General features: G+C 43.5%; 3 protein-coding genes across 7 annotated transcripts in view; 2 read left to right on the top strand and 1 right to left on the bottom strand.

Annotated features, from left to right (window-relative positions):
• The window catches only part of SERTM1 (serine rich and transmembrane domain containing 1), a 14,282-nt gene extending 144 nt beyond the window's left edge, over positions 1 to 14,138 (top strand). Inside the window, exons 2-3 of one of the 3 annotated variants that reach the window (XM_081909486.1) lie at positions 10,997 to 11,128; positions 11,531 to 14,138. In XM_081909486.1, coding sequence (XP_081765612.1) covers positions 11,682 to 12,005 — 324 coding nt within the window. In that variant the 5' untranslated portion in view covers positions 10,997 to 11,128; positions 11,531 to 11,681 and the 3' untranslated portion in view covers positions 12,006 to 14,138. Of the gene's footprint in view, positions 1 to 10; positions 391 to 10,996; positions 11,129 to 11,530 lie in introns of those variants that run through there. The other 2 variants (XM_081909487.1, XM_081909485.1) reach the window with 2 other exon arrangements.
• Positions 14,139 to 28,102: 13,964 nt separating this feature from the next.
• Positions 28,103 to 34,241, top strand: RFXAP (regulatory factor X associated protein). Its single transcript, XM_081909478.1, has 3 exons — positions 28,103 to 28,857; positions 31,254 to 31,361; positions 31,737 to 34,241. Exons 1-3 carry the CDS (start codon positions 28,330 to 28,332, stop codon positions 31,845 to 31,847), a joined length of 747 nt encoding a protein of 248 aa, XP_081765604.1. The 5' UTR covers positions 28,103 to 28,329; the 3' UTR covers positions 31,848 to 34,241.
• On the bottom strand, positions 32,604 to 70,955 carry SMAD9 (SMAD family member 9). 3 transcript variants are annotated; one of them, XM_081909386.1, is made up of 7 exons: positions 70,840 to 70,955; positions 54,708 to 55,316; positions 48,584 to 48,838; positions 47,667 to 47,804; positions 45,519 to 45,740; positions 44,591 to 44,847; positions 32,604 to 42,389 (listed from the first exon to the last, which is right to left on the bottom strand). In XM_081909386.1, exons 2-7 carry the CDS (start codon positions 55,117 to 55,119, stop codon positions 42,246 to 42,248), a joined length of 1,428 nt encoding a protein of 475 aa, XP_081765512.1. In that variant the 5' UTR covers positions 55,120 to 55,316; positions 70,840 to 70,955; the 3' UTR covers positions 32,604 to 42,245. The 3 variants fall into 3 exon arrangements, with proteins under 3 accessions (XP_081765512.1, XP_081765514.1, XP_081765513.1); XM_081909388.1 differs by having other exon boundaries at positions 47,694 to 47,804; positions 70,840 to 70,954; XM_081909387.1 differs by lacking the exon at positions 70,840 to 70,955 and adding an exon at positions 70,704 to 70,814.
• Positions 70,956 to 71,398: the final 443 nt, after the last annotated feature.

Genomic DNA, 71,398 nt, shown 5'->3' with positions numbered 1-71,398 from the left:
GTCCCCTCCGCGGTCTCCCTTTCTGGATTGCACGCGCACCCTCCCTAACCCTCCTCGCCTCCAGATTTCCCCCACCTTCTTCTGCTCAGAGAGGCTTTTGAATGGTGTCGCTTAAAGTCCTGCCATCGGAGCAGCCTTCCTGTCCCGGAGATCTCCCGGGACAGCCTGGCATTTCCGCAGCCTCCCTCCGCCGAACGCAAAAGGACGAGGCGATCCGCCCGGATCCGAAACAGATTTGCCTGGGAAAGAAGCCTCGCTAGAACTTGCGTGTTTCTAAGGAACTAGTTGTCCAGGATTGCAGCCGAGCAACCCGGTTCTGGGTCGGTTTGCTTGGAAAGCCTTCCACGTGGCTTACTCCCGAGTAAACATACAAAAGAACGCAGCCTTTAGGTACAGGAACCGGCCTTTTAGTTTGCTTCAAAAAGGGGGACGGGGGGGGGGCGAGGAGCGAAGGAATTAGATTAGTTTCTTTCTCGCTTTTTTTTAAAGGGACGGTTTTCTTGCCTGGTGGAACGGTTTGGATCTCTTTAAGTTTTGCAGGGCAACCCTAGGCATGCCTACTCAGAAGTAAGTGCCAGTGAGTTCGGCAGGACTTGCTCTCAAGAAAGCGTGTCTAGGATTGCAGCCTCAGTGACTCCCTTAACTGCCTGCCCCCCAAAACACCCGCCATCCCCATTCATTATTGACCCAGGTTGCAGGAACATCACCTGTCGTTGGGGAACCAACCTGTGCTACAGAGGAGCAAAGCTCTTCAATGTTACATACAATTTGCCCTCTGGCTGGTGTCTAGAGGGCAAAGAGTTTCCGGCAGGTATTTTTGTGCCCATTCTGCATCCTCTCCAGATTAGAGAGTTTTGCAAAAATGCACTTCTCTCCCCCTCACACCTGCACACTGTTGCAGACACACACAAAGCGGGTGATAGGAAGAGGGAAAGATCTGATTTGCACAGAGTGAATAGCCTCCTGCAAAACGAATTATCTATCACACTGGAGAAAAAGATTGGGCAGTGCATCTAAATATATCTATTTCAAAATGCAATCTGGAGATTTAGAGGTGGTTCTCTTCCATTCAGATTAACCCAGGGATGGTTTTCCGAAGGTATTTCCGTTGAGGGAGCGGGAGAAGAAGCAATGCTGTCTTTAAATAGTAGAGGGATCTGTTGCTGATCAATTTACAGCAGAATTTAACAGATGCTTACTGGGAGGTAAGGCCCACTGTGATCTGTGTGACCTTATTCTCCAGTAAATGTTTCTAGAATTAAGGACCCTTAAGGGCTGCAGAACAGATGAGTGTGCATAATCTAGTGACTTGCTGCCAGATGTGCGAATCACCTCCATATTTGAAGAACTGTGACCTGTGAAGGTTGTCTCGCTCACATGCATGTCACATGCGCTACAACTTGACACTGCAGTCATCAAGTCTTGGACATGGATGTGTGAACTCCTTCTCAGGCTGGCTTCATTGCTAATATTTTATGAGGTGACAGAGAAGGTTTCATATGGATGGAAGCAGAATAGAATATGGAGTTGGGGGAGATAATAACCATTGGCTTTTATTTGCAGTTGTCCTCTAATCATGATAAATGGCTGGATAAGACTTCTGAAGCAGAATATTTGACAGACTTTAAAATAAGGGTTTTTTTAAGCTGTTTGTTTTGCTTTTCACTTGGTCATCCTAAATAAATACATCTGTTCAGCATTTGTGTAACTGAGGAAAGTAAGATGTGAAAACATATTTGGCTACCTGAAGTGGTCGATTTTGTTTTATTTACATTTTCTCAATTGCTCTTTTGAAAGCCAATGTGATGCTTTGCTTAATATGAAAAGTTTTTTGTGTTCTACTGGCCATTACACTCAGTTTTGCTTTTTCTGAATAATTTAGAAAAAGTCAATTTAGAGATTGGCACCTATCCCTTATTTAAATAACATTGTCAAGCAATATTTACAACTAAATACAGTTTACTCAAAATTATTTATTAGGTTTTCCACACTCTGCCATTAAAAATATTTCTCATTTATGCTCAAATTGCTATTGAGATATATTAGTGTGTACATAGGGCCATGGTGAGTGGGGGGCACTAATTAAATTCTGCAAGTTGTAATGAACTTTGAGAAAGTTTGCCTTCAGCTCTAGAGAATGAAATTGTCTCTGCTATTCGCACTGCACTGAAAAAAAACTATTTTTTTCTATTGTTGTAAAAATAACTCTGCTTCTCCATTGTAGATTTACTGGATTTATATTTTGGGTCCAAATTTGCCATTTCCTTAAAACCTGCTCAGTTAAAATCCTCCATTCTGGCAAACCTAAGCCAATAATTAATACACAGCCTCTGGATTTTACATCTGAAACAAGTTATTCTTGTTTCCAGCCTCAAAATGTAGGCTTGAGAAAGAGCTGGAACTGACAAAAGCAAACTTTTAAAAGTTGATCAAAATACTCTTTCCATTTCAGAAATATAGCCAGTACAGTACCTTAGTTCACTAATGAAGTTGCAAAATTGTTTTCACTATTTAAAAAAATATTGTCCCGCTGCAATTTCAAAACAGCCTTTGGTCTTCTTGACCACTGAGCACTGGAAACTGCAACTTCCCCTGAAAGAAAGAAAGAGAGATCTGCAGGTATTTTTTAAAAGTCTAGCATGTTTGAATAGAATTCCACCCAGAGGCCATGTTTTAGACAGCAGTATGCAGAGAGCACTGATTTAATTTTCTGATGTTCAGTTTTTAACTAATCCCAAGAACAAAGAGAAGAGAATTTGTGAAGCAGATGTCACAGTGCTATTTGCATTTGTGATCATAAGGATTGTGTCCTAGTGATAAAGCAATAAAACTGCCAGCACATTTGCAAAGCTAAGCAGGCCCCGGTATGATTTCAAATTTGGATGGGGGACCGCATGTTGAGATTCCAGCATTGCAGGTGGTTGGACCTTGATCTGATAGAAATGCCTGCAAAAAAATTAATTAAAAGAAGCACCAGGTGTCCCACACTCTGTCACATAGATGTGTGTTCATGGGAAACAGCCCTTCTCCCATTAGAGCTGCAGACCCCCCTACCCAAGAGATTTGGATAAACTACACCGTTGCCCTTGGGGCTCCACATTCTCACTGAGAAGTACCACCATTGGCCCCCACAAAGAGTAGCAATGTAAAACAACAGAGGTGATGGTATCCTTGAATAGATCTGTGGGCAGGTGCCTAGCAAATTTACAGCAAGACACACTCCATCACTCTTCTGAGTTGCAGCGGAACCCAACAGTTCTGCTACAGCTCAGCAATAACCAGCCTAGTAGACCTGCCAGAGAACTGGGTAGAGAGATGGAATCGGTGGCCTCTGCCCTTTCTTTGTTCTCATAGTGCCTGGTTTGACCATCAGTCAACATGCTCTATCAGCATCTCATGCTCCAGCTGCTCACTCTCGGCCGGGAGCTGCTGGATGAGAGCCATTATGCTCTCGTCCTTCAGCTTGTACTAAAGGCTTGATTGGTTACATTTCCACCTCTACAAACTCTTGCTGAAATGTGGTTGTTGCATGTCACAGATGATGGGAGCTGCAGACCAACAACATCTGGAGGACCACAGGATCCCCATTTCTGTTGTACCGTATGCCGAATATGGTTTTTGTATACATCTAAAATTAAAAAAGTAGGGTTGTATCCAGCGAAGCCCATTCTGTTCACGCAGGGACCTCTGCTTGTCCAATGGGACTTCCTTTCTTGAAACTGTTCCTAGAGTTCTCCTTACCCTTTGGAGCAGATTTCAGGTGGTGCAGGAATGTGTAGAGAAAATGAGAGGAAGTCCCATTGTACAGGTGAAATTATTTGTGCCAATGGGACAGCCTTGTCACATTTGCACTGAATGGGTTGTATTCAGCATACAGCACCTCTTCAAACAATTTAGGTTGGGGGGCTGTGATTAGCTGCAGTTCTCTGCTGAGGGTATAAGGAGAGAAACATGGGCTGTCTCTGTATAATGCCCTGATCTAGTAGCTGCTCGCAGTGAAATTCTGAAAGCATGCTATATCCGCCGCTCTTCAACTGGAATAAATTAACAGTTTTATGCCGAGTGATGCTGTTACTTTTTCCTTTTGCTCCCTCACTTCCTCTCCGACTTTTATTTGCATTCCAGGGGCAGTGTGCTTTTTCGCTGGAGGATTCTGTAGGCATTGTTGTCTCAGCTGTGATTGAGGACCACTGCACTGCATGCAATTTTGGGAAGGAATAATCAAATGCTGTGCAGCATGTGAAAAGTGTTTGTTAAAGGAGCTCCTAGGGCAATGGGAGAGGATTGGAACAGAAGTGGAATCATTTATATTTGTCTCATTTGAAGACAATGCCGCACATTCAGCCTCTCCAGAAATTTTGTTTTCACAGACAGAAGTAGGATCGATGGAGAGCACGTGGAGAGGAGGGGATGGTTGTCCTCTGGCATCTGGGACGAAGATTGTGTGTGAGCTTCAAAGCTCACATGCATGTGTACAACTTTCCATTGTATGACATCTGGTTTCCGTGATTAAATTTTAATATGTCATCAACTTGGAAGGATGAAAGACAGGGTGTGGCTGGCTTCCGTTATCTTTTTTTGGCACCGAATACCAGTGTGATAAATATAATTATCAATACATTTTGGTATTAATGGTGTACGGTATTCTGCAGTAGTCTTGTTGCATTCAATAGCTTCCTTTATTACATTCTGGCTGATTTCAAGGTTGAATGGTTCAGAGAAAGAAAAAAGAAGAAAAAAGCAACATAATAAGAGATTCAAATCCAGCCCTGGAGAATTGTTTATCTACTCAATCAAAGTATGCTTAAAAGATGGGAAATAGAAACATTCAGAGATTCTGCCAGATTCTTGTCTTTCTCACGGAAAGAATCTTTCTGAAAGCAGATCTACTTCTTGCTGTATGTATCCAGAACGGGCCTTATCTGTGGTGGCTCCCCATTTGCGGAATGCTCTCCCCAAGGAGGTGCAGCTGGCTTCTTCATTATACACCTCTAGGCACCCAGTGAAAATGGATGAAGGGCAGTATACAAATTTAACAAATAATAATAAATAAATCAACAAATAAATAAATTGGTGTGTGTCAAGAAGACTATATTACTATTACAGTTAATGTATTAATCACATTCTAAACCAGTGTTTAGACACAAATACATTTAAAGCAATATTTGAAGTGGATACTTGTGGGGCCTGTCAAAACAAAATCATCATCAACTGTTTCTGAAAAATGCAGATAGTGAGTGCCTGCTGTATGTATCTCGACAGGAATGTTATTCCACACAACAAGGGAAGAAACACTAATAGCCCTGTTCTGAGATGCTGCAGGCTTCTGAGATCTTTGGAACTTGCAAGAGTAGCTCTCCCACAGAGCTCAGGCATCTACTGGGCATATATGGGATAAGGTGACCTCTAAAGTAACCTGGTCTCAAGCTGTACAGGACTTAAATGTTAGTAGCAACACCTTGAACTTCGTCCAGTAGCAAATTGGAAGCTGGTTCAAATCATGCAAGCAAAGTGTTACGTGCCGGCAATGGTTTTCCCCACAAGCAACCAATCTGCCTTGTTTGGTACTGGCCACAGCCTCCAGATCAACTCCGAGAGTAGCCCCGCAGATAGCGCATTGCCGTGACACAGCTGTGAGGTTACTGATACATGAGCAACTGTGGTCTAGTTGTCCCAATCCAAGAATGGCTGTAGGTGACATACCTGGCGAAAGGCCAGGAGTGCCTTTGAGGCAATGGCGTAGCGTGGGGGTGCAGGGGGGCCGGCCACACTGGGCGCAACATCTGGGGGTTAGGGTTAGGGGGCGCAAATCCATGGGTTAGGGGGCGCAAATTACTTGCCTTGCCCCGGGTGCTGACAACCCACGCTACGCCACTGCTTTGAGGACACCTGTTCCACCCTGCTATGAGTCAAAGGTCTGCCTTGCTCTGCAGGTCATTCCATATAATATCACGGCAAAATAAAACAGTTTGTCTATCTGCCAATCATATCACCAAAACAGGGAGAGACCCAAAGTTGGGCCCCCAAGGAACTTGCACTTTCGCCGCAAGTAGCCAAGGGACAAGCAGAACCTTCACTTCTGTTCTATAATAAATCTAGCACAACTGGTTAATTTGTCAGATGTTTACTGAATCTCTTGATTTTCACTGCAGCGTCTCTCCCAAATTCCCAAACTCAGTCACTGAAGACATCATGCCTAGTTTTAATTAGCTGGCACTTGATGTAAACATTTTATTCATGCCTGAGAAAGAAGTTCCGACTTTGTGGTTAGATTTGTGCCATTACTTGCACCAAACCTCAAAAGTGAATCGTTTGGCAAGAGTGTGGCTGCTGTGGCTGTAGTTCAGACACCTTCCTGTTCAGCCAGGACCATCTGGCACTCTTTGTGCGCATAGAGAGTGCACAGATTTCCAGCAACAGTAGACCGTCTGCTCCCGGTTATAGTACCCCAGCAATTTAAGAAAGAAACTATAAGCTAGTGCGTAAAGCCGGCCTACCCAGATTGTGAGCCTTGCATCCATGAATTGTGATTTTGCTGTGTATTGATAGGTTTTTTGGTTGCTCCAATTTGCAGCTCTTTTATTGGGTCTGTTCTGTGGTTATTGTATGGCTTGCTTTATCTGCAAAACATTCTTCTGATTTTTTTGTTCTGCATGTTCTGCTCTTCAAACTTTGTAAGTTTATTGGAGAATACTTAGGCAGTGAGTGCCTGATAAATGGAATTAATATAATTAATTGCCTTCCGCCGCCACTGTGTGGCTGAGGGCCAAACAAGATAAGACACCATTCGTGCAATTAGCATGAATGATTGTATTGTGTGGCTGGCTGTTAAAAAAACCATCAAAGTCTAGATCAGAAATGGGAGGGAGTAGTAGTCTTAAATCTTTTGCCTTCCGTAGGGGTCCTAATCTCTCTCTGCCCCCTATGCTTCTTTGTACTGGAAGACAAGTTCCACTAGCATAAATAGGATACTTTCTCCCAATGCAAATACAGTCGTACCTCGGAATTTGAACGGAATCCGTTCCAGAAGTCCGTTCAACTTCCAAAATTTTCAGAAACCAAGGCTGCAGGAGCCACGGAAGTCGGGTCGGACATTCGGGTTCCAAGGAACGTTCACAAACCAGAACACTCACTTGTGGCGTTCAGGAGCCAAAACGTTTCAACTCACAAGGCATTCATGATCCAAGCTACAACTGTAGCAGGTGTGGGGAGTGGTGTGGATCAGAGCAGAGGAAAAGAGTTAAAAGTGCACACCATCAGTGTCCTGATGTATACTAGACTCCCCATGCCTGCTCTTAATTTTTTTTAAAGCCATTAGCACAATTACTAATTGCATTGGTCCCTGCCTTATTTTGCCCCAGATTCTCAACTTAAACCACGTCTGGCAGGTTAGTGAGCACAGTTTCAAAAAAACAGCTAAAGAGTTGTCCTGCTAAAAACTCACATTGGATTTGGTTCTTGGAACTAAGCCATCTGAGTTGTTATATTAGCAGCTAGCAAGCACCAACTGAGTAGCTTTATAACCATCCTTATTGCCCTAGTCCTTCCTCAAGGGAGAGAAACTTTGAGCTGCCAGATGTCCACTGACCCTTCTGGTCTGGGCCTTGACCAGAAACCAATGCCACCTCTGTTACTGAGGATGATGTGGGAAGTCTTTAAAGCTGATTGACTTGGGATGAACTGGGGTCCCCAAATCTGCAGGGGTGATAATGGGGTCTTCCTCATCTGAGGTCTCAATTCTGGTGCACTGTAGCACATCCGTTGCATGAAAAAGTTGTCTGGAATGGTCCCAAATTGTTGTTGTTTTGTTAGCAACAAGAATTATGCCTTTATCTGAGTTGGACCATTGGTCCAATCAGCTCAGTGCTGTCTACCCTACCTGGGTGATATTGAGCTCAGGTTTACTCAGACTAGACGCACTGAAATTAATGAAACATAACTTAGGGCCAGTAATTTCCATAGGTCAGCTAAGTTTTGCTCAGAATAGAATACCATCTACTGGGTATTGAACCTAGGGCATTCTTCACAGAAAGCTCATGCTCCATCACTGAGCTACAGCCCTTCCACTAAAAGATTTTGTTTTAAAAATATCTGTCCCATCATTTATCATTGCTGATCTTAGGGCTGTTTACATCATAAAAAAGACTAGAGCAACTAAAAGTAATTAAAAATTCAAAGGATACTGCAAAAGATTGTGTAGGCTTGTCTCACATAAAAGCCTGGGGGAACATATACATTTTAAGTTGGCACCACAATGAATATACTGTTGATGCTGACTTTTATCTCCAAAGAGAAGGTATTCCACAGCTGGAGGGACACCACTAAGAAGGCCCGTTTGTGCATTCCTGCTAACCATACCATTTCTGGTAGCAGAACATTTAGAAGGACCCCGTCTGAAGATCTTAATACCCAACAAATTGATGTGAGGATGGTGATCCTTCAAGTCTGTGGGTCCCAAGTTCTTTGCTTCTCTGCCTTTGGTCTAATCTGTCAAGCCCCAGAACTGCAAATGAAGCCTCTGCAGCTGCATTTTCATGGAGGTTGGCAGAATAAAATAGAGTAATAGAATCAAGATTTACACAGAGAAGAACCACAGGCAATAAAAATGTAAGGGAATTTATAACACTGTGCAACCAAGGTTATCTGAAAGAACACTCAATTTACTGCAGTATGTAGAGCTGAAATTGATGTGATCCTATCAGTAGCTTACATCAGAACTCTTCTGAGACTGACTCTTAAATGCCGTTCACCCTCTCCAGTTCTGCTAAGAATGGACTCATCTGCATTGTTTTGAAGCCATTTGCTCCACTCTTCTTTAATAAATAGACAGGTGTTCAGGAAATGATTTTAATGATTTACTATAAAGTGGATATATAATGAGCTGTGAAGGTTTTTACTCAAAAGACAAAAGAGGAGACAAATTAAAAAAGAGAAGGAAAGTAGGAATTAGATACCGTAGCAGGGCCATTCCCATGCTAAATGGCTCCCCAAGTGACTAGCATCTTTGGTGAACATGCATGCACACACATCTTCCATCTGTTCAACTCTCATATCCCTTGTTTTTGTTATATCGCCATGCATGATTTAGCCCGTTAATACAGTACACAATTAATTTGCTTCCAAGGATCTGATCACAGTCATCTTGCCATTTGTTGATTGGACACTGGTGTTGTACATATTTTTTTTAATCAATGCAACCCACACAGATCATTGTACCAATTGTATGACTATTTATACCATTTGTTTCAGCAGTTGAGTGGATAATTACAAAACCAGTAACAGGGCCTGGGGTCTAGCTTGCTTGGAGGCAAGATAACAATCACATGAACCAAAGGCAGGAGGCACTCTAATGTCCTGGCTGGAGTCAACAGCGCCAACCAGTGGCCTGTGGGAAACCAGCAAGCGGGCCCCAAGCATAAGAGAACTCCTCTGCCTTGTGGTTTTCACCAACTGGTATTCAAAAACATTATTGTCTCTGGTTCTGGAGACAGAACATAGCCATTATAAAGGTAAAGGTACCCCTGACCGTTAGGTCCAGTCGCAGACAATTCTGGGATTGCGCACTCATCTTGCTCTATGGGCTGAGGGAGCTGACATTAGTCCACAGACAGCTTCTGGGTCATGTGGCCAGCATGACTAAGCCACTTCTGGCGAACCAGAGCAGCAGATGGAAACGCCATTTACCTTCCCGCTGGAGTGGTACCTATTTATCTACTAGCACTTGACGTGCTTTCGAACTGCTAGATTGGCAGGAGAAGGGACCAAACAACGGGAGCTCACCCCGTCACGGAGATTCGAACTGCCGACCTTCCGGTTGGCAAGCCCTAGGCTCACTGGTTTAGACCACAGCGCTACCCACATCCCTATAACCATCATAGCTAGTAGCTTTTAGTAGACTTCTCCATGAATTTGTCCAATTCTATTTTAAAGCCATCCATCCAAGTTGGTGGCCACCACTGCTTCTTGTGGGAGCAAGTTCCATAGTTTAACTATGCTCTGTGTGGGAAAAATGACTTTCTTTTATCTGTCCTGAATCTTTTCACATACAGCTTTATTGGAGGTCAATGACTTCTAGAGTTACGGCTCGTCACATGGGGCAGTGGTTAGCAGTTTCTGACAGCACATAAGCTGGCTTTCACATCCAAACCAACTCACACTCCTTTTCTTTAATGAGATGCACATTCAAATATATAGTCCGACATACAGTCTAAGGCAATTCATTGTGTGCAATGTGCAGCTAGACCTGGATTTGGACATTTACGTTCATTAAAACCATACTGTTAAGCTTAGAATAATATGTCTACCATACAAATGAGAAATTTTGCTTCCTTTTCTGCTAAACTAGGCATTTATAAGGTGAATAGACAAGGCGACAGAGAAATGAAATCACGGTCTACAAATTGGGTATAAATTATTTACCGTAGCTGAAGTTTTAAAGATGTCTGAAGCTATTTATAGTATTGTCAAGGCCCTTACCTTTAGATTACTATTGCAATATAGCGGTTATTTTATGCACACTCTTGCAGAGATCTAGTGGCAAATTCTTTCGCTCTCTTAGAAATTGTCTGCTGAGGCATCTTTTAATCCGTCAGAAGAGAAATGATGCTTGGAGAGACTTGTTTGCATGTCTTGAAGATCATTTATCTCTTCTGGCTTTTCCCACAGACAGAAGAGCTGCTGGCATCTTGAAGAAGCTTTTTAATTAGGTCAGAGCAGTGGCAGCTAACCTGTGGCCCTCTGGCTCCTTCTGGGCTCCAGCACCCATGAGCCACAGCCAGCATGACCCATAGTCTGGAATGGCAGGAGTTCTAGTCCAACAACAGCTGGAGGGCCAAAGGTTAGCCACCCCAGTGTTAGAGGAACCAACAAGAAATAAAGAGTGATACATGAGAATATCAAAGTAGAGTATTATCGGTAGCAATGTTGGCACATATTTATGGAATCGCCAGATTGTTTTAACCTCATTTCATTTTATCCCACCCTCCATGTTTTTCAGGGTCAGTTTCTGAGGCTCCAAAATTGGAGTGGATTCCAGACAGACTTCTTCCAGCACAATGGGGCTTCATCTCCTCCTCTACCCCCTTGCAGTTCCCTGTATGCCCCCAAAATATGCTTCAGAAAGACCCCGGTAAAAATCCCATTGTGCAATCAGAAGTCCTTTCCACTCACACATGGACAGTGTTGGATACAATGATATAGTTATGGAAGACCTAACCACACAAAAAACCTAAACTGGTACAAAGCAGTTCTGAGTTCGGCAAAAGGCTAGTTGATGGGTTGGTTTCAAGAGATACCAAAGTCTGCAATGCCCAGATTTCTGTACTTGGGAGATTACTAGCAGCACTTAAGTAGAAAGTATACATTTAAAATCTTACATGCCAAGCTTTCTGTTACCACTTGCCTCTAAGAAGAATCAAAACGTGAAGTTGAAGTTATTCGCTTGCTCAACATTCTAGCATTGCATCAAATAAGAAATGAACTTTTAAGTACTGTAGTCTAATTTATCCTCTCCCCCTTTTCTTTCTTACAGCAACAAAGGATAACACCATCCGGATTTATTCTGACCTAAGAAGTGAAGGATAACAGCCATCACTGGGTAGCTCAATATGCCAGCTTTCTTCTGGAAGGTTGCCTTTGAATCTTAGGTCTCCTCCATTTATTTTACAACACGCACAAATAAAATGTCGGAACTCCACCCTACCTCTGGATTAATATCAAATATGGAAAATGGGACTTTTCTGGAGCTGTATCCCACCTCTCTCTCGACATCCATGGATTCATCTTCCGGACACATGTCTAACGTCTATGTCTATGTTTCGATATTCCTCAGCCTCTTGGCATTTCTTCTTTTGCTATTAATCATTGCACTTCAGAGGCTGAAGAACATAATCTCTTCCAGTTCTTCCTACCCAGAATACACCAGCGATGCTGGGAGTTCCTTCACTAACCTAGAAGTCTGTAGTATTTCTTCCCAGCGGTCTGCTTTTTCAAATCTTTCCTCCTGAAAAGGAATGAAAGAGAATGCATTGGGGGATGGAACAACTTTGTCTAACTCTTGGGGGGAAGTTATGCATGCAGTATTTTCTTTGGAGGACTAATAGTCATAAAAGAGGTGACTTTTAATTTTCACTTTGGTTTTTCTTTCCCTTTTTAGTCTGCATTTCCCCTCTTTATTAATGACATTTTTCATCTCTGAGCAGTGAAATTGATGAAGGTCTCCTGCCTGATCATGGCTCCCTGCCTGTATTAGTGTTGTAGCATTTCCCCAACCCATTTAAACTGGGTCTTCAAACTTAACAATGGGAAGATTCTGCTTCCTGGGCTTTTTCACCTATGATTTTATCAACTCAAAGCTTCAGGATTTTAACTTCCTCAGAAACACCATGATATCATACAGGATATCATTAGATCTCTGAAAGTTATTTATCTAACCACTGAAAGAATCTGTTGTGCCGTAGTTCTAGAATTTAGAGCAACTTTAAGACAACAAAGCTTAATTTAACAATTTAATTCAAAAATTTGTCGCTGAGGTCTCTTGTATGTTTTCCTGTATACAGTCGCCGTGTTGTCTGATGTGCTTGTTTTATTTTAGCCAAATGATTATAATAAATATGTGGGCTCATTCCATTTCACACTAAAACCGCATTTGGTTGACTTGCAGATTTGCATGAGGACTTTGAATTGGAAGAATTGGGCTGTGTCCAAAGTAGATCTAAGTAAGAACTGTGTGAGCGGGAACCAGACAGTGGTGATTTCCCACCTGCAGGTTGCTTTAATGGAGTACGCCATGCCCCCTGGCCGACCAGATTGGTCGGCCTAGGGTGTGACGTGCCAGGGACTCCCAATTATGCGGGGGCTAGCCACACCCTCACACAAGGGGCGGGTTTGCGCCCAGCTCGCAACTCCATTTCCCCGGGGAAGGGAATTGGCTTTATCAACACAAGGATTTCCACTTGTGTTATGGGACTCGCCCACTTCACCTCACTCATGCACCCCCTAAATCTGTTCTGGGTAATCTCCCAAGCCTCCAGCGCAGATTTGGGTAGGGTGCAGGGCACAGACAGAGGGACCAAGCTGTGCTTTGAAGGCCTCAGTGAAGGCCTTTGAGGTCATTGGTTCCGTTGTTCAACTGCTGTTATCATTAAAAAGTGTCTTCAAATGCCCAGTCCAAATCTACTCTCTTTTAACTTAAGCTTGTTAGCTCTAACCTTGCTATGTGGCAGCCCTTCAGAGAAATAAAAAGTGTTATCATGTCTCTGTTCCTTTAAATGTTCCTCATTGGACTTGTTTTCCATATCTCTGACCATCTTCATTACCTTTCTCTGAACTTCTTTCCAGTTTGTCTGTGTGCTTCTCAAAGTGTGGTGCCCAAAAGTGGACACAGTGTTCCAGCTGAAGCTGACCTAGCACAGAATAAAGTTGAACTATTACTTACTGTGACAAACTATTCTAAGAGTTCCCTGAGGAGAGGAGTTGATTGTTTAGGCACTTTGGAAACTGTGAGAAGAACAGGGGTCTCCTAACAATTCTCAGAACCCTTAACAAACTACAGCTTCCAGAATCCTTTGGGGGAAGCCACAACTGTTTAAAGCACTATGGTGTGACTGTGGCCTCTAGTAACCTAAGATGTAATTCATCTGATACTGAAGACTTGGACTCATTTAAAATAGCTAGATATTTCCTTATCTACTGCCTCCAAGCAGCCTTCCCCTTTTCCACAAACCCCCAAATTGGCACTGCTGCTAAAATCATTTGAACTAAGATACTGTTCTTAACCAGGTTGGTCAAGGTCTCTCTTCTGTTGCTGAGGATATCCTGAGGATTATGTTGCCCCAAAGTGGAACTGTTTAAATGAGATTGACTTACTCCATTAGAACTCTGCTGTTTGTCCTCTAAAGTCAGAGTGGGGAACTTGTGACCCATCTGACTACCATCAGCTCCAGCCAACATGGCCAATGATCAACAATGGCGGGTATTATAGTCCTGCAAAAATGTGTGAGGGGGTGGCAACTGTTCTTCACCTTGCCCTAGATCATGGTGGAATTGGCTGGTGTTAGAGACAAGGGAAACTTGTTCTGACAGCCTCAGCATCCCCACCAGCAGTAGGAAAGTCCAAATTTGGGTTTTGCATTCTTTCACATCTTTCTTATACCCTGTAATAATAAGTAAACAACATGTTGATGAAATTTGCTACTTCTGTTGACTTGTTATGAACTGAAAATACTTTTCTAACAACAACAACAAAAGATTAAGGATTATTTCAGATAAAAAAGATGCTGGATAGAAATAAGATGCAACAAAAGGCAATGGGCAGTGCCTGGAGATATGGATCAAACCCATCAAACGCTTTCTTGCTGTGAGACAGAATCATGAGTAGCTGCTGCAATTAAAAGATTGTAGCTTTCTGCCCACTGTCTCATATTTTTCAATCATCTTTGTGTGCAATGGTGGCTTCAGGAAACACCATTGTTCCATATACATGTTAAATAGCATTAGGGAGAGGACAGTATCCAGTGGAACCCTGTAGCACAAATGCCAAGAGGCTGAGGAGTACTCATCTTGTGTTACTATCTGAACATGGCCCTGCAGGTATGAATGGAACCAGCCTAATCCATTGCCTCCAGTACTCATCCCATGGAGCCAGTCTAGGATGATACCATGGTATCAAAAGCCACAGCAATCAAGCAGAAGTAGCAGGTTACACTTCTCCTGTGTCTCTCACAATAAAGGTCACCCATCAGGGTGAACAACGCCGATTCAATTCCAAAACTGAATTCTAAATTCAGATTGTAGTTTATCCATGCTGTCAGGGAACTGCCATCGGCTCAGGGGCGCGAGGGGAAAAGCCGGATGGATTACAGAGAGCCCCCAAAGATCGTGGGAAGCAGCACCTCCTCAGCAGAGGAGAGTAACCACGCCTCCAGTGGAGAGGAGCTTCAGGGCTCGGAGGAGGCGAGGCGGTGCCAGGACACCTTGCCTGAGCAAAGCGGGGAGGAGAGAGGTCCCCCGTTACCCACACCCTCCCTGTGCAGTAGGCTTCCGTGCAGAGAGGGGAAGCGCAGACTGGGCGTCAAGAAACTACTCTGCTGGGGAAGATTTAAGAACTGCCCACTCACAGATTCTGCCAGTGAATGAGCGAGCCACGGAATAGTGGCGCTCTGCATAGTGAAGGTTCTTTTGGCACCAATAACGAGGCTTTACAGCTGACCAGGGAGACACTTGCCTGATTGCTCTCAAGTAACCCCCTGATATCCTTACATGTGCCATCCAGGAATACCTCCCATTGCACATATTCTCAAAAGTGCCACTGATGGCAACAACACGGTACATCCTAGTCCAAAATCATTGCACCATTCACAAAACCACTACATATGAATACACATTCATGTTTCCCCGCCACCGTTTCAGCTGTGTGGGCTGAGACTGATACACACCCAAGATAACTTCACAGAAGGGAGATGCCAATGATGTGTTAGCTTTAGTGATGGTTTAAGGATTTGGCTTTCTGTGTATATCCATGTGTCAGTAAACACTGCTGTTCATAGAACACTTACTTTCAATGGTGACTGTAGGGCCTTGGAACCAGTAGGGTGGAAAGCAGAAAAGTCCACAGCAGATGGAGATGGAGCCAGGGACAGGAAGAGCCAACCTATGCCCCCATTGAGGTCCGCAAGGACAACACGGAGGGCTCATCTACACTTAACCTCTGCTCCACATTGCTAGGGACAGGCCAGGGCTTTCCAGGCCAGTGACTGAGCGGTGTTTTCTGCTGAATTGGAACAAATGACAATCAGGTTTTGTGCAGAGTGTCATTTGCTCTGATTCACTGGTAAAATGCAGGTTTTCCTGGGGAAAGCACTAGGACAGGAAGGGGGTGGGAAGCCTGGGACAGGAAAAATAAGCCTGCTCAGACACACAGACCTGGAAAGTCCAGACTTGTGCCTGGAAAGCATAGAGCAAGGGCGAGTGTGGATAAGCCCTGAGACTAAAGAGTAGGAAGCCAACAGGCAGTGCCACCCCCACCCCCCGGACTTCTTGTACGTAAGTAAAAAGACAGGCTGGTAGGGGCTGGCTGAGAGCAGAATTAAGGTCCTGGCCCTATTTGTCCCAGTGGATCAGCTGCCACTGCTTACTTTCCAATGCAACGAAAGCGAAATCCTAAGCGTAGAGGCAGATAGACATGAGCACGTCTCACACAGACTGGAATTTCACTGCTTGCAACCTTTTCAGCACTTCTCACTCAAGCACCAGATGGTTATATAACTAGGTCCCTAGATCCATGGCCCTTCCTGTTGGTTCTGGGACACTTGGCAAAGGTGACCCTCTTCCTGGCAGGTGTTTGCGGTGGCCTGACTGTCACCTTCTGACTGCACACTGCTGCTTGCTGCTTTGTCATCGTGCTCCCCGTGTGCTGTTCTTGTGTTTAACAATTACGTTCTTGCTTGTTTCAAAATCCCGTAAGACTGGTTGTGCATGAAAGCACCCAAAGCAAATGTATTCAGGAGAGGCCACATGCTGAATATTCTACCAGGACCTCCAGACTTTGAGTAGAAGGTAAACAGAATGCGAACGTTTTCATTTCTGTTACAAACACCATGATTTCCCACATGCATCGCTTCTCATTGATATTCAGCAGAACTGAGATATCACTCAGCTGTACAAAGCCAAACAAGGCTGCGTCAAGAAACCAAATACTGTACCTCTGTTACTGAAATATGGCAGTGCTTCCTGCTGTAAAAAGCTGCTGAGAGGTTGGGGTTGCAGAACTGGCTGCAACACCCGACCGACAGGGACTTGGCCTTCCAGAAAGTGGCTTCCTTGGGGAAGCATCAGAGGGCCCAACCCACTGTGCTGCCATTTCCAACCATCAAAGGAAATGAAAGCTGTGTGTGTGTGGCTGCAACTGTGATACTTCATTTTGGGGAGCTGGGAAGTAAACTGCAGTTTTAACAGGACGATGCATAAGCACAGCAGGTCTGGCTTACCACCTTGGGAAGTAATTGAAATAATCCACAATCTGATTTAAAGAAAAAGGTAAAATCCTTTGGTCCAGAGTCTAAAGTTACCTAAATGCAAACATATCTCTGTTTGTGAAAGAAAAGCAAGGAGGGGCCCTGAGACGGAGTGCTACAGTCGAACCGATTCATAAAATTCAGTCCACGGTAATATCTGGCACGTTAATACTTAAGCAATCTACAGCCATGTGGCACTGCACCAGTTTCCCTGCCACCTGCTGAGAACAGAGCTAACAAAAAGCATGTCAGTGGTTTCTGTAAAAATATCTACTTCTGTAATCTGATGGTAAAGTTCTGCATAATTCCAATCTTGAGGCTAAACTCTTGGAAGAACTGCTAAGCAATCACTTCAGATTCAATTTTTGCTTAGCTGAATTTTAATAGAGAGCATACAAAAAAAGGATAAATATAAAGATGTTGGGGCCCCTACACCCCTGGCATTGTCATTTCCCTGTCCTAGAATGAAGTCATCTTGGTGTGAACACCTGCAAAGTGATCTGGAATAAGCTTTGTAGTTTAAGTGAATGTTTAGAGATGATGTGGCATTATCTTGCATAAACAGTATAGTAATGACATATATGCTCCGTTTATTAAACCTGTGTTTTTATCCAGTAGTGACGTAGGGACCACAATGAGTGCACTGAGGTTTTATTATTTGTTTTTAGATCTAGGCTTTGCCCTATTCCAGCAGTGCGATCAGCTAATGTTTAGATTATGGAATGAATAGTCTTGCAGGGAATATGCAATATGCATTACTTCACTTTCTCTGAAATGTGGTAAGTCAGTCCTGATGTATGCATGAGTGCTTTTAAAATGCCACACATCCCTGACTCACTCAGGTCCATGGTGTAGCAGTGTTTGTACTGCAGACTTTAGAAAGCACAGCCGTCTGTCTGTCTGTCTGTCTGTCTGTGGTGAGAGGAAGAATCAGGGATCAGAAAAGTGCTTGAGAAGGGGGAGCTGTGAAGGGGCAGCATGACCTGACTGACAGCCATCAGATCATGACTTCTCAGACAGCGGAGATTGTCCTGTAACTTCAAGAATCTCCAGAATGCAGCAGCTAGACTGGTGACTGGGAGCGGCCACCGAGACCACATAACACCGGTCTTGAAAGATCTACATTGGCTCCCAGTACGTTTCCAAGCACAATTCAAAGTGTTGGTGCTGACCTTTAAAGCCCTAAATGGCCTCGGTCCAGTATGGCTGAAGGAGCATCTCCACCCCCATCGTTCTACCCAGACACTGAGGCCCAGTGCCGAGGGCCTTCTGGCGGTTCCCTCAGTGCGAGAAGCCAAGTTACAGGGAACCAGGCAGAGGGCCTTCTCGGTAGTGGCACCCACCCTGTGGAATGCCCTCCCACCAGATCTCAAAGAGAACAACAACTACCAGACTTTTAGAAGACATCTGAAGGCAGCCCTGTTTAGGGAAGCTTTTAACATCTGATGCATTACTGTATTTTAATATTTTGTTGGAAGCCACCCAGAGTGGTAGTAATAGTTGTTGTTGTTGTTGTTGTTGTTGTTTGTTTGTTATTCAACTGCTCCAAGCTATCCTTTCTCCGGCAGGGGAGTCAATTTCTAAGAGTCTGCTGGATCATGCCAATGGCCCATCTAGTCCAGCAACTTGTTCTCCCAGTGCCCAAGCAGATACCTGTGGGAAACCAGCAAGCAGGATTCAAGCACAAGAGTACTCTCCCCTCTTGTGGTTTCCAGCAATTCCTGAATGACAAAGTGGTCATGTGTCCTACTTTACAGCAGACAATCCTCTATTTGGAGCATTGTCAGAGGGCAGTCCTCTATTCGAAGGGCTGTCTGGTCCAAGTCCAGCTTAAAGATAGAGAAACATAACAGTGGTCTTTAAATTGGCCATTAACAGTGGCCCACCTGGACAGCAGACAAGTTCCCCACTGCAGGGAGATGAATTATAGTTCTGTTTGCCATTATTATGTCTAGATTTGCATATAAAATAGCATATAAAACAGCATGTGCAAATTTTATGGCATTTGTATGGCAATGTGTTATGCAGATCTCTGTCCTCTTTTTAAGTGATGCATTCCTTCTTTCTAAGTGGCTGCCCTACTAAAGGACAAGGTAGGTGCCTGCCAGCATTTGCTAGAAGCCAGAGGCCACGTTCACAGCCGGATGGCTCTTTAATGTCGATCTCTAAGATGGTATGGCTTGGGTGTGTCACAGAAGGAGGATGGCAAAGCCATAAAAAGCTGTAGTTGGTTTTATCTGTTTATTAAAGTATTCCTTTACTGCCATACCAAGATGGGTGGTGTACAACAACAACAACACAAAGCAAAAGCCCATCATTAAAAGCAATATAAGCATTCCTCAGTGACTTCAAGAGGCACCTGAAAGTCAGAAGTGAGACTGCCTTTGTGTCCTTGTTAAAGCTATTTTATTGGTGTGTACTGACCAGCATCCCCAAAGTAGAAAACTTTGCTGCATTTATTTCCTCGCCGTTTCCAAATACACATACAATTTAACTTTTTATTCAAGTCATATATCCTTCCCCCTTTCCACCTTCATCTTTAAAGCTGACGGGGTTTTCTGCTGAGTAATTTAACAGATGAGCCTGCGGAGCTATAAACCTTTTCAGCCCGCCGCCCTCCATAATACTGAACTTCATGCATCCCATTCAGAAGGCCTACTTCATGAAGATGAAACTGTTCTGAACCCTCTAGTCTTCTTCCCATTAGGACTTCCGCTGTTCCATATTCTGCGGAGGCCTTTGATATGATAATGAGGTTGGGGTGAGGGATCTCCTGCCTTTAAAAAAAAATGTGGTAAAATTCATAATTTTAACTCTAAAGGCAGCTGGACATGTTCCAAAAAAGTGACTGTGGGAAATGAACATTTGTGACAGAAAAGTGGAAATTCGTGGAGTTTAGCTGATGAATTGCGCAATGAGTTGATTTCAGCAATGTGCTCATTTCAGAATACGGTACAGTCTTGTCATGAACTACTGCCGGGATCTTCTTTCAGGAGAAAAGGTTCCTCCTTGCAGATGTAAAGTATTTATTTATTCCTACACACACAAACAAGGGATGCGGGTGGTGCTGTGGGTTAAACCACAGAGCCTAGGACTTGCCGATCAGAAGGTTGGCGGTTCGAATCCCTGCGACGGGGTGAGCTTCCATTGCTCAGTCCCTGCTCCTGCCAACCTAGCAGTTCGAAAGCACATCAAAGTGCATGTAGATAAATAGGTACCGCTCCAGCGGGAAGGTAAACGGCATTTCCGTGCGCTGCACTGGTTCGCCAGAAGCGGCTTAGTCATGCTGGCCACATGACTGTACGCCAGCTCCCTCGGCCAATAAAGTGAGATGAGCGCCGCAACCCCAGAGTCGGCCATAACTGGACCTAATGGTCAGGGGTCCCTTTACCTTTACCTTACACATACACACACAAACACACCCACGTATCTTTTATTCACTTATATTTTTCAATAACAGCATAAGTCTCAGGGCCTACATATTTATTTGTTTGTTTGTTTGTTTGTTTCCCACCCAATATGGGCCTTGGGCCCATCTGCTACCTCTTCATCAGTAGTTGATTCTGCTTTCAGCTGTGACATTTGCTCAAAATCCCTGATCAGATGATGGCAGTGGAACAGAGCACATTTGCTAATGAAGTGTTTTATTCAGAGATGGCGTCCTGGAAAAACGAAATCCTCTGGGGATGGGTATTTCATTGGCTCAGATGTATTTTCCTACCCATGAAAGTGTGAGAGACCACGATCTGTGAGTGAGCTGAATTTGAAAGTGGATGGCTTTAATTTGCCATGGCTATTATGCAAAATCTCAGCAGGAACGTATTCAAAGCATGGAAGTTCCCCAAAGGGAAAAATGATCAGTGGTTATAATCGACCACCACACAACAGGAATCACTGCAATATTCATAAGAGCAGCGCCCTTCCATGATAGCTGCATTTTAGGATTTCTTGCTTGTAATAACTTAGCATCACAAAACACCATTTGTGCAACTTTTTCGGATCAGATCCCAGCCTTGCAAAGCAGCACAGGGCTGGTTCGGGGAGGGCAGCATAAACGATCCCCCTACAAATGTGCCTGGGGCAATCACCCCAGCAGCGCCCCCCACCCCGGCTACACCTCTGGAAATGCCTCATTTTGATGTGTTTCCTTCCGAACAAGATTTGATCCAAATTGAGAAATTTATAGCACCCCCCCCCCCATTTCTACCTATAGATCTTGAAACAGGGAAAGTTCCATGGATTCAAATGGGCTTTTGCTTAGGTACTGATGGGGCTGCAAGAATCACAGTATCTGCTTCCGTGAAATTATTCCATCCACTCTCCCCCACCACTGCTAAAGAAAAAAGAAAAAAAGGAAAGCATATTATCGCATTATTTTGTTTAAATACCAAATTTATATTTAGAGCCAGAATGAGCAGATGGAAGCAATTTTAACTAACAATTGTACATCTTTGATGTGTGCTACAACAAATCCCGCAAACGCTACCAATTAGTTTCTTCCTCTCTGCTTCCCTCCCACCCCACCCTGATCTAATTGTGTAATTTATGATGTTCTAAAGGGCAGGTGTCTTGGTTGGAACTGAGCCATCCAATTCTCCAGCAATGCTGATCTGTAAATGTGGGAAGTGGAACAATTGAGGCATTGCTAAGTTCACAGCTGATCATTAGTTCAAGTCTCTAAAGGGCAGCTTCCACACCAGACCCATCTATATAAGGAACTGAGCTGCTCGTGTTAGATATTGGGAGGCTTATATTTTTAAAGTTCGAACTATAAGAGCAGGATAGGATTGTTTTTTGACAGCAGCTCAGTGGTAAAGCCTACGCTTTCCTTGTGGTATGACCCAGGTTTGGTCTTTGCCATCTCTAGTTCAATCAGGGATAGAGAACCTGCGGCTTTCCAGATGTTGGACTCTCAACATCTGCAGGGCCACAGCTTCCCCATCCCTGAGTTAAGAGAAATAGGTGACTGGTGATGTGAAGGAACTTCTGCCTGGGATGCTAGAGAACTGCTGCCAATCAGGATAGACAATCGTTGAAGGTATTCTACTGGTGCAATGCAAGTTGCTGCCAAGCTCGGAGAGTCCTCCCCTCACTTCAGTAACTTCACAGATAAGAATTAACGAGCAATTGATGGATTTATAGTCCTTTTTATTACAGCTTCATGTTGCGAGCGCAGATACACAGCTCTCCGCAAGGAGGGCAGTTGCCTACTCTAAGCCCTCCTTCCAACTTCCTTCTGCAGCAGGACGGACGCCAATGGGAAGTTCCTGCCTCCTTTGTTCTCTGATATGTTCAGACCTCCGAGTCCATGGTGAGGAAAGGGGTCCCCCACACTCTCGATTGATGTCTTTCCTAGCTGTCCCCTCCCTTCTGGTTCCCTTGTCACTATCTCGTAGCTGGGTAACTCCTTTCTAAGCTGTTCAGCTTCTGTGTCTGTGTCTGGCTCTCTCTCTGCTTCTGAAAACACTGGAGGCGGCAGGAGGGAGGAATATTCCCCCTCCTCTTCTGAGAGAAGCTGATCTGCCCGCAACTGCATTCCCCAATCTTCATATCTAGACTATTCCCTGACAGTTGCTATATTAAGAACATAAGAACCACCAGGTGGACCAGGCCAATGGCCCATCTGGTCCAGCACCCTGACCTCACAGTGGCCAAACAGATGCCCATGGGAAGCCTGTAAACATAACTTGAGCATAACAGAAGTTGCCACTGCGAGTCCCAGAAACTAGGATTCAGATGCCAACTGTGTCCAGCAGTGGAGGCAGAACATTTTGTTATAATTCTGTCTAATAAAACTCCCTCTAATTATTGAGACAGGGTCCTCTCTGTGGCAGTTCCCCACCTTTGGAATGCCCTCCATGATGGGCATGGAGTTTGTGTCTTGTCTCTCTCATTATTGCCTTTCAGGAGAAATTTAAAAACATTCCTGCTTACTCAGGTATTTGATGGCTGAAAGATAACTGGCAACATCGGAATAACCAACTGTGAGGCTATGTGATTGCTTTTAAAAGTTTTCAAATGTTCTAAATATTTTGAAATGCTTTTAAGTGGGGTATTAATTTTTTTTTTGAAATGTTTTAAATGCTTTTAGCTCAATGGGATGAGCATGAGACTCTTAAACTCAGGGTTTATTCAAGCCCCATGTTGGGCAAAAAGATTCCTGCATTTCAGGGGGTTGGACTAGATGAGCCTCGTAGACCCATTCCAACTCTACAATTCTATGATTTTGTTTTAACTTCATGGTGTGTTTGCTACCCTGAGCTCTGTTGGGATAGAAATTGTAAGCAATAATAACGTCCTCAAGATGCTTCACATACTTTGTTGCAGAAATCCTTACAACAGTGCTTTAAAATAAGCTATGTGAAGCAATCTTATACTGACTTAGACAATAGGTCCGCACAGCTCATAATGGCCTACTGCTTTTGGAAGCAGCTTTGTAGGGTGTCAGGGATGTGTTTCTCCCAGTCATGCTGCACAATATTTTAATTATTGATGATGCTCAACACTTAATAAACCTGGGATTTCTGTTTGCAAAGCAGGTATTCAACCACTGCACAATGGCAGAATGATTTAGGCACACTCATATTTCTCTTTTCCAAGAATTGTAACTGCATGGTACACAATGTGCTGTTGTTGTGTTTGCAGGAAACAAAAGAAATATGTATTCCATCAAACTACTTCAAAGAAAAACTTCAGTGCATGACATTGTGCCAGTCAAGTGTTATGCTAAGTTGCCTTCTGACATTTTAAAGGCCATTATTTGAAGGCCATTTCTTAATTTAATGAATCAGACGGATATCTAGTTCTCTACAGTTCTCAGCTGGAAAAGACTCCTTAAAGAGCTTTAATTACCTGGCACAAAAGCTAAGACACAATCTGGGACCACTTGCTGGCTTCTATTGTTAGTTTCTGGTTTGGAAGAATCCTCCCTTCAGCAGTAACAGTTTCTTGTTTGGAATAAAATTCTTTCATGAGACAGCTAAGTGGTGGTTTCATTAGAAAGATCAAGCATGATGTCACTAACATTCATGAAGGTCTTTCAAATACTAAAATTATTCTGATTGTTGTTTTCCATTCAGATCTGAATAAAACATGGCACAACCAGGATAGATTATGATCACTGGGTGAAAATAAAAATCCAGAATGGCAAATGTTACTGTTTTTATATGTAATCAGGGGGCATAGTTGTGTTTTACACATATTACAGTGATTTTTTAAGCAGGAAGAGCAAAAGCAATTCAGCTGTCTGGGGTAACAGCACAGTGGGAGCACTTGGGAGCCAAATGCAGTAGCAGAAATTAGATTCCTTCTGCAAGATACTGAGGTTTTAGATTTGATATGCTCAGCAGTCATGAAATAAGAGGCGAGGTCCTGGTTAACTGGTGAACCTCAGTAACTGATTAAATATCAGAAAGAAGAACTAAACGGACTGTTCTCTCAATGGAGGGATGTGGAAGGTAGAATTCCCTGAGAACTGGCACTGGAAAGCTGCGGGAAAATATTGTTAAAATAGAATAGCTATAGAATCATAGAATTGTAGATTTGGAAGGGAACCTAAAGGTCATCCAGGTTAACCCTCTGTAATGCAAGAATCACAGCTAAAGAATCCCTGGCAGATGGGCATCCAACTTCTGCTTTAAAACCACCAATGAAGGAGTCCACCACCTTCTGAGATCATTCTTCCTGAAGTGGGACCATCACGACTTCTGCAAGAGTACTGCAAGTCCTGTCTCACTAACCTATTATAATTGTTTGAGAGTGTCAACAAGCATAGAAGTGATCTGATTGACACAGTGCATTTTCAAAAAGCTTTCGACAACATACCTCTCCAAAAATTCCTGTGTAAGCATAGCAGGCATGAAAGAAGAGGTGAGGTCCTTGTGTGGATCAGGAACTGGCTAAGTGACAGGAAGCAGAGAGTAAGAATAAGTGGACTGTTTTCCAGATGGAGAGATGTAGAAAGTGGAATCCCTCAAGGATCAGTATTGGGACATGTGCTTTTTAACTAGTTCATAAACTGTCTAGACTTAATAACAATGATGAAAGATTTTTTTAAAAAATATTGAAAGATGTTCCTGTAGCACCTTAAAGACCAACTAAGTATAAGCTTTCTAGGTATGAGCTTTCATGTGTATACACACTTCTTCAGATATTCTAGACTTAGTGAGCAGTGAAGGGTCCATGTTTGCTGATGATATGAAGTTGTTCAGGGTCTTTAAAACAAAAAAGGACCTCTCCGAACTGAGTGAATGGGCAGTAAAGTGGCAAATGCAATTCAACATAAACAAGCATAAAGTGATGAACATTAGGGCAAAAGACTGCAATTTGACATATGCTACCCAAGGTGCTGGGTAGCCCTGCTCATCTGTCAAAATGGCCCATAGGGGCTGGGGGGAGGGAGGGATACAACCCACTATTCAGATCAAAGTTCCTACCCCAGCATAATCAGCTTCATGTGATAACTTCACATAATAAAGCAAAAAGTTATATTTGACTCTGCATATATCTTGCTTGTAAGCTAAACAAAGGTTTGTATTAGATTTGTGGCTCTTATTTACCTCTAGAAGCAGCAGAATTAAAAGCCTTTCGAAATCCTTTGTGAAATGTAATTTTAACAGCCCAATCCTGTGCAAAGTTAGGCACCAATAAGTGGGTTTATTAGGTGTACCTTGACTCCGCAATGGGTTGTGATGTAGAACTGTTCTAAATGCTCCTCACATTGTATATGATCACATCTTCACATATCTTTCAAAGAAGCGTTTTAAAATCCCACATTGTCATCTTTGGTGGGGTTTTTTTTTTAGCATTTTATAATAGTACAACAATTGTAAGGTAATTTGCATTTAGATGGTTTTTTTTCTGTAAGGTTAGCATGCCATTAGATGCACACATTTCTTAGTCTTGCTTTACAATGACGTTTCTAAAGCTACATCTGATAGAACACCCACCCACTCACCCCCAATTCCTTTGTGCATTTAAAAAAAATATATAAGAAGATAAAAAGCACAAAAGTCCATTTACAGATAATTTTAAAATAATAAATTATTGCTAGGGAATATGCCACTTATGAATCTGCTCTATACTCAGACAGGCAAATTGGCTCCTCTTGCTGGGTATTGACAGTCTACATTGACTTGCAGTTTCTCTCACTGATCTCAAGTAGAGATCTTTAACTAGTGATGCTAAGAGTGAACCTAAGTTATTCTATCCACAAAGCTCTACTATTGTGCTAAGACAGGCATCCCCAAACTCGGCCCTCCAGATGTTTTGGGACTACAATTCCCATCATCCCTGACCACTGATCCTGTTAGCTAGGGATGATGGGAGTTGTAGTCCCAAAACATCTGGAGGGCCAAGTTTGGAGATGCCTGTGCTAAGACCTCTCTCTACTTGACTAGCTCATATGATAAAATAAGTTTGTTTGTTTCTTAAAACTGTGGCTAGATTTCAGTAGAATAACTTTCAGTACCAGGAAAGCTTTATCCCAGCTTTGGCAGTTACGTCAACTGCACTCCTATCTGGAGAGGGCTGACCTTGCCACAGTGGCCGATGCTCTCATCATGTGCAGACTACACCACTGCAACACAGTCTCTTTGGGGTTGCCTTGAAAGAAGATCTAGAAAGGTTAGCTGGTTCACAGTACGGTTCACAATATAAATCCTAATGGATTTATATATTAGCTGCACTACTTACCAGTGCCTTTCTAGGCCCAACTGGTTTTGACCCTTAAAACTGGGGTGGAGAACCTCTCGCCCACTTTAAGATGCATAAGCCGTAAAGCAAATCATGAGCTCTCTAAATAAAATAATGCATCTAGTGTTTGCTGTTAGACAAGATGACACGTGATCGTTTCCAAGTAGTGTACTGACTGAGGTGTGATCCACTCAATTTTATATTCATTGTTTGATAAAGCTGTTATATAATAAAATTATGCAACTATATCTCTATACACTCACACACATATAGCATGCCTATTCTCTTCTGTGGTGTAATGCAACAAGGTACATATTCTGCCCAGGAGGGAACTCACAGTTTAGGAAACATTATGACACCAACCTGCTGCTCTATATTGTTACAAAGATGAGCGCTGCACCCCATAGTTGCCTTTGAGTGGATTAAACCATCCAGGGGTCCTTTACCCTTTACAAAGGTTGGACGCCGCCCCCAATCTCTGCCAATGTGTCAACATTTCAGGAGGCTTCAGAACTTCTTATATTTTTTACAGTCGTTTTGTGCATTCTCCACTGCAGTCAGCTTGGACAGACCCCTCTAGTCCCATTTTCACTTTTGCTTCTCCTGGTGGATAAACTTTGCATGTTTAAGAAACCGTATGTTCTGAGAGTCCTGGAAGACTGCTCCCTGCCTTGCAGGCCTTTCCCCACCAGGTTTGAAAGGGCAAGTCCCTGACGGACTCCAGCTACAAAAGCTAAAGCTGCTGCACAGGCTCTTGGGCTGGGGCGTTGTTTGGGTTGTGTTTTCTTTTTCTTTTCTTTTTGTGTGTGCAGCTGTTGCTGTTGTTGCAATTAATGTTTAGTATCTTTATTCTGGATTTTACCATTTATGAGGAAATTGTTCAATTTGGTCATGTTTTGTTTCTGACTTCTTTTGTTATATTTGGAGTTATGTCAAGTTATATATACAGTTATGTTTTTCTGTTGTAATCCGCCTTGAGAATGGTTCGAACTATGGAAAGGCGGCATACAAATAAAATGATTGATTGATTGATTGATTGATTGATTAGAACTGTTACATTGTAACCGGGAAGTAAAACACACTAAAGTTGGTGGAACTTACTTCCAAGTAACCGATTTCCCCCAACCCGCTATTAGAAGCCAAGTCGCCTCCCACCCGCCCATCGAACAGGCTGCCAACGCGACGGCGCATGCGCGCGACGAATCCTCCCGCTAACTTCAATATCATAAAGGAGATCGCTTACCCTAGCGGCCTTTTTTGAACATGCGCGACGTCTGGCTTGCAACGCGCACGCGCAAGCGGGGAAGGATGTGGGGAAGCCCCGCCGCCGCCGCCGCCGCCGCCTCTGCGCTTGCGCGCTTAAGTGAGCTTCCGGGGAAAAGGAGGCGGTGAGGTCGCGTGCGCGCCGCCTTCGCCGCGCGTGCGTAGTAGCCGGCAACCTGTCAGCGCCCGGCCCGTGGCGCCCGTTTGCCGTTGCTGTGGCAGCCGAGGGGCCCTGCGGGAGGCCCTGGCTGCGAGGCCTGCCGGAGGGACGGAGCCTTCCGGGAACACGAGCGGCAGCTCGGCCGCTTTCTCCTCGTCGTCGCCTTCCCCCTCCCCGCCGCAGCCGCTCACGCTGCTGGTGATGCAGCCCTGCGGCGGGGACGGGGAGGCGGTGGGCGCCTTGCTGCAGCCCCAGGTGGTGCGGCAGCCGCAGCAGCCGCCGTCGCGGGGGGCCTCGGAGGCGCCCTCGGGCCTCATGGTCTTCTACGAGCTGGGCCCGGCGGCGGCGGGCGACGCGGACGGCGACGGGGGCGGAGGCGACAGCGCCGGCAGCCCCGGCGGAGGCCTGGAGGATCTGGACGACGAGGAGGAGGGCGGCGCCCTGTCGGGAGGAGGAGGAGGAGGAGGCGGCGGCTGCAAGAGCTGCACCTACAAAGGCTGCAGCGAGACCACCACGCAAGTGGCCAAGCAGCGCAAGCCCTGGATGTGCAAGAGGCACCGCAACAAGATGTACAAGGACAAGTACAAGCGCAAGAAGAGCGACCAGGCCTTGGGGGGCGCTGGAAGTGGCGGACCAGGAGGAGGCACCCCTTGCTCTGCCACAGTCGCCGCCGCCGCCGCCGCGCAGGCTGGAGCTGGGATCTCTCCCGGAGGCAGCGCGAGAATTGAGGTGAGGAGAGGGGCACTGGAAACCGCTGAAAAGAGCTTATTTCTGGAGCTGGGATGCTGGGAATCAGAGAATCGTAGAGTAGGAAGGGACCCCCAAAGGTCCTCTAGTCCAACCCCCTTCAAGGCAGGACTCCCAGCTCAAGTATCCATCTGACCTCCGCTTAAAAGCCTCCAAGGAAGGAGAACCCGCAGCCTCCCGAGGGAGACCGTTCCGCTCTCGAACAACTCTCCACTGTCAGAAAGTTTCCCCTGATGTTTAGTCAGAATCTCCTCTCCTGTAACTTGAAGCCATTGGTTTGAGTGCTCCAGAGCAAGGACAAAACAAACTTGTTCCCTCTTCCTCGTCGCACCTACACACAGGCTGTTTTCTGTCTTGAGGTGTGTAAAGCAGGAAAATGAGTTCTTTCCCTTTTTGCACAGCAGTGTAGCTGTAGTATCACCACTGGCCCTTGAACATGGGCAACCAACTCAGGGATGGGAACCTGTGGCCTTCTAGATGTGGCAGGACCGTGGCTAGCATGATCATTCCTGACCCCAGCTGGCTGGCTGCCTGTGATGGCAGGGGGAGGCCATGCTGAAATAACTTCAGAATGCCTTTTTTGTGGTTGCATTTTTAATATATATACCATCTCTGTGACAACATTGATGCACTGGTGCAATACCCCCAGGTTAGCTTGCACATAGTTTTGTTTGTTTATTTGTTTAAACATTTATGCATCACTTAATACCACGTATCAGAGTAGCTTAAAAAAAACATACTACATATTTAAAACATAAATTAAAACATCAGAGTACATCGCTCAGGTGGTGTTGTTATTGTTGTCGTGATATATTTTGTGTTTTATACTACAATCTGTCCTGTGATCTTTGGATGTAGGGCAGTATAGAAGTTTAATTAACAACAACAACATTATTAATGGTGCAAAGTCCCCCTGAAATAAAACAGTTGCTAACTTGGACCCTGAAATTTATCAGGGGCAGTGCCTCCCTGATTTCTAATCGGAATGAGTTCCTTCGTTTTGGGCCTATTATAACACTGAAAACATGACTCCTCATTGACAAGTGTCCTGATTTTTTAGTTTTTCAGAGTCTGACCTACACATTACAGCCTGCTTGGAACTGGTGTAAAACCAATCTGTCATGCCTTCCATGAAACAAAGTGGGGAATTTTTAGAGGCTGCTACAACATTTTTGTCACAGATCTCTGTTAGAGCTCTTTACCTTTGTCACAGAATTCATTATTTGGCAGCCAACATGATTAAAAACAAATTATAGCTGATTTAAATGTATAATGCATGGGTCAGCAAACTTTCTCATCAGCTGGCCGGTCCACTATCTCTTAGACCTTGTGGAGGGCTGGACTATATTTTGAAAAATATAAATACCCTGCAAGCTGGTCGCACAGCTGCCTCCAGACCTGGAGGAGGAACACACTCTGCACACGCTCAGGAGCACGTCTTGGCGCCACCCGCTCACTGGCGTTGTTGAGCAGCAGCCACTCCATCAGCCCATCCCCATGGAGCTCCCAGGCGGCGTGCACCACGTGCTGTGGCCCGTCGTCCAAGGCCACGCACGCAGAGCATTGGGCAGGCGGCATGCAGCTCGCCCTCCAGCTGCTCCAGAGCAGCTGCCGAGCACGCCACCAGCAGCAGTGCCAGGCACAGGGCCGGGAGGCACGCCAAGTTCTTGCTGACGCCCTGCAACGCAACCGTCATGATGCCCAGACCCGCTGGCTGCCCACCGGCCTCTCTGGGTTTACCTCAGCACATGGACAGCGAGGCTTTGGATAGGCTGCAGGAACTTCCTGCATCCACTCCGAAGCCATGCCAGCATCGCTGCCTGCCCAGAGCCGTCCGCAGCTTTGGATTGGCTGCAGGAGCTTCGCAGCCAATCTGAAGCTGCGCCAGCGTCACCGCCCACCCAGAAGCCATGCCAGCGTCGCGGAAGTCAGTCCCCGTGCGGTGAGGCGTCCACAACGCACGGGGACTGACTGAGTGGGAGGCAGGGTCCGCGGGCCGGATTTACGAGCCTGGGGGGCCCGCATCCAGCCCCCGGACTGTAGTTTGCCAACCCCTGGTATAATGTAAATCTGTCTTTAGTTACTCTTGCCAAGAAACATTATTAATCATCTGCTTTACAATAATTGTGTCAGTGTCATAATAATAGCTGAGAGTCATATGCTATTGCCATTCAGTTGTTTCCATCAATAGGATAGGGAGGGAAGCAATTTTTAGCTATTCCCACTTCCCCAGTAGTCAGCACTCAATTGCACTGTGTTCATAATTTTTCAGGAAAAGTCATTGAGAAGTCTTGTATTGAAACTTCCCATTAGTGCTTTCTAGTGAGAATAAGTACATTTTCCCCCTCTTTTTTTTTTTGTTTGTTTTTTGTGGTCAGGATTGCACTGAAAGTTCAGTTTCCATATCAAAGCAAAGAACAGGAAACATTGGTGATCGGCCAGCAAAACCTACACTTTTGGAACAAGTGTTGAACCACAAAAGACTGGTAAGTGCATCTGGCCTTTGAAATAGAAAGTGTCCAGAGGATTCCTGCATCATGATGATGATATTTAAAAAGTCAGTTCATATGTTGAACATAAGTGATCATGTTTTCTCTTGGCACATCCTCTGTACCACTTTTTTAGGCCCTACATGCAGAACTTAAATCCAGCTCATGAGAATGCTGAATGCATCAAATGAAGAGCAGAGGGCCTTATCTTTTGGTGCCTGGTTAGGTGTGTTGCATGCTCACCACCTCTATTATGCTGGGAGGTGGGAGGTGTATTCTGGCTCTAAGAAATCCTTGCATACCTTGTACTCGGTGTGTGGAAGGGGAAGATTGCAGACATTGTCTAATTTGGTGTCTTTTGTCTCTTTTTAGTCACTTCTGAGAAGTCCAGAAGTTGTACATTTTCTGCAGAAACGACAGCAGCTACTAAGTCAACAAGCATTGGAGCAAAGGCAGCAACAGTTTCCAGGAGCACCAGTGTGAGGATAGGAATGTAGTTCAAATACCCTCAGCTCAGTTTCATGTTGGAATGGTGAATGAAGGAAAGAAGTTGACTAACAGAGGCCTACAAGCTGCTCTAGCTGTTTTATGCTGTGGTTTTACTTTCTATTGGACAAGTAAGAAAACCTATTTGGTTTTCCCCCCAGAATTTATTTATTTGTAATTGTTTTTGTTAGCTTTGATACATCTTCTCTCCGTCCACTGAAGCCTTCTGTTAATATTTTGGAAGCCAAGTTTTAGTGTTCTGGGAGAGAGAAATTAATAGATCAAATAAAAACCAATTTAATTATTTTAATGTTTTACTATGTGAAAATTTCTAATATCTTGCGTAAAGTTATTCTTCGATGACAGTCATTGAAAAAGCAATACTTACTTTCTATGGAAGTTTTAAATTGTAAACTTTGAGCCAATCTAGTAGCCTCTGTTGCTCAGGGATGTAGGAGAGGGAATGCTGGGCTTACAGCTTTGTGAGGGAAGTTCAGCAAGATTTGGCCCACCATTCTAACACTGGTGTGACATTTGACACTCTGGCCAATCTAGTTGATCAGTTTCTATATTGCATTATAAAATAATGTATACTCGGTTGGTATTAATTTCATGAGCATTTTTGTAAACATGATTTAAGTATTAGTGTGAGTATTGCAGTATATTACTGACATGATTCATAAAGAGGCATCCATTTGAGCTTATTTATATTAATTTTATATTTTTAATGACTTGTTTACTAAAGAACACAAATTGTTCATACAAGGATACATTAAGGTATCAGTTTTGTATCTTTGTAATTTTCAGGCTATTTTTGAACGTGTTCAAGGATTTTTTGAAACTTTTTGGAAAATGTCATTTAAGTTAACTTTTGTACATCAGATTTTTACATATTGTATATAATTGGTGTCCTGTTCTTTCATAGCAATTTCCTGACTAGTTATTGATAAGCTGAAGTAAGTGTGTATGTTTTCTAGGCTACTGTTTTTAGAGAAAGAACTCTAAGTTGTGTTGAGAGATGCATTTTTAAAAGATACATCGCTTGTCTGTTCTTTCATTTGCAAATTAAATGTTTTCACCTTGACTTGCAGTTTTCAGTTCTGCATGAAGGAAATTAACTGTTGTTTACAGTAACCTTCCTTGTCAGATTTATTATATCATGGGGCACATAATTGAGTCTAGTGCAGTAAAATATGAAAGAAATATTCCAGCATTTTGCTAAGAGTGCTAATCTTGGCTCATCAAAAGTGGCATTATCTCCCTTGCAATTGTATCGTACAAGATAAACTGCTCTTGTACTTCATATAACCAGGCATAGGGAAACTCGGCCCTCCAGGTGTTTTTGGGACTACAACTCCCATCATCCCTAGCTAACAGGATCAGTGGTCAGCGATGATGGGAATTTGTAGTCCCAAAACATCTGGAGGGCCGAGCCTGCCTATGCCTGATATAACCCATTGTACTGAATGAAGATTTCTGTCCACATGCCCCTTGCAATCTCCTACAGTTAGTGCAAGGTGTCGTAATAGAAGCTACTTTGGAGCTAACAAAGCAAAGCTTTAGGAAAGACAACATTTATTAGGAGAATATCTGAGATCAGATGTGCACGTAAAAAGGGTACTTGGTCTGGAAGCAATCAAATACAGTAGATGGAAATATATACCTCAGAGTTCAGTTGAAAATTGTAATACAGATGTGAGAGGATCATTATGCAATTATCATATTTGAAGTGGTGCTAGGTATACCAAGTTGACAATATTAAAATAAACCTTTCTTTTGACCATACAATTGAATACTTCTTACCTATAGTGTACAGTGATGCGCCCTGCCCTAGGGAAGTATATGCACTCCAAATATGCAATAGTTCATTTGTACAGACACACCTCTATTAACTGCAAAGATGGAAGCAAATGTCCTATACATAAGAAATTGATGGGCAAACCCTTGTGTGCATGGAAGCTATGGGTACATTCAGTGCCTGCTAAAAACATTCTTGTTTAGACAAGCCCACCCAGATGCTTAGACAGTTGAGGTGTTTTTGTGTGTTAGCTTTTGTATGTTTTGTAGAAGGATTGTATTTTTTCCTTGATTTCCTTGTCTTTTTTTAGTAAGCTGCTTTGAGGTTTCTTACAAATGGTGTTTAAATTTTTTTTTGAGGGGGGGGGGTATAACCAGTGCTAAAAATCATGCTGGAAGAGGCAATGGCTGTCAATGTAGCTAATCTATATGGATATAGAAGCAATGTAAATCTCACTACAAATTAGGTTTGTACGGATTTGTTTCCAATAATATGACTACTGCCAACCATCATTTTGGTAGTATGGAGAGCAAACTGGCCAGGTTTTTTTTTTCTTTTGTGAATTGGTGCCATGTGCAGCTATTTTTCATTCATTTTTTTAAAGCCTGTTTAATGAATTCAGCCATAATGCAGTTCAAGTAGCTTTTGTTATAGTCTTTTGAGAAGTCTGAGTTGTTGCAGCTTCATGTGTTGTACTTGCTTTTTGACATGTTCACCCTTAAGTGACAGGTGCATTTTTTTGGTTTGTATGTAGTAATGTTAATGGGAAACAAAAGAGCACATCACATTCAAGCTTGTAAAATGATTAGTAGGTATGAAAATGAATATGAATTCTAAAGGTATTTTGGTCATTAATGCTGGACACACAAGAATTGGGCTGTTTTTTGTGTTTGTTGTTGAGTTCCACTTCACTTGGAGCAGCTGTTTATCAGAATTTAAACAGATCGTTTGAACTATCAAGAAATCTATTTACTCTTGTCATGTAAATTTGAAAATTAAGAGTTTGAATTTGTATACAAGTTTTGATGAGGCTCTTGAAGCACAGATATAGTAATGTCATTACAAAGACTTCATGCACCTCAGAATGAAATTTTATAGCACTACAAACAAGATAAGGATTAAACCGATCTTTCACTAGGGCCTTTGAGTGGAAAAGTGTACCTTGTGTTTGGTATAAGGAAGAACTTACCTGTTACTTTGCCTACATGAATGTCATAAATTGTGTTCTATACTGTCCTAGAGCAAAATTACTTTACATGCGGATTAAGCAAATTTGCGGATGGTGGTGTTAGTGTGTCAGCTCTGAAAGATGGAGAGGCCAGTTTGGCCTTAGCAACCCTCTGAACAGCAGTCATAAGGTATAAACAAATTGTCATTATAGTTCTTTGTATTTTCTCTTTAATGGCACCCTTCTGCTTCTGTAGGTACCTTTTATTTTTGTTGTTCTGAGTTGCTCCTACTCCAATTCTGCTGTTGACCCATTTATTGGTATGTTACTGCTTTTCAAATGGAATAAACTTCTGTCTAAAAATTTGTCAACTCTAGACATGAAAATAAAGCTGCTGCACTTATTTATAGAGTAACTTTATTAACAGTAAAGACAAAATTTTATCACTGGTACAGCAGGGCAATTCTAGCCAACAAAATTAAGTTGTTCATGACAGCATGGCAAATTTATTCACTGGCCAGCCTTTAAACAAGAAGCTATAGGAAACAAACATCTGCTTTTTTACTCAACTAGTCTAACTGCCCACAGTGACAGTAGAGCTTTTCAGTGCCTGTTTACAGATTTGAAAGTGGCTTTGAATTCTGGGGTTAAACAATGTTGGACTAACACTGCAGTTGTGTAACACTCAACAGTAAGCCCTACTGAATTCCATAGGGCTTATCTCTAGGTAAGTGTAAAGGACTGTGTCTGGGTATAGCAGCTGCCATATCAGTTTCCCTGCCATTCTTCTGTGGGTAAGGCAGAAAGTAGGGACATTTTTTCTTCCTCCTTTCCATTTTAGTCAAAGTGAGAGTGTAGCATCCCTCCGTTTGTTTGTTTGTTTGGGAAACAAAGGAGCTTTGGGCACATCTTTATGGCTGCCCCTAACATAACCTGTTTCCCCCTATTCTATTGGCAGAACATTTTGTGCTGGTGGAATTTGCATTGGTATATTAAGGGACTTCTTCCAGCATTTCATTTTGCAGAGGTATCTCTGTTCCTGCTGGCGGAGCAGCACTTTCTCTGCTTCCCAAGGCCCCTAAGCCAGCTTTCAGAGAGGTTGGGATTACTCCCTTAAAACTCCTGAGGCAAAGTTACTAGGAGCACTATAGTCAACACTGTAGAGCTGTCTGCTGCAACCTGTCTGCAATAACTAGAACATTCCTTGTAGCAGCTTTTGATCTGGCTGTTATAGTGATGGAGGACGCTGCAGAAAGAAACCAATCAGAGAGAATAATTTATATTGCATTGTTTTCCAGCTGCTATTTCACATTCAACTTGGCTATGACTATTGTCAAAAATGAAACCTTTGCAAAGTCACATGCATAGGTAGGTGAGTTTATGTCTGGGGTGTTAGTATGCTTTAATTTACCCCAAAAGTGAATTGTGGTTTCTTCCTGCTTCTCTAGATTAAATATCAGATGTAGTAGTATGTACTCGGGACTCATAATTACCATGTATACTTGAGTACATCTACTTTTACCTTCCAAAATAGTTACAAATGCATAGGTCATATTCTGAATGAAGATAATCTCTCTGGCAATTATCTATCAGTATATATTTGTTTACTAATCAAAGGATACTGCGGCAGGAATGAAATTCTGCTACAAGGAAGATGGATTTGTTACATATAGCTGTCATATGTAACTGATTAATTTATTTACACCTTATTTGTGATTGTTTTACTCTCAGTCAAGAGACAAAATCGGGGAAACAATGAAATGTTCTGCACGTTAAAAGTATTCACAAATAACAGTCTAGATTCAAGTTATTGTAAGGGAAGCACCACCAAATCCACAAGACAGATTAGGTAATATCCAGCGTTTTGTTTTTAAACCAATACTCCACAGGGTAATGTCTGAAGGAGAAATAATGGTCTCTTTATATTTGGGTAGCTATTAATTAACATTACAAACCACAGCTGCAGCTGTACCTCATTGGGCCCATTAAACAGTGGCTGCTGCCGTTAGTGCTCTCACCCTATGCACTTGCTATATTTTAGGGTCACTAATAGGCAGAGAATGCCTGACTGGGCAGGAAGCTCACCTAGTCCCTATTTCCAGAAGAGCGATGCAAGAATGTCCTTTCCCCTCCTTTAATGCTATGGGCATAAGCTACAGAAGTGTCTCTGTTTTATTGTAAGCCTGATACCATGCTTAGCAAAGTTATTTTCCCCCCTTAGTATTTTGGACAACTTAAGTCAAAGTCTTCAAGGATGAGAGAGATATTTGTTCTTTGGCTTGTGTTTGTACAGTGCCTCTTTATGGGGCTGAATTGACCAATTTAGTGCATCCAGGATTCTGGGTCACCTACTGGAGGCACCAGCCTTTTCTGGCTCCTCACCCATATGTATAGCATATGGAAAATGTGATCTGCATAACCCAGAGATGCATTTTAAATAAATGGACACATTCTATTCATGTAAAAACACGCTGATTCCTGGACCGTCCACGGGCCGGATTTAGAAGGCGATTGGGCTGGATCCGGCCCCCGGGCCTTAGTTTGCCTACCCATGGTGAAAAGTATTGATTACTTAAGAGGGATGCTTTCTCTGTTCAGATGTGTGGCCGTTTACACACTCAGCCAGCCTAAGGAATCTCCCAGAAAAGTCAGGCACACACAGCATTTAATAAATTACAAAACAATAATTATACAAATACACATTTCTCAATTTCCTACATTCTCAAAGCAATTTTGCTTGCCATGTTAGATGTATGGATTTAGTACTGAATAATTCAATATAGGATTTTAATGCCCATCGACCCAAACACTACTGTTATGCATATTTCACAATGTTTCAAATGAAGTCAATGAAAATTGTCAAATTGCATAAAATTACATATTCTTGAAAATTAGTGTTGCACAAGAAAAAAATAAAACCTCTATTCGGTAAGTTAGGAACATTTATGTAGTAATATTTTCTACATGTCCACTTGGAAGCAAGTGTCATGTAGTTAATTGGGATTGCCTTCCAGCTGTGTATAAAACTGCAGCCTTAATAAGCTTTTCTGATATTAATTACAACCTTGAATAAGTCAGGAAGCTTTATTAGACTGAGCTTACTATGCTTAGTAAGTTCCATTCTTAAGACTGCAGCTTTATTTGTATATATCTGAGTAAGCACCACTAAATTTAGTGGGATTTAGTTCTGAGTATCCAAATATGGAATTTGACTGTAAAATTCACATAAACCAAAGGAAACAATCTATATAGTGTGATGATTGCAGTCCAGTATGCATCTTTTAATGTCTACATTTGTGACTTTGGGAGGAAGACTTAAGAAGCATCTCAAGGTTTTCACTATGAGCTTGTTCCCACAATTGACTTGGACAAAATGAAGTACTATTTCCACAGATAGTTAAAATTACAGCATTTGCTGCCACACCATGAGGGGATGGACTGTAGAAATGGCTTTTTAAAATGCTTTGGATAGGGTGATCAACAACTATTAGCCACGGGGCACTCAGCATAGGACTCTGAGCCAAAAGGCCAGAGCTCCACTCATCAAAATTAGCAGAAAGTGCAATACAAGGCTGGTTGACCACATTTTGAAGAGACCCTCTAGTAAGACCACTTTAAGTAAGTAACATGCATTGCTAGCTTTTTTTTAAAAAAAAAAAAGCCCACTCAAGGAGACCATTCCCCAGAGTCCCAAACTGCCAACTGTACTGTTGAAGCAGTATGGTTAAAGGCATCATGTCTCTGAACATCGACAAACGCCAGAGGAAGACTGCCTTCATGTCCTTTGAGGACATCCTGGAAATATCTGCCAGTTGGAAACAAGATACTGGACTAGGGTAGACTTTTGGCTCGATGCAACAGAACTCCTTGCAGTTAGTTGAAGAACCTGTCTTTACTCATGGTAAATGAAAGATCTGCCCATGAAAACTGACATATGTTCATTGTTCCATACAACGTTTCAGATACAATTACCTCTTGGTTACAAACTATGGTCTGGTAATCTCTGTCCAGGAATCCTTCATTATAGGCAGTGGGATGAGATGCTTCTGATCACAGCAGTTCATTATGTGGGAGTGTTCCCCAAAGGCTGTCGCTCAGCCCTTCACTTCTACAATGTACAGTGCCAGGTTTCAAACCTGGATGAAGGGCACATATTCTGACCCAATGATCCTCTTGCTGTGAATCCCAGCTGTGTGTGGCTAGCTGTGGTTACTGGTGGCTGCAGGTAAGCACTCTTTTCAAATGCAAAAAAAAAAAAAAGCCCTCTGCTTTATTACTCATAAAACAATGCTTATGCTTCACCACCACATGATCCAGCCAACATTATCCTGCGATATCATTAACCTGCAGCATTTATGCATGACAAGTTTAATTTTTTACTCCAGTAAAGCTAGTTCACTGAGCCATGCAGGCAACTTAAAACCTGAGAAGAAAAGGCCTATTAGGCCACCTTATATTCACTAGGAATATTCAGTAAACACCAGTAAAATACTAGCAGCACTTCATTCACTACCTTCCTGTGAGAATTATTTTGCATGTAATTTCTTATTAGGAAAATGGCAGGCCTGAACACTAGGATACATTAAAAAATAATAATGACAGAGCACTCATAGCTCCACAACGATAAAAGATTTTCCACAAGAGGCTTCAATGTGCTTGGAATTGTTGACACATATAACTGCCTCAAAACATGTCTTTTCCTTAAACTGGCCATCGATAGATAGCTTTTCTAGTAAACGGCTTTTAAATCTTTCCGGCAGCACATCTCAACAGAGAACATTGAAAGGCTATAAATTTTATACTGGATGATAACTTGGTACAAACAGTACTATTTAAAGGGGCCATTTCTATATGAAGAGCCGGAACTGAATACTGAAGGAAATGGTCTGGTCCCCGTTCTCCCCCCCGCCCCCCCCCCCCGGTGGCAGTAATTAGTTTATTTCTTTGTGCTGGGTTCAGTTACTTCTGCTCTTTGTGGCTGAACAGAGCCTCTGACTTAGAAGCTAAGGATGATTTAATAGTCATTAACTGTCCATTATTAGAAACATTGAAAATTAAGGATGCTGGCAGTTCAGTGATATTTCAGAGTCTGTGCTCCTAATTACCACTGCTGTCATTTGCTACACAGCTTCTGGAAGGTGCAAAAAGAAAACTCATTTGATTCTTAGCGCAGCAAGTGTAAGAAGATACCAAAAAACCAAAAACAAGCCTGCACTAATTAGACTGTGAAACAAGTAACCTAGATACTGTTTGGTGAGAGAAAGAATCTTCCATGTTTGCATCAAATACAGGAAACTATGACGTTTCTGTTGTTTAAAGCAATACGCATCCTGCCATTTTCGAAACAACTTTATATAGGCACACTTTTTTTGAGGTAGAGACTAGGTATAACTAATCCTGTCTGAAGATGCTACTTCAATGAGGTGCACTCATATGACACCATTAAATGTTGTCCATACCTATTTTTCTACTTGTGTACATTTTGATATCCTGTTTCGTTTCTCCTATTCACTCAAAATCCCAATAAGCAGCAGAGATGCATATTTGTAGCAAGAGCAATAATCTGTCCAATTCAGAAAGATGGAGCTAACTGGCAATGAAATGCAAAAAATAATAATAGACTGTGACAACTGAATATAGAGTAGGGGATAACCATACTTCAGAGTTGCCGGAGCTACTTTTTTTCTAAAACCCCGTGATCTACTAGTCAGAGCCAGGTGCAAAAGACACAAGAGTTCCTGTCTGAACACATTTTGAGCCCAGGAATTTGTTTTAGGTACTAGAAATGAACTGAGCTTGCTGTCCTTTCCCATAAAAGTCTACTCCTTGTTAGCTTTCTCCATGTCCCTTGTTGATCTACTGCCTATCGCCCCAAGATCTATTAGCAGATCCTAATCTACTTTCTGCCCACCCCTCAATTACAGCCTTTTAAATCTGTTCTTTTGCATTTCACTATTATGTTAATTCTCCCTTTCACACACACAAAAATGCAGAATTGGACATTTTACGTGAAAAAAGTTAACTAGAGAATTCAAGGAAGGAGCTACATATTACAGTAAGCAAGAAGCAGTTGCCAAAAACATTTAGGGCAGCCTTTCTCAACCTGTATGTCCCCAGATGTTGTTGAACTACAACTCCCATCACCCCTAGCTAGCAAGGCCAGAGCTCAGGGATGATGGGAGTTGTAGTCCAGCAACATCTGGGGACCCACAGGTTGAGAGCCGCTGATTTAGGGCATTAAAGAAAATGCATAAACCCATTAACACCCAGTACTGAGTGCTCATGTCCTGGTATCATGATGGTGCAGGTCCCACACCACACACATAAACAAAGAGGGTGTGAAGGAGGAGTTGCACAATTTCTTGATGCCACAACACAGGAACTTTGTCCTAGACAACACTGCAGGGGGAAGAACTAAAAACACTGGCTGTATTCAGCAGCGGCTGCATGTGTCTTGGATGATGTGGGGCAGCATGGGAAAGTGCCCTGGGCCGAGCGTATTAGGACAATTGTTCTAGGGCCATTACTGGTCACACTACTGTCTTCTTAACTAAACAGACATAATACATCACATGAAAAAAAAAAACAAACAAACCCCGGCATGGAGGTGAGAATTAAATGTGTGAGCACCAGCCATCTGTTTAGTATAACACATAGTTCCAGCACTGGCCATCCTCCTTTTGAAAAGCAAATTTTAAAACTTGAGGCTTGAAATGACGTGGGCACAGCATGGTTGAAAACTCGGGTTTGTGTGCTGCGTTTGTGTGAAGAATCGGCACAACTTCTATGAGATCGGTGGGTGTGGTTTCCTTGCCAAGCATAGTTTTGCTCCCTTCCCATGACTAACAAAGGTGCAATAAATGACCCCAAATAATGACAATTTAATGGAGGGCAGGCCTGCAAATGCTATTTATTTGTGATAAATAAATGGAACCTCTGCAATCAGATTCTGTGTTGAGTACTGCCTGCCAGGGGCAAAACAGAGGGTATTCAAAGCTGTCCACTCCTGAGCTTCCAGAGGCTATTGCAGAAAGCCGAGTAAGGGACCTTCATCTATTCTAGCAAGGTTTTACAAGCCAACTTTTCTTGATTTGCAAAATGCATATGGGCCTGTAGAATTTAACTTTGCTTAGTGCATAATTTTATTAAATTATTTATTTATTAAGAATACAAATAACACTGGTCTTATTCCATTAACCACAAACTGGCCTGCTAAACCCAAACATCAATACCTTTGTCAGCAGGCAGCAACACAACGGATCATACAACCATCTTATGAACTGAAAAAACACTGAACATAGCATGACAAAAATCCACCAACAATATACTATATACATAAACCTTCATATATTTACAGCTACATACAGAAATTTAGGTTGGCCGCAAGGTGAGAAAGTTCTGCATCCCATAGGTGGTTGGTAGAGGATTCTTAAGAAACGGAGGAGATTGGGTTATGAGGTGAACCCATTTGCGTCAGCACCTTATCTAGCCATTGCAATGGTCCATGCAGGTGGATCTCGATCCAGCACGGAGTACTCGTGACATCCTGGCGATGATACTCCGCTCCCCAGCCCTACAAAACAGAGGAACAAATGCCAAAGGATTTAAAAAAAAACACACCAAACACTCACACTGTATTTGCCATCTTATTCTTCTTTCCATCAAGGCAGATCAAACTGTAGCAATAGAAGTTTGTGATGGCCAATGGCTGAACAATAAAGCTTAAAATTAATTGCAGCAAGATAAATCCGTTCATTCAAGGAAACTGATCACAGACAAATCTGCAGTAAAGGAAAAAGCTCCATTGTGTTGTCTCAATTTTGAACAGATTTTTCACTCTGATTATCTAGGATGCTAAAGGTCTGTAGCTCAAATGCACTTGCTTTGAGGATGGTTTCTGAACTTACAGAGGCACAATTGACACCTGAATGACTCGCAAATGAACATATGAACTGCATTCACTGAGCAGCACTGTGCTTGGAGACGGTAAGATTGTGAGTTGCTGTTTCACACAGACGAACCATCACTCAGTGACAAATCATCACCCATCACAAAAGCAGAAATTTCCTTTCATAAGGCATATATTATCAGAGGAAGAGAGCTAAGATTTGTGACCCACTTAAGTGAATATTTTTTTTACCTTGTTTTGGTGTAAGGCACAAACCTTGAACATATTTATAGTTTTAAATGTGTACATTAATGCCAGGTAATCACTCCTATGTAAGTCACCCAAAATCTTTGTTTTAAGGCTCTTCTATTTGTTACTAAGTTGCAACATGTCAATCACAAGCCGTAATAGGATACAGAGGTGGTGGAAGGAAGAAATCAGACTTTGGAGAGAGAGAGAGAGAGAGAGAGAAAGAAAGAGGTCATCTGTTATGCTGCATAATGCTCACGTCTGACTTTATATGAATGAAACCATGTCTGACACAACCTGGCGCCCATCAAATTCTTGGTTCATTAAGTGGTTCTTTAACCCCCTCTGCTGGTAGTTTAAAAACACTGACAAGTATATTAAAGGTGACTAAGCTCAACATTAAAAAAACTAAGATCATGGCCACTGGCCCATCACCTCCTGGCTAATAGAAGGGGAAGAAATGGAGGCAGTGAGAGATTTTACTTTCTTGGGTTCCAGGATCAATGCAGATGGTGACAGCAGTCACAAAATTAAAAGACACCTGCTTCTTGGGAGAAAAGCAATGACAAACCTGGACAGCATCTTAAAAAGCAGAGACATCACCTTGCGGACAAAGGTCCGTATAGTTAAAGCTATGGTTTTCCCAGTAGCGATGTATGGAAGTGAAAGCTGGACCATGAAGAAGGCTGATCGCCAAAAAACTGATGCTTTTGAATTATGGTGCTGGAGGAGACTCTTGAGAGTCCCATGGACTGCAAGAAGATCAAACCTATCCATTCTTAAGGAAATCAGCCCTGAGTGTTCACTGGAAGGACAGATCTGAAGCTGAGGCTCCAATACTTTGGCCACCTCATGAGAAGAGAAGACTCCCTGGAAAAGACCCTGATGTTGGGAAAGATGGAAGGCACAAGGAGAAAGGGACGACAGAGGACGAGATGGTTGGACAGTGTTCTCAAAGCTACGAACATGAGTTTCACCAAGCTACGGGAGGCAGCGGAAGACAGGAGTGCCTGGTGTGCTCTGGTCCATGGGGTCACGAAGAGTCGGATATGACTAAACGACTAAACAACAACAACAAAAATGCCCAAGTCACAAAATGCACTGGTTTTGCTTCACTGGGCTCCATGGGCTACCCTTTATATACAAACCTGGTGTGCCACCAGCTTATATGATTAAGATACTAGAAGCCTTTCAAAGGATTCTAGGTAAATATCAGGAGTATCCGATTAGTACAGGCTGTTCACCCAAATAAGCAGACTGAATAACTAGATGTCCTTGTGTATAATCAGACCAGAAGATTGCCACAGAAGAGTGTGCAGATGTGGCTATTACGTGGGTGAACAAAAGCCACCCACGTTTCCTTGCCTGCCAATAACTATGGCCAGGAATAGGAGGGGCCACCTTGACAAATTACAGAGGCATGTGGCAATTTCCCCAGTCACTCTGACTTGAATCCTACGTGACGGTTGGGTAGAAAGCGCCTCATGCAAGCAACACCTGCTCCCCCATGTCTGAGAATTGCAGAACTTGCTTTGCTGGCTGCTGTTCGGAAAAAGCTCCGCTGACAATTAATCGTGCCACATTGGCAGCTCACAACCGTAAGGTTGGGGGTAGAGAAGACAGGAAGGAGTCCTTACTTTGACGAAGCTCATTCGGATGGTGCACATCTTGGTCAGCTCATACACCACCTCGAAGCCGTGGTTCACGGACTGGGCCAGCAACTGGGCAAAGAGCTGGTTGTTGAAAATCTTCAGGCTGCAACCGCTGGGGATCTTGCAGACAGTGGCAGGGTGGAAGCCGTGCTGGTAGTTGCAGTTGCGGCTCTGTACAAAGATGCTGCTGTCGCTCACGCACTCTGCGTACACCTCTCCCCCCACGTAATACAGGTGGACACCTGAAAAGGGGGGTGGGGGAGAGGGGAGAAAACAGACAAGGTTTCAACATAGATAAAAGCAAATTTATTTATTCATTCACTGCCATTTATGTACCGCCTTTCTGCCAAGGCACCTAAGGCAGTTTACAATTTTGTAAGTACTGAGACAAAAGATGGAACACTATTACTATTATTATTATTATTTTCGTATACCCCACCCATCTGACTGGGTACATGTAAAATTGGAGGTGGGGAAGCATAGTCTGCCTGCAGTAGACCCTGATGTAGTCTCCTTCACCAATTAAATTTGCCAATTCAAAATAGTATACTATTTGCTTAACAGTGCATTATGTGATATACAGAATACAAAAAAGACACTTTTCTTTGAGAGAGAGAGAGATTATAGTCTTAAAATATAGTACATTCTAAAAATCTGTGCATGGAGAAGGAGTTTGGCAGACATTCCTCACCTAAGTTTTGAAGGAGCCTACTTGCGGCAGGCTTCTCACTCTTTGGAAAGCAAACAAAGTGCTCCTGAGTGGCCTGCTCTTCATACCTCCTTGTGTAGGACCCGTATCCAAGTGCACAACCCAACCTTTGGGTGCCTTTGAACGCAACCCCAGCGTAAATGGGGAGCTGCCTGCGGTCCTTAACATTATTTGCTACCACTGCAATAAGGGGCTTGCTCTCACCCTTTCCTATGTGCCTCCTGGTGTTTTCTATAGTGGAATTCCTGTTCACGTTAGACAGCAGCCCAAGGCAGAACCTGTTCTTATTGTTCGACGGATCTGTAAAGCCATCTATCAGTATGCTTCGCGAAGAGGCCTGGAAAGTCTCTCCGACTCGGTTGTTGAGTTCATAGTACGCTACCGAACACCAGTGCTGCGGCTCCTCATAGCAAACGGGCCGGAAGTCTGGAAGGAAAGTCAGGAATGAAGAAAAGAGGCAGGACCATCTCTTCCCTCGCAACAATATGTCTAGTCACATATGCTGTCAGGAGTTGCCTCCATGGCAAGTTCCTTTTCTTCCTAATCTTCCAGCTACATCATTCCAAAATACTGTTAAGTGTATATTCAGACAGCTGGAAGGTACAAGTGGGATACTGATCAAGGGGGTGGAGCAACTGACTATGAGGAAAGTGTTTGATAGTGTTTGGGCACCTTGAGGTGAGCTTTTATGCCCCCACCATGTCATCTGATTCTACCCTGATTAACTTGGCATGATGTGTATTCAGCAAATTTGTCCTGAAGTGGATCTGATCCTTCTGTGCTCATAAAATGCAATATATTGCTTTTATTTTCTGATTGGTGACAGCCCCACCATTAAGTACGGTGCACTTCTGACACTGCTAAAGAGTGCCTGACAATTCATCAAATCCACCAGCCTCAAGCTGAAGGCTGCAAGTCACTATCACTCCTACCACATGGCAAAAACAAGGAGTAACTCATGTCCTGAAGCAGGTGGAATAATTCTGTTGTGATTTGAATTATAGCAACTCAGGAAAGGGGTCTAAAAGCACCCTGAAAATATCCACTTGCTGAGCTGTGGAATGGAAAGGGCAAACACGACTCGAGGAGCCTTTGGAAAAGGAACAGAGGCTAGAACAGAAAGCATTAGAGTGGCTTTGTACATTACAAGGTAAGATTTATGGCAGACGTAAGCAGGCACCAGCGCATTTGCTTTCCGCTACACATTGTAAGTGTGATGTTCCAAGGAGAACTGGACCATTAGCACGTCCTCTTTTCAGATGTGATAATATGGTGATAAATGAAAAAGCGAGGTGTACTTTGGCACCTCCTGTCTCCTATGTGTTGAGGAAGGATGACTGCAACCTTACTCACCACTGCAACTCGAGACAGTAACAGGTGCCTTCGAACTTCAATATATCAAAAATTGTAAGCAGTTCCGATAGTCTTATCTCAAAAACAATGTTATAGAGATGGTTAAGTTCAGAAAAGAACAAATGCATTAATTAACCATCACTTTATCAAAAAATAAAAAGTGGACTTAGCTTACAAAACCGCATCTGTAATCGGGAACACGGAAAGCAAAGTGTTTTAGCTTACAGGGCAGGAGGTGGCACACACATTGATTTGGAAAGCAGCGGGTCGTGGAGTTATTCTTTGCTCTCTCAAAATGTAAGCTCTCACAGCTTTTGCAATAAAACTGTTAGGCAGTAGGTTTAAGTCAAAGAAAAGTGATTTGGACGATATCCTGGAAAAATCACTGCCAAAGGATACTGCACGGCTTCACTTCCTTACCTGCTGAAGTGGGATTTTGGATTATGTTTGCCTCATGCTGATGCATGGCAAACAGATTTAGAAAATATGGGGTGTCTCAACAGAAGCAAGCCTATAGGGGCTGTCTGGATAGGCCAACAGGCCTATCAGATACTAACCAATGGAATAGTGGTCTAATCTGCCTTAGTCTGTGGAGATTTTTTCAAATTTTTTAAAAAATGCTTTAAAGGAGTGCCTCATGCGGCCCTGGAGTTGGTGGGATCATTGGTTGTCACATACATAGACAGCACGACCTGAATATGGACTAGAATGTTTCTGCTTCCTTGGGCTTTCATTTATCAGTCGATTGGTTGTTATCTAAGCTCAGAGGTAGCCTTCAAACAACTAGCTAGTTTACCAATATTCCAGCCACATCAATTAGAACCGTTCCAATAATACTGTATTCTAGTGGTTCAGCACTGGAAGCAATTTTGTTAAGCATCACTTTTAATGCAGGTTAAGGATTTGATTCCACACACACACACCCTGCTGTCAGAGGCCTATAAATCAGGCATGGCTCAATTCATTTCCCCCTAGAAAACGATACAAGTATTTACATACTTTCAGGTTCTCCATCGGCAGATTTACCTCCATTGGGCAATGACAGGACTAACTGGTTCTCTGTGGTTGCATGTATAGAGCGTCCATGGTGGTTTCCTGGCGTTTCTCTCACGTTGTAAGGTGGAGGTGGCGTTTCGACTAGAGAGGGGGGATAGAAAAGGAGAAGGCTACTGGGCCTGCCATTTCATTAACTGACTAGTTTACGTTCACTGGAGAAGGACCAAAACCTTCTGACGTAAACTGAATCCGTGTCTCATCCAAATTAAAATGGATTTTCAAGGGGTTTTGTTTCAGATGAAGGATCAGACACAGGGCCCAAGATTCCCTTGTAAACATTTTGACAGTGCACATCACATGAAATGATGAAAGCAATACAACTGCCAGTGCCAAAATTGTATGGACTGTACGCTTTCGTATGAACCAAATACCACACGAAAGTTGATATTCCATGTCCCCAAAAAGGTAAACGGTAAAGGACCCCTGGACAGTTAAGTCCAGTCAAAGGGGACTGTGGCGTTGCAGCACTCATCTAACTTTCAGGCTGAGGGAGCCAGTGTTTATCCACAGACAGCTTTCTGCGTCATGTAGCCAGCATGACTAAACCGCTTCTGGCACAACAGAAACCAGAGCGCACGGAAACGCCATTTACCTTCCCACTGCAGTGGTACCTATTTATCTACTTGCACTGGCATGATTTCGAACTGCTAGGTTGGCAGGAGCTGAGACAGAGCAACGGGATTTCACTCCATTGCAGGGATTCGACCCGCCGACCTTCAGATTGGCAAGCCCAAGAGGCTCAGTGGTTTAGACCTTGGCGCCACCCGCATCCCTCTTGTCCCCAAAAGAGAAGTCACTGTAGACCCATTCATCAGCACTGGAAACATGTTCAGGGAGACTGCCGCTTATTTATTTTTTACCTGTAAGTTGATAAGGACTTCCTGGTGTAGAGGAACTTCCGGGGGAGTCAGGGTAGCTCATGCTGCTAGGGGACTGAGAGAACATGTGGGGGGACGCCGGGAGAGGGGGGCATGGAGGATGCTGGAAAGAATCAGGGTAGGTCGCGTTATGAGGCATCAGTGGCTCACTGTGAAGAGACGTGTTCCGGAATTTGGCAAGGAGGCTGAGGTGAGGGTTGAACTCACTATGTCTTGGAACCAGAACTGGAGGCAACACTGGAACAAGAGGGAAAACATGTGCGGCGTTAAAAGCAATTAGGGGCACAGTTTGAACTGGTGTCAGGCAGTTTCCCCATTTGCTTCTCTTGCCCAATTAGTCTGGAAGCAGCTCTCCAGAATTTCCTGAACCTTTCACTTAAGAGACGATTGAATCTGAGATCTCCTGCAGCAAAGCACGCACCACACCACTGAACTGTGACCTCTCCCTAGTTACATGAGATGCCACTCCCGAGATCTGGCATGTCAGTCACGTTACCAAACTTTCATGCAAGAATGTATGCAATTCCTGGAAAGGGGGGGACATGCAAATTCAAATTAAATAACCTGTGAGTGCATATTAGGAATTTCACAAGTAGAGACCTGCGAAAATTCCTTGTCCTTAAGGCTGCAAAAGTCTGGAAATTGGTGGGCGAAAGACACTGAAATCTCAGAAACCACAGGTGTGGAGGAAGAAAGAAAGAAGGAAGGAAGGAAGGAAGGAAGGAAGGAAGGAAGGAAGGAAGGAAGGAAGGAAGGAAGGAAAGAAAGAAAGAAAGAAAGAAAGAAAGAAAGAAAGAAAGAAAGAAAGAAAGAAAGAAAGAAAGAAAGAAAGAAAGAAAGAAAGCACTACGCAGAATTTTCAGTGGTGCAAGTAGCAAGGCTTCAATGCAGTATCTGAATCACCTTGGCATACATATTTTAAAGACAAGATTTAGAGGGTACAAAATCACAAATAACAAAACATATTTATTCTAAGTATCCAATTAATGTAATTATTCAGAAAATGTAAATTACAGTTTCCCAAGTTCTACAAACTGATAAAAGTAAAATCATGAATGCTATGCGATTAATATTCTAAACTTCAGGTCAACAAATAGAGAAAATGTGCAAAAACATGCTACGTATAAAATAGGAAATGAGGCTGGCTGGGAAATAACTGGCTTCCACACTAGCAAAACAACAACCACAAGAGAAAACTCTACTGGATCTATCCCATCAGAAACAAAGACCACTGTATGACAATAATAATATAAGGGTGGCGATTAGGGAAATCACACATATATTTGGAGAATTTTACCATTATACATGAAAAAGCCACCTTCCCACCACCGTAAATGGAGGGGATCTTTAAAATAAAAACCCACCCATTCCACATTTACCAAAAGTTGACAGAAATTTGAAAGGTCAGGTATTACAGAAGTCAGAGAAACTATTATATCTTCATAGGGCAATAAATCTCAAGGGCCAGATGGAATTACCCCCAGAATATGATAATGCTTTCTTTTCGACATATTGTTAACTCCATTAACAGATGTAATAAAAAATACATGAGAACAGAAGATTTGTTGACTCATGGGTCTAGAGAAACGCTGGCAGGAGATCTATGACCGATCTCTCCCAACATTTCCCCCCACCCAATCAAGCACACCCACGGGGAAGAGGGAGTGCTAATTTGACTAAGAAAGGGGTATGGGACTTGGAAGATGTGGTTTCAAGTCTCCCTCCCCGAATTATTTTCCCCAATCTAATTCACAACCTGCCCCTGAAGTTGCAGTTGGCCAGGAAGGAGAACAATACAAGGCAAGCCAGGAAAGGATCCAAGGAATGAATCATCATATCGACCAATATCATTATTAAATTTATGATTACCAGGTGATGGCAACAGTATTAGCAAGGAGGTTTGAAATAATTATAGGACACAATATTCATTTCCCCCCTGCTCTTCAGCAACACCCAGGTTGCTAGACTAAACAGCAACACCCAACTTACATATATCACTGGTAAGGCAGTCCCTGCCCTCAGGATTACAATCTAAAATACCGTATTTTTCGCACCATAGGATGCACGTTTTCCCCTCCAAAAATGAAGGGGAAATGTGTGTGCGTCCTATGGTGTGAATGCAGGCTTTCGCTGAAGCCTGGAGAGTGAAAGGGGTCGGTGCGCACCGACCCCTCACGTTCTCCAGGCTTCGCACACCTCTCCGCAACCAGCGCTGGGCTCCCGCTGCTTGCGGAGACTTGCCTGCATGCTGAAGCCTGCGCGTGCAGGCTTTGTGGACCTCTCCGCAAGCAGTGGGAGTGCTCCCGCTGCTTGCGGAGACTTGCCTGCATGCTGAAGCCTATGCGCGCTGACCTCAGCGTGTCCAGGCTTCGCGGACCTCTCAGCAAGCAGTGGGAGCGCTCCCACGGCTTGCGGAGACTTGCCTGTTTGGGGGCTGGGGTCGGGGGAAGCTCGAGCTTCCCCCGCCCCAGCCCCGCGCCTGGGGGGAAAATAATTTTTTCCCCTTTATTTCCCCCCCCAAAAAAATTGGGTGCGCCCTATGGTCCGGTGCGCCCTATGGTGCGAAAAATACGGTACACAACATGAAAGGGAAGGGGGTGGGAGGAAAGAGGAACATTGTAGTGTCCTTCCGTGGGGGAATGTGGCAGTCACATGGCTCCTTGGCATGATGCTATGCTATGATGAAATGTCATTTTGGGGCATTTAGTGGGGATGGGTTTTTTTTGGGGGGGGCAATGGACACCCAGAAGAGCTCTGTTGCTGCTGCCACAGATTGCAGCAAAAGAGAATTTTTAAAAATTATTTATTTAAAAGAGAGAAATCACAACCACTTGCAGAAGGTCCCAGGTTCAGTTAAGACCTAGTAAGTGTCCCCTGGCTCAGACCCTGGTGTGCCTCTGCCAATCAGGGTAGGCAATGCCAAGTCAAGTGGACCAATGGTCTGACTCAGTTAAGGGCTTCCTGCGCACACACCCCACTTGAATATTATTGAATAATCTTAAGATCAAGATACATAAATGCAAGAAAGAAAGGGGTTTTCCGTGGCTATATCTGCACTACGCTGCAAGTGAGCCAATGGAAGAGATTGGCTGAAGGACAAAAACACATCTTCTTGCCATAAGAACAGATGCAATTATTGTTATTTTGGCGGAAAGTCGATTGGAGCAATGCCACAGTGAAACGGAAGTAAACAATTTACTCAAGAGTGGACAATTTTATTGCTGAGTTAAACAGATGTCAAACAGATAAACAACTATACAACTTTCCAAACACAACTGAAGGCAGGCCTGTATTGGGATGCCTTTTAATGTTTGATGTTAAAACATTAACATCCTAGGTGGGTCAGAATTATGCAGTGAAACAAAAGCCTCCATTTCCCTCCCCACTATCCTGTGCAACCAATAGGACACATGAGATTACACAAAATTAGGGGTTTTTATCATGTTTTTTAAAAGATATTAGTTGAAGATATCAATTTTAAAAAGTATTTCCAGACAGGAACTTAGGTTACATTCCAAAAAGCTGATACATGAGGTGCATAAATAACTTTGGTAGAGACTAATCAGGAACTGCAAGCAATCAGGAAAGCAGGTTGAGCATTTTAGAGGCCAATTCCCCAAACTGTAGCTGAACATCCATATACAAATACACATCGTTCATTGATTCATAACACTCAAACGCACATCATTTCCAGATTTGGGCATAGCCTCTGCCCATAGTCTCAGAGACTAGGTACAATCCATGCTTTCTCTCTTATGCTCCTCCAGTGCCCTCTTAGAAGAAAGGGCAAGAACTAGCAAAACAAGGAAGACCAAAAACATAGGCTGTTGACTGCTTGGCAGAGGAGCCTAATTCCAGAAGCATTCAGGTTAGGCTGATCCCTGAACCAGTCTTGTGTACTGGTTTCAGAAGGTGAGGCCGGCCAACATGGTAAAGCCCAATTATCCTAGCAATGTGAGAGAAGGTGAGCTCATTTGGGGCCTAATCCTCTCCAAATCATCAACAGGATTTTCCAATCCTTTCCGAGTGCAGGTGTGACAACATTGCAGGACAAAAAACAACCACCACCTTAGGCTCTGTTAATGAAATGTCTCTTGTTTGTTTTCCTGTGCTTCCTCCTACAACATCCTGTCGTGAATTCCCATGAGCTTCCACAGTACCAGCGAGGCAAAAAGCAGCTGGGAGGAGATAGATTGGGTAAATGGTGTCAGGGTACCCCAGCAAAGGGTTAACGAGTCCATGCCCTAGGGGTGCTTTTCAATGGATACCTACATATTGGGTGACTGATGAATTCTTCCTTGGATAGCATCTAGTATGGCTTTAAGAAAAACTTTTTTAAAAAAACGCCTTCTGAAGTTTCAGCACCCTGGACAAGTACAAATATGAGCAAGAACCATGAGAGAGAAACCTTTGGAGAAAGAAATGCAATTAACTGCACCTACATTCCAGGAATCCGCTACCACAATGGTTTCTTTTCACACCTGATTTGTGACTTTAGGGCAGCACTTGAAGGAGGAGACAAGAGTTTGCAAAACCACAGCAGCAAAGTGAGTTGAGTTCCACTGTGCCAAGCTGCACTTGAGGCAAAGCAATCATTTGTCTGCTTCATTCAGTGCAGAACAGAAGCACAATCCAAATTTGCCATGGCACATCTGACCAATTTAGGGTAGCTCTGTAACTACACAGAACATTATGAACTGAGTTGCAAATTATTTCATTACATGACCACAGCACTGTTCTAAAAGCGCAAGTTTAACTTGAGTGTGTGATTTACACTGAGAGAGCAGAGAATGGTTGAATCTTACCTCCCCAGTGGAATGTTCCCAATCCAATCCCCAATTCTTGACATTTTTTTTTAATACAACGTATGGCAGATATGATCACAGATCTCCAGAATCTCGTCTAGTCTCCCCTTTATTTTGGAAAATGTGTCATGTATTTCTCTTCTCCTATTATTACATTTTTACAGGATGTTTTAGAATTGGCATGAATTTGTTCAATTTCAATTGTTTTATGATTCTGTATATTTGCAAGGTTGCAAGAGACTGTTGTTAGCTGCCCTGGGCTCCAATCAGGAGGAAGGGCAGGGTATTTAAAACAAAGAAACAAATCACTAAATAAAAACAAAATTTTGCCTTCTCATCAGTGACTCTGAACTTGCCTCACACACTTAAAAAGAATAAATCCCATAAATAAAAACAAACGCTGTATCACAACAAATTCATACTGACACAGCTTATTTCACCTGATGGCTTTTAAGAAACCATGATGTTTGATAGCTAACACTGTCACAAAGTAGCCTTTAAGATTACTTCCAACCCATGTTTAGTCAGATTCATCACAAGATTTAACAAGGCTGTTTCTATCCTGAAGCAGCAGAACTTGGTTCCTGGTTAAAAACAGCGACGTAGATTTCTCAGTTGAAAACTGATTCAGTTTTCTTTCTTCATCAAGGAGTCTATATTTTCCTCTTATTCTTATGGTTTCATAATGAGATTTCTTACAAAATATGAAACCCAATGCAGCGGTAGCCTTTGCATCAAAATTTATTTTTAGATTGGAGAGGGTGCAGTGCTCTGGGATCTACTATCCAAAATGTTTTCTCTGAAATTTCTCTGACAATCATAATTTGATCTTGGATCCCAAATTAGCGCTTTTGTCACCTGAGAACAACTTTAACCCTCGGGTTCCATCTCCAACCCTAATCTCTTTTCTCTTCGCTGCTGCCATGATGGCGATAGCTGCTAAATGGAAAACAGGGGGATATGTTACTTTGCCTTTGCAGTATGCACGCATATGGGGAAAAGCAATTTCGGAACGCATGACCCAACGCAGGAGAGCTATTAATGGGACAGGCGAAGAGAGACAAATTTTTAGGCAAGTGGTCTTTGTTCACTGGTCACATCCATAAGTCAGCCCAGTTGTTACAACACATGTATCTCTCTGGAGATTAATCAATAAACTTTATCATGTATGTACCTTACTGTTACTTTTTGTAACAGACAATCCAATAATAGGCACTCCATGTGTTGTTTTTGTTTTTATGTTTATGGTATTACTGTTGAAACATAGGTACTTTTTTAATTTATTGGGATGATTTGCTTACCTGGGGTCTCAACGCGTCGATAATGGTAAGGATTAATGCACACTTCTTTCTGCTTTGAGCCAAACGGGAACTCGCAACATTCCAGTGCTTTCAGTTCATGGTGAGACTGCAGGTCAGGCCAGCGCCACACTCTGCAGTAGATGACATGGGGCAGCCCTTTGCGATGAGACACTTGCAACCGCCCATCCAAAGACCGCGGGATTGTCACACACTTGCTGGGCTGCCCGGGGCAGCTGAGCGCCCTCTCCAGTTCCTCCATGGCTCCCTTCTTCTTCTTCAGCTTCTTCACCAAGGAGTCAACAGCCTTTTCCGCCCACTTCTCCTCTTCATCTCCTTGCTTCCAGCCCAGCAGTCTCTTCACAGCCGGGCTGGTGAAGGAGAACAAAGAACTGATCGAGGTGCTGGAGTGCATATGAATCGGAGATAATACGTATGATTGCAAAGTGAGACCCCAGATATGTAGCTCTTCCTTTTTTTAAAAAAAAAAAAAAATGAGACCCAAATTTCGGCACTGGAGGGAAAGCTGCTTTCAAAACCAGGCTCGTCCACACATATCCTAGGTGTTGTTAGAGATATTTCATCGCAAGTGTCTTCCAATATCGAACAATTCTGCAATAAAACAACAGTGTTCTGTCAGACATAATACAGATCCTTTTCCTCTCTCTTTTTAAAAACTCACCTTGAAACAGAACCAATTTTGTCTTTTTGTTTTTCTGCTTTTGTTCACCAAAATAAATAAAGACAGCATCTTTCTATATATCACAACCAGACTCTGCAGCACTAGCAAAATTCAACAGGTACAGGATTGCAGCCACTTTAAAATAAACTTTACTCACTATGTAAATTACTATAAACTGGGTATAGTTAATGTCTTTTCTCATAAAAACAAAAGCAGGGAGAGCCAAGAAAGGATCTTGAAACACTATAGTTCTGCCTGTGAAGTTGCTAACCCAGTAGTACCACATCTTTAGGTATCTAAAAGCCCACTGGATTGAATCCAACAAATCCATTTCATTTGCACAAGGACTTCCACTTCTGCAATGGAACTTCTCCCTCTCTTCTCCAGATCTACTCCTGAGTATTACGATTCAATACATGCAACAGAGAATAAACGTGTAAAAAAATTGGCACTGTTTTTATTATGGTGGAATGAGAATTCCAAGGTTATATTAGTGTTAATCTGGGTCCTGCTGGACCTACATGTGCATCACACCCAGAAGTTATAATATTGTTATGGGTTGGCAGGGGGCAAGGATCCCCTAAAATTCCTGGGTGCCAGGTTCTCCCCATAATTTCTGAATTTAGTAAATGTGTTGGTTTGTCCAATGGATTTAGCAAGGCCTAACAGATAAGTCAAGCCAGCTTTCTCAGGAGATTGGCTGAGAGGGGCCATCAAGGAAGAAAAACACATGATCACAGTCATTGCCCTGACAAAAGGTGGGGCATTCGGTCTCAGACAAGAAGGGGGGTGGAGTCCCTCCCCCAACTGTGTGTTAACTAGCACAGATTTCTGATGACTTGTTGACACAACAGTTAAAAAAGAGCTAGAGGGAATCTATACTATTTCTCTTAGGAACTATTAAAGCTGAAGGAGCATTTCATTCTTAGAATTTCACTTTGTGTTCTTGGCTGTTCTGATTTCAATGCAAGCCATTCTTAGTAGCTGGTCTTTGGAGGAAGATCTTACGGAGGCACTAGTACTTTTATCAGCCTTGCCAATTTACAACGGGCAAGAAGATGCCTGCGGGCTGGGAGAAAAAAAGACTCTGATGATGACATGACCACTTGATCGAGAAGAAGAATAAAAATTCTGTACTGCTCCGTATGAATAGTAGACGTACACTGGTGACATGCCCTTGACAGGGAGCAATGCAGGCAGACTTAGATAATTTTAGACTCTGGACTAAATGGCATTATTGTGGCCTCCCTCTTTAGATGGCAATTCAAAATGTGGTAGGGCAGCCTTGATGCATTTAGGGGGCCTTCTGCTCATTCTGCTGAGCAGGCCCTGGACTGCAGATCCAAAGTCCTGCCCCGATGGCACCAGTCATCAATACACCAGTTTATATAAGTGGGCCAAAGCCATTTCCGAAGACCTAAAGCCCAAAAGCTTTACAAAGGTCAGCTGGCAGTTACTTCAAAGCCACATGGCTACAGTACTATGGAGAAAGTTTCTTCCTCATGCCCACCAGTTTCACTGATCTTGCAGGTGGATAAATGAGAAGGTATTCCACTGTTGATTTTAATATGTAGGCAAGAGGGGTACAGGTGCAGTAGGTTCTTTGAGTAACTTGGACCCAAGCTGTTTAAAGGCTTTAAAATGTTAGAGCCACCACTTCAAATCGGTAGAGCATGAGACTCTTAATCTCAGGGTTGTGAGTCTGAACCCCATGTTGGGCAAATGATTCCATGAAATTGGGAATGGAAGCAGAGTGGGAACCAATGTGGCTGGTACAACAATGGTGTCCCAAGATACAACCACCTAACTGCCCCATGAGGACTTAGGGGGCTGCATTTCAAACCAGCTGAAGCATTGCAGCCGTCAAAGCTTGGTGTGACAAGTACACAGATTATTGTGCCATCTCTGAAAGCAAGACTCCAAATTCCTGGAGCTGCGATCTGTCTGCCTTTCTGTATTTGCCTGTATAAATCTACTCCTCTCACTGTAGGAACATGAACATGTCTTCATTCCACCGAAATATTCCTTCACACACAATTATTTATTTATCTGTTCGAGAAAACGCATATCCTTCCATTCTGCAGTTGAAAAAGATTTAAGAAAAAATTACAGCGCTCAGGGAAGATTATATCGTTTGAAAGCAAAACAATGTTTCATAAAAAAACAAATTAAGCAGCAGCAAAAGGCCAACTGGAACCAATTAAAAACCAAGTTGAGCTTCAGGCTATTAAAAACCTAACCAAGCAAATTAAAAGCTTGTCTTGATTCCTTTCTTTCAAAGCAGTTCTGACCAGGAGGCAGAACATAGGCTATGCCAGCTAGGGCAACATCTGGAGGGCCCAAGGTTCTCCACACCTGCCTTCAGGAGTGGGAAGGGTGGTTTGGGAGGAGGCAGTTCTTTGGTGGATATTTAAGTCACGCATCTTAACACTTCAGACAGGACAATTTGGTGATAGGAAGTCCACCCGTCAGCCTCACTTCTTTATCTCACTCACACTCAAAAAATGATGTGCTGGAAGAAGGAGGTGCTGTGCTATTAACTGGGCAGAGCTAAAGAGCAAACCAATGGTGCAAAAAGGAGAGTAACAAATCTGTCAGTCTATCTGCATGAACTTGAGGGACTGGGGAGACTTAGGCTACAATACTAGACACAGGTACCTGGGAGTGTTCCACTCACCTCAGTGAAGCCCAAGTCCAACCAAAACACATGCCTGCCATTTTACTGTTAGACTTCTTATCTGTTTCCTGATTAAGTTAATGTAACTTTATAGCCAGGCAATCACCAGATCTTAAAACTAACATTTCGGAGTGCTGTCTTGTGGTCCCCCCACCTCTGCTTCCCATTTAAAACAAGGCTTTAAATAAACATTGTTATCTCTTTCGGTCAGATTAAATAAGTTACCTGTGACATCAGCATGACTCCGCAATGCTGTTACTGCTGGTGGGAGATAAGACCAGGACATAGGCATTTATACAAAAATAATTATATTTAAAAAACAGGCAGGCTTGCTGTTTGATGCAAATGAAAGGGAGTGATTTTTACTAATTACCTAAAACAAAAAACCAGCAGTGGCCCATCTAAGCATGAACAGAATTAAAAGTCTCTCAGAAATGACAGTAGTGATATCAATAGACATTTTTCAAAGCCATGCCACTGGCAGTGAGAGAGTCAGTCTAGTTTATTGTTGTTTTGATATGAGAATCCCATGTATTCTTCTTGGCCATGACATTCCCTAGAAAGGATCAGGAAGTCTCTCAGGGCCTATCTTTACCTCACAGGGTTACTGCAAGGATAAAATGAGATTCCTCATATAAAATCACTGTTGGGATCAAACTGTGATGATAAATAATAAAAATGGAAACACTTTGTGGTACAGCCAGTGTCTCGGGAAGATTCTAGCATCAGGTTTTCTAAAGCGCTCAATACAAAACGTTACTCAGCAACCTAGCCTGAGCGTTCCTCTGGATTTGCTGCTCCATTTTAAAAGGCCTAGCCCTCCTTTCTGCTTGGGTGATGCAAAGACATATACTCATCAAGCATAATGCATAATTTCAGGGTTGGAATTACACTGAAGGCCCCAAGGGCAGTCACCAACACTGATCCTCCACACCTGGGAGGGGGGCCCGGACTTAGCCAAGTGGCCCTTATCATATTCTAGGATACGGTGTGCCCACAGTGAGTCAGCACGAAGGAGCAAGATACACCATCTGCATAATAGCACCAGTGGGAAATAAATGACAGCAACAAGATATTAGATAGTTTGAGCAAAACTCGATACTGACGTGCTTTCAGAGATTATTTTCTCACAGATGATGTAAGTCCCTGGAAGAACAAACAGTTTTGCCTTGCTGTTCCTTTGAACTTAACAGAGGTGACACGACCCTGCAATCTGCAGGGACAGAGTTCAAGCCTTGGCGCATACGAGTTGTACAATGCAAAACAAATCTTGAGGTCCATAGTTGTTAAGTCATATCCTTGAAAGCAGTGGCTCTCAAACATTTTCCCTCTGGACTGCCTTGGTGCATTGGGACAACCTTGCACAACTTTCAGGAAGCAGGCCATACAGACTGAGAAAGCTATGTTGGATTCCAGTGCGGTGCATCTGTCCAGTGACATAAATGCTGCACCAAAAAGGCATTGAATAGAATAGTATTGTTCCAGGCTCCAGGAGCTTATCCAGGGTTCAGTTTCCTTGGAATGAGAGACAGTGCAGACTGCGGTGTCTATATGGTTTATTTACACATATGTACAACCTGAGCCTAGGGACACGGGTGGCACTGTGGGTTAAACCACAAAGCCTAGGGCTTGTCGATCAGAAGGTCGGCGGTTTGAATCCCCGTGACGGGGTGAGCTCCCGTTGCTCGGTCCCTGCTCCTGCCAACCTAGCAGTTCGAAAGCACATCAAAGTGCAAGTAGATAAATAGGTACCGCTACGGCGGGAAGGTAAACGGCGTTTCCGTGCGCTGCTCTGGTTCGCCAAAAGCGGTTTAGTCATGATGGCCACATGACCCGGAAGCTGTACGCCAGCTCCCTCGGCCAATAAAGCGAGATGAGCGCCGCAACCCCAGAATCGGTCACGACTGGACCTAATGGTCAGGAGTCCCTTTACCTTTACCTTACAACCTGAGCCTACGATAGAGAGGCTCACAGCATTTACACCCCAAACGTTCTTACTTCTCCCATACAGTATTCACAGCCTTGGAATAAAGGAGAAATCAAGCATGGGTCTGCCTCTCTGGTTGCTACCTGCTTCGTGCCCAACTCACACACACTCTGGCTTTTGTTTTTCTCACTACCAGTCAGGTGAGGGAGGGGCCCTCCTATTTGCTATTTGCCCCCTGGCACAGTGCTACTTATTTTGTCATACTAAGATGGTCCTTAGGACTATTAACTCACACACAGAAGAATGGAATCCTCCATTTGATTTTTAACCATGCTGGATCCAGGACTCACGAATTAGAAGGGACTCAGGCAACACACTGACTACCCCTCACCAAACCCACAACAGTATAGAATAATGGGCTGGGACTAGTATCTTTGTAGTTCTTGAGCTGAACAAAATTGCAGTCCTTCAGATTCTAGCAGTAGAACTGAAACAATGAGCTTTTTTCTTATTATCTACCCATATATATCTGTCTAGACAGGCCTCTCTCGAGTCTGTGGATTGATTTGGCACTTTCGGTGACATTGAGACCAGTGACATCATCCAGCAGCCTTTTTCTATCTTGGTATTAAAAGTCTCACTTGTTGTACAGTACTGCCATACAGATAGAATGGAAAAAATAAAACGTTACTAGCCCTGTAAAATACCCATTAGCTCACCCATAAAGAAGAGAACACCCTGTGCCTTTAAAAAAAATAAAAACCAAAGTTTCAAAATCTCCACACACACACACACACACACACACTCCAACAAGTACACCACTTATACACTTGTGTATTTATTTAAAGCATTTTCACTCTACTCTTCAGCCAAAAAACAACTAAACAGCTCCTGGAGGAGCTTACACATATCAGTAATAAGTCACCTTCTGTTCTCAGGCTTACAACCTGAAAGACATGACACAAAAGGAAAAGGGATGGGAAGGGAGAAACGAGCATTGGCAATGCATTCATCATCCTTGTACACTTTGCTACCCAGCATAATACCTAATGACTCCCTATCCACCCTGCATGGTTCCATCACACATTTTCTTTGTTGTAAATGCTGGCATTGTGCACCCACATTTCTCAGGGGCACAACAAAACTCCACTGGTAAACCACTGGTTTCACAACACTAAGAGTTTGCAGTTATAATTACAAGCAGACAAACTGGACAGTAGTGCCTATCCCAAAACAGTCTCTAAACCCAAACAGAAAGCACCCCTACAGCCCCGCAAGACTGCTTCTATGAGACAGCACCAAAAACTTACACCTACTTTTTCTCCCTCTTGCCAAATTCTGACTAATCTTTTAGATCTCCTGGCACAAACATTCTCAGGCAGAGAACAAGCCCTACACCTTCATCTAAAAACATTGGTGTGCCCTCAGTTCCTCATTCTTGGGGTAGCTGATAATCATCTTAGTGATCCATCAATAGTAACTGCAAAAGATCAAGCCACAGCAAGGCTAGTGAGTGTTTACTCACACAAAACAGTATTCCTATAATATTTCGGTTTTTACATTTGCAGAGGTATTTTCAGAACATAGCATTGTGGTGCCCACAAATATTTTTGTTAACAGCTATTTGAGCATGTTTTGGTTGGCATCCTTCTCACAGTCTGTGATTGTCACGCTGTTTTTCTCCCAACAACAATTCCTGTCTGCTTGAACTGCTAGAAAACAAGTGACTTGACACAGTCCAGAGCATGCGGAGGTTCTCCTTTGGGCCAAGCAAAGCTGGCAGTCTTTCTGGCAACTTCTACCTCTTGAAACAGCTCTCCTTACATACATCTATTTATAAATTTGTAAAATAATAGGAGAAATGGTTGTTTCAGGTTGCACAGCGCGAGAAAGAGGCAATTTCAGCCAGAAATGGGAGGCCTGTGACTCTCACTTACTGTTGGGACTCCATGTCCCATCATAACTGACCACTGGTCATATTGGCTGGGGCTGAAGAGAGTTGGAGTCTACGCACACTATAAGCTCTAAGGGACAGGAAGATAAGAGCGCCAAGTAGGCAGGTGCCAGAGGGACAAAAGGAAGAGGATGAGCTGGACAGACTAGATCTGAAGTCACCTAGAGACCAGCAACAGAAGTTCTGAAGACAGTTCCTGGAGCAAGGTTTCTAAACTGCAGAGGCTACTCCATTAAAGCACATGAAGCACTGCCCCACCAACCTCATTCTTCCCTCAGCTAACCCCCAGCCTGCTTCCTTTCTTACTTAGAGCCAGTCCAAGGACTAACCCTGTTTATCTGCTCCGTCCTCCTTAATCTCAGTGCAGCTCTTGTAGAACTCAGCAGGATGGGGGACAAAACAAGAATTAGTTGGCTTTGCCTGCAACTGGCTCTGGCGCCACCTTCTGTTGGCCTCCATGCCTTCCGCACAACCAGTCCACTGAATCTAATAACAGAGGAGCAGAAAGAATCCTAAGTGATGTCCAAATCTCAAAAATCCTGTTAAGTCTATGAAATTGACTAAGGCCTTAGGTGCAATCTTCCAGTCTTATATGTAGAAACGTAAGTGACTTCAATAGCAGCTAGAAGCATCTGCAGGGAAGACTAGACCAAGCAAGTTTTTTTGGGGGGGGGGGGTTAATTTGAAAAGGATTGTGCTGCATATCATTAAGTAAAGTTGGTGTACATATGCAATGTGAGGCCACAGTAAGATGGAACTACTCCATGCCTTTCTGGACCTTGGCAGCTATTGGGTCTTCTGCAACACAGAGAGAAATTATCCAGTGCAAATGGAACTACTGAAAAATGCTGCCTTCTGCCCACAATATACGACACAGAGAAATAGGAATTATTTATTTCTAGCCAGTACTGCATTGCATCAGACCAGCCGTAATGTGGCACCTGAATATCACACAAGATGAGGATGATCACAGCGAAAAACATCACTCCACATGTTTTTGTAAGCAATATCTGTCCACCGGGCAGCAACAGGGTCACTGTGCCATTGAAATGGCAGCATTTTTGAGGGAGAGGCCGTGTATGTTTCAGGTAGCTCTCATGTTCACTGGCAAGGCCCACCTGTGCAGCTTAAAATGATGCATAGCATGTCGTTTCCAGTTAAGGACCATGAGGCTTTCAGCTGGGAGACGACAGACACTATGAAATCCAGCAAGAAAATAATGTCCTGTGCATAATTTATAGCTAAAGAAAAGCACTGCAGATCTTTGCGTCTGAAAAGAAGCTGTACGCAACAGTTATTTCCTTCCCTTTTCCCAAGATAAGGTTTTGCCTGCTCAGATGTTTAGTTCTGGGCTACTAACATACTTTGCAATAAGTGAAAGTGGTCAAAATTGCAAATGGACAAATTTCAAAAGCAGCTACAGAGCGGATTCGAACAAAGTTCCTGTACAAAGAGGCATTAAAAAATGAATATTGGTGATGTCTTGACAACTGAATATTTAAAAGAAGAGGGGGGAATATATGACAGGCAATAAAGTGGCGTTAGTAAAAACTGCTAAGGTTTCCCTGTCAAGCCTAGCAGCACAAATGTATTTGGAACAATCCACAGATAAGTTTTGGGGTTTTTTAAGTGCTATGATGTGATTTTGTGCAAGTCCTGAGCATGCCATTCTCAATGTAATGGTATGCTATAATTCCAAACAAACTCAAGCTTACCCACCAGAACTGAGCAGCGTGCAACTGCAGGCACATTTTTACTTCTTCACAGTAAACCAAAGTTTGAAACTATGGCTTACTGTGACGTATGAACCAATGAGAGATGGGGCTCAAAGTCTCCTGTGACACCTAAATAATGCATCTGTTTCTAAATACAATGTTGTTGTCTGTGGGTCTCCTCCATCAAAGTAGTATAGAATACATACTCAGAATGAGCTGGAGGAAAAGCTAAAAATAACAGGAATGCAAAGAACCACCTTGATAGCTCAATGCAAAATACAATACGGAATCTAGCATTTGCCTACATTAACATTAACAATTGTTTTCATATCAAAATGAGAGGACAATGAGTTTTTCGCATGAGAGAACAAACCCATAACCCTTCAATAAAATTTTCCCCAACCAGATGATCAGCAGTGCTTTGGACTAGAATACCTATTAGCACCTTCCTGCCTCCTTTTCTTGAACATTTGGCCTGTGATATGTTCCAAGTCAGCCTTTCTCAAACTTGGGTCCCCAGCTGTTTATTGGACTACAACTCCCATCAACCCTGACCACTGGTCCTGGTAGCTAGGGATGATGGGAGTTGTAGTCCAACAACATTTGGAGACCCATGTTTGAGAAAGGCTGTCCTAAATAGTTAAGACACTTGTCTACTCTCTTTCCTTTTCATTGCAGTCCTCACTCTATAGTTGCTGCTGTTGTTTTTTTACTTAACTCTAACCCTAATCAATGCACAAACCAAGTGAAAGGTCTGAAACACGAATGCTATTTCTGTTGCTCAATATAACTATTTATTCCAACACATTATTGCTTATTAGCATGCAGCTGGATGGTATCTAAAAAGGAGAAAAAGAAAAAAGCTCCCCAACTTACACTAAAACAATTAATTCTATTTCATCTTCCTGTCATTCTATCTCAAATCTAATTAATATAAGCAACATCTTCTTGCAGGGCATAGGTTCAGTTTAACCCTCTGCATTATTTAACTGGGATTCAAAAACCCTGGAACCATGTACTAATATAAGTACACGGTTGCAAATATGAATAACGTACAATGTTACTCCTATATCTCAGTATTAGGGCTTCCTGTTTCCTGAATGGAGAACCGGGTTATCCTTATGTAAGGGCCATCAGAATAAATGACAAAGAGTTACATGGAAATATGTTTCCAGATCAGGATTGGTATACACAACAAACTTCCCCTCCCTGCTGGACAGGTGCCTGTGCTGTCACATCCACCTGCGTTGGCAATCTGCTTGGGTGCGGAGGCTGAATTAAAGCTCCCCATCAAGAGAGGTGGAAAAACAGGTGATTGATGCTGCCAGAGTTTAGTGGGCAATGAGGAGGAGATAGGAAACCTTCACTTCTCTTTTTAACTAACAGCTGTTTATAATTATGCCTGAACCCAGACAAAATGTTGCTAGTCTTTAGAGTGCTTTATTAAAAGAAGCTGTCCTCAAGCCATGGTTTATGAAGTTGGCTTGTTTCCCTAAACCAGAGTTAGCCAAAAACATAGCACTCCCCAAAAGCTTGTGAACAGCTACAACTCCTGTAATCCCTGACTATTATTGCCATGCTGGCTGTGAATTGTATTCCGCAACATCTGAAGGGCACCAGGTTGACAACCTCTGCCCTACACCACAGTCATTTTGAGACATTGTACCTTGGTACCTTGGTTTAAGAACAGCTTAATTTATGAACAACTTGGATTAAGATCGCTGCAAACCCTTAGATTAAGAACGCTGCAAAGTAGGTGTTTTGGTTTGTGAACGTTGCCTTGGAAGCAGAATATGTTTCGCTTCCTGTCGAGTGTGTTCCATTTGTAAATTGAGTCCCCCACTGCTATGGGAAAGCATGTCTTGGTTTAAGAACATTTTGGTTTAACAACGGACTTCTGGAACAGATTAAGTTCGTAAACCAAGGTACCACTGTATGTATAAGTGACAAATAAATAATAGCAATACATAAGATTAAGCACAGCTTCAGGTTTACAGGCAGCAATAAGCTGTCAGTGACTGAAATGGAAGCAAAGCTTCTGATCACTGCAACAACTCCAGAAGCTGGGAGGAGAGGCCAGAAGCCCAGGGTGCATGCATGCAACACTGAACCATACTTTAGAGTTGTGCCTGAATCAGATTACATTCAGATGCTACATTCCTCTCCTCCATAGCATGATTTGATCAGGCTGGAGCAACAAACCTAAGCACACCCTTCTCCTTTCATCTCTTCTATCACACATCCACTTCTCATGGAGCTCACCAGTGACTGGATACTAACCCCAGATAGCAATCAAGGTGCAAATGAAGGACTGATAGCAGTGTCTAGCTCCCTTCCAGCCAGGGGCCAAGATGTATTTGAGGAGGAGATGGTCTGCCTGAACTGATTTAGCAAAGGGGGCTTTCAAAGAGATAGCATGGAATCATTAATTTTAGGAACAAAAGGAAAGAGATTGGGCTACCTTCGAGATACAGATAAGGAAAGAAACATCTCAGCCCCCTCTTGACTAGCAAACAAGAAGGAAACTGTTATTAAATTGTCCTCCCTGAACCTTAGGAAACTTGTTTCAGTCATGTATTATATTTGGACATAAAAGCAGCGTGTAGTTAATAGTTAAGGCACTGGAATAAAAGGCACTGGAATCAAATTGGGAGACACTGAATCTCTGGGGACAATGGCATTTTTATATCTTTCCAAGGGTTCAGGCTTCCAAAATGAAAGTGAAGACTTCTGCAAGGAGTACAGCCAAGTCCTGGCAGCCAGTGGGGCATAAGTCATGCCTGTGTGTTGGACTAGAGCTGTGGAGCCCCACATTCAAGTCTCTATACAGCCATGAAGCTCACTGGGCAATCATGGACCTAACTTACCAGGACAAAATGATGATAAGATACATGTTGCTTTGAGCACCTAGAATGGCAGGTTTTTTTCAATGTAATAAATAAGTTTGGTGCAAACTGAGAATTATTTCAGACACAATTAAAAAGGGGCAGTGGAAGAGTGAGAGCCTGAACAAATTTCTTTATCTTGAATCTCTTTCCTAGTAAAGTAAGGACATATTCCTGCTGCACAATGTATTTTGAATTAGGTAGGCAAGCGTGTGAAACAGGAAGTGCAAGTCTATCTTCCCTCTCCTCTGCTTATCATCATGTTTACTCCCAACTCAGATTTGGCTTAACACCTAACTCCCAGGTGTGCCCAAGTGGAGTTCCTTCACCCAAGGAACACACCTCCACTTTCCGGGAGGTGCGAGAAAGACCAGGACCAGAGCAGCTGGATGTAATAAGAAATCATCCTGCCAGCGATACAGAGCTTGGAAAAGCTCCATTCAGTTGAGTCACCAGCAGAGTAAGCGCATCCTTCTCCTGCCTTCCCTGAAGCTGAAACATCACATAATAAGAGAACTAACCACAGTGTGGTTCTCACCACACAACTTAGTCATGAACCGCAAGTTTGCAGTATGTTTCCACAGCTTTTCTCAGCATTACGTTGTCCCAGCTCAAGGCAAAAGTCTGTAAATATTGCATCTTTAAAGCTCACATCCCCATTTTGCCTTAAAAAAGGGAGAAGATTACCAATGTTACCAATGAACAATCTATGGCCCACACTGCAGAACTGTCAGTACGGACCAACGTAGTCTGTGTCCCAAAATAAAATATGGCGGGGATAATTTGCAGGCTGCTTTGAACCCCTTGTAGCAATACAAGGAAGTCTATTAGAGGAGTGACCAGTGTGGTGACCTCCAGATTTTGCTGGACTCAAAGGCTGGTTGAGACTGATAGGAGAAGTAGTCCAACAACATCTGAAGGATATCAAATTGGAAACAATCTACTGGGAATCTACAATGAACTGTTTTCCACATGGGCTCCATTAAAATTAATGTGAGCTGTTCAAGAGCACGGATTAGTACCCAACAATGACAAAAAGTATATCTGAACCTTATCTCTAGTATTTGAAATTAGGTGTATTTTCCGCAGCCAATTAACCCAATGTTCTCTCGTATAACTTATGGAACAGAACAATGCTATAGCCGCATTCTCAGAATTAGTCCCATTGTTTTCAGTGGGGCTCATTCTCAGGAAGCCGTGTGCAGGATTGCAGTGTAAGAAGACACAACATACTAAGACATTCAGTTGAAGGCATGTTCATTTTAAAGGTCAAACACAAATCAGCCCAACAGCAGCAGCTTTGGCAGCAGCTGAGGCAATTATCAAATCAGAAAGAAGAGCTCTGCGTGGGTGGACTATAAAGATAATCTGAATGGTGACCATTGTTCTACCCATTGCTCTGGGATATACTGCTCTTAAAATAATCTTACTGCAGTACCTTTAGATTGCATTGCAGAAGACAATAGCTGCTTATCCCCAAAGACTGCCTTTCAAAAGCATGTATTTACAGGCTTCACTGTGACATCTCTCTCTCTTATCTACAGTGTCCTTCCTGGACAGTCACAAACCTGATTACATTCCAAGAAACCTGCATATCATTTCCAGACTATGAGAAAATCCATTCCCTGAGGGCATGCTACCCCACCTTAGAATATGATTTTGCCCTTTAGAATATGAGCATTTGATTATGCATGTATTACTTCTCTATTCGTAGAAAGGGGGAAGTTATTAACTATGAAATGGAATGTTTAGCGCTGGGAACAAGCCTGAAAACACGTAGTAGCTACAAATTTGTCACTTCCGCACATATCAGTAACAGGAATAGACTGGATATTTTTTTAAAAGCACCACAGCACCTGCAATTTACCTTCTCTCCAACTTCAGGACAATACCAATTTTGGGTTTCATCCATCAATAGCTGCCAGTGACTTATTCTTTGTAAGGCTTTGGCTTGGACATGGCCATTTAATTTTAATAACTTATGTTCTACACTTTGGCCCAAAATTCCCTTTAAAGGTTAAAGGGACCCCTGACCATTAGGTCCAGTCGTGGATGACTCTGGGGTTGCGGCGCTCATCTCGCTTTATTGGCCGAGGGAGCCGGCGTACAGCTTCCAGGTCATGTGGCCAGCATGACTAAGCCGCTTCTGGCGAACCAGAGCAGCGCACGGAAACGCCGTTTACCTTCCTTATCTACTTGCCCTTTGACGTGCTTTCAAACTGCTAGGTTGGCAGGAGCAGGGACCAAGCGACGGGAGCTCACCCCGTCGCGGGGACTCGAACCACCAACATTCTGATTGGCAAGTCCTAGGCTCTGTGGTTTAACCCACAGCGCCACCCGCGTCCCTTCAGATGGCGACAAATTCTAGGTGGGTAACCTTGTCAGGCTGCGATGTAAGAACATTAAGAAGAGCCTGCTGGATCAAGCCCATCTAGTCCGGCATCCTGTTCTCACAGTGGCCAACCAGATGTCTGTCCGCAAACAGCATTTGAGAACAAGACCACTCTCTCCTACCGTGGTTTCCAACATTACTGCCTCCCAGCTGTGTAGGCAGAGCACAGCCATCATGGCTAGACATCTTCCCTAGTGCTCTCTTTGTCCAATTCTCTTTTAAAGCCATCTAGGTTGGGTTAGTCCCCTTTGGAAGTGAGTTCCATAATTTTAACTATGCACTGTTGGACACACCTACCAGGGAGTAAGTCCCAGTGAAGCTTACTTCTGAGTAGACATGCATGAGATCATACTGCAAATCTTAACCTCAAACTGGGGCCAAGCAGGTTGGAGGTATTATGCTTATGGTACAATAAATCTATTCCATTTTTAAAGAGCCACTTTTATTTTGATGATGATGTGGGTAGTCTTTAAAGTGCTCCTTTGTTTTTGATGATGAGCCTGTGCGGATACATTTTCATAAACAAAATGTATCCATAACGTAAGAAATTAAAAGATTATTTTTATTGTTATTAAAAACACGTAAGAAGTTAAAAAATGAACCGGATTCACTTTTGATTCGCTAAGGAGAGAAAGGAATCAAAATACAAGAGACTGAGGAAGGCTTGACAGCGTTTAACCAGCCGTGAAAACGTTTCGCCTGGCGACCCTCCTTCCCATCACAATGCCGGCGTCAGTTTGTCTCCTGTCTCTAGTCTCTCCTCCCAAACCGCCTTTTCGCTGCCTTCTGCAAGGACCTCACGTTGTAAACTTTAAAAAGTAGCGAAGCGGGGAGGGAGGGAGCGAGCGGGAGGGGAAGATAAAACGGAATTATTCCGGCGGAGAGAGAGAGAGAGATTCGCCCTTAGCACAGTCCCTTTACTGGCACAAAGAGTGTGAGCTTCTACAACGATGCCAACAAGGAGCAGTGGCAGCAGGTTAATAATAGACGAGGGCGATGTCACCGCGCGGTCAGTTTACACTACACTGTTTTGTTGGTGATTCCAGTTCCAGAGCGAAGCGATCGCGACGGCTTCGCGCGCCCTTCTGTTGATAACGGGGGTTACCCCGGGGGACCCCGGCAGACCGGCTCCCGCTGCGCTCACCGCGACTTACTCTCGAGTAGGTGCGCGCAGGGTTGCAGCCCGCCACGGGAGAGAGCAGGCTAACCATGCGTGCCAATCCTAGGCATGTCTACTCAGAAGTAAGGGCCACCGAGGTCAGCGGGGATTACTCCCAATAAAGCGGGCACGGATGGCAGCCTAAGCATCTCTCCATGTATTTTATGCATTCATTATAGGTACAAGATAGACGGGTCTCATCCAGCATGGTCAAATGAGAGGTACTGTGTGTGTGTGTTCTCGCGCGCGCGCATACACACATACACGCATCATCGCAAGTCCCCTCGAGGGGCTGGTTCAGGGTTTAGCACCTTCTGCTGAGCCGAGGTTAGGCTGGATGCAGCTCCCGCCTCCAATGAAATGAAGTGTAATGCAAAAAGGAAACATGAAAAGCTTGCAAGGAGCAGCTCATCTGAGGGAGGTTGCAGACAGCAAAAAGTCGGGAGAGCAGAGCTCAGACGAAGAGCCAAAAAAAGAAAGAGAAGGAAATAATACAAAAAAAAAAAGCCCCGGGCGGGGGTGGGGAGAAAGTCTGCGGGTGGAGATGCCAACTCCAGCCAGTTTTGTGTTTCTGGCAGGGCAGGGGAAGGAAAGCCTAAGTTTCTTACCTGCCCGTGGGGCGAGCGCCTCTCCTTTTCTCCCTAGCCCGCCGTCTCCCTGCTGGCGGCTGCTGGTGCCCTAACTTCTCTGGAGCGAGTTGCTCTCGCTTAAAGGAAAAAAAACAAACACCTCAAGAGTACTCACCATGCAAAGGGACGCGGCGGCAGTAACCCGGCGGCGGCAGGGGCCAGCGCGAAAGCAGCAGCGAGCGAGCGAGCGAGCAAGCAGGCAGCCTCCGCCGGCGTCAGTCAGGCGGGAGCCTCGCAGCTTGTATTAGTGCGCCGACCTGGAACCCGGCCAGGAATCCCTTCTCTCTCTCTTTCTCTCTGGCTGGCTGCTGGCGGAGTCTGGCTGGCCCGCGAAGGCGGGAGAAGGGACAGGGGGGAGGGGAAGGGAGGGGTGGCAGCGCGAGGAGGGAGGAGGCAGGTCCTCCTGGCTGCTTGGCTGACCCTGAGGAGCAAAGCGAGTGCTTTCGCTTTTGTTTGGGTGGCCCCTGCCTCTCCCCAGGCGGCCCCCTCCCGCCACCGCCTGTGCAATGCAGTCACTAACCCTAAAGTCCTTCCCGGCTCTACCATTAGGCAGAGAGTGGGGCTGCCATCTCAGGCAACTGGGTTTGGGCAACTGAAAGGACTGGAAGTTGTGAAATATTCATTATAGAGTTGGAAGAAACCCCATGAGGTATCTAGTCCAACCCTCTGCAATG

Source organism: Podarcis melisellensis, assembly GCF_964234715.1.
Source record: "Podarcis melisellensis genome assembly, chromosome: 4".
Taxonomy (NCBI): domain Eukaryota; kingdom Metazoa; phylum Chordata; class Lepidosauria; order Squamata; family Lacertidae; genus Podarcis; species Podarcis melisellensis.
Note: the sequence above shows the minus strand (reverse complement) of the source record. Positions and strands in the feature narration are given on the sequence as shown.

Excerpts from the sequence above, each read along its gene's own strand:
- RFXAP (XM_081909478.1), top strand. The coding sequence starts at position 28,330 with ATGCAGCCCTGCGGCGGGGACGGGGAGGCGGTGGGCGCCTTGCTGCAG. Across the intron at positions 28,858-31,253 it reads GAGGCAGCGCGAGAATTGAG|GATTGCACTGAAAGTTCAGT; the intron begins GTGAGGAGAGGG and ends TTTTGTGGTCAG. Across the intron at positions 31,362-31,736 it reads TGTTGAACCACAAAAGACTG|TCACTTCTGAGAAGTCCAGA; the intron begins GTAAGTGCATCT and ends GTCTCTTTTTAG.
- SMAD9 (XM_081909386.1), bottom strand. The coding sequence starts at position 55,119 with ATGCACTCCAGCACCTCGATCAGTTCTTTGTTCTCCTTCACCAGCCCG. Across the intron at positions 48,839-54,707 it reads TCGACGCGTTGAGACCCCAG|TGTTGCCTCCAGTTCTGGTT; the intron begins GTAAGCAAATCA and ends CTCTTGTTCCAG. Across the intron at positions 45,741-47,666 it reads TGCCGATGGAGAACCTGAAA|ACTTCCGGCCCGTTTGCTAT; the intron begins GTATGTAAATAC and ends CTTTCCTTCCAG.